Source organism: Mytilus californianus, unplaced genomic scaffold (genome assembly GCF_021869535.1).
Source record: "Mytilus californianus isolate M0D057914Y unplaced genomic scaffold, xbMytCali1.0.p SCAF_9, whole genome shotgun sequence".
NCBI lineage: Eukaryota > Metazoa > Mollusca > Bivalvia > Mytilida > Mytilidae > Mytilus > Mytilus californianus.
The window spans coordinates 19,862,842-19,934,930 of NW_026262745.1; positions in this window are offsets into that span (position 1 = coordinate 19,862,842).

Consider the following 72,089-nt stretch of genomic DNA (forward strand, 5'->3'; position numbering starts at 1 on the left):
AATCGTTTTCCTTATTATGCTCGAAATGTTACTACTCAAATCATTGTTAAAGCTAAAAATGTCATGTACTAAATTAGCTACATTTAAATTAAGAATAAAAAATGTACCTGTTTCATTAATGTATTTAAATAAGGCATACTGTCGCTTCTCCGACTGACATACATATAGATGGTCCTGCTGATGAATGAAATAATCCTGCATATGTATTGTTGAATAACAAATTTTCAGTTTCTATTTCAGATGCGTAGCAATTTTGACATTACGGGTGGCTAAAGCAGTTTTCTTTACCCCAATTATAACACCTCTTTCAACGCCTTTTCTACTCAGTCATCATAAACCTTCCAATAAATTAATAAATATAATTAAATAATACTCATTTTATACCTTCAAATAAATATTAAAATATGTGCAATGCAATTTGGATAACCGAAAAAAACAATCGGTTATAAAGACATTACTACGAAATATAAATGAATATATATGATTTGAAATAAATATTAATATATATGCCATGCAATTTGGCTGACCGAAAAACAATCGGTTATAAAGACATCACTGTAGCTGCCAATTCAAAAGTTTTATCAACTAATTTCTTTTAACGGAGGCTCAACTTTAAAATATAATTTACGGTTAACTGCTGTCCTAAACACGCTAAAGAACAATTATAATAATAAATGGTACCATAATTAATTGCATTTGGTGGTGTTAATGTCTCACAAGGCAACCCCATTATTAAATATAATAGTTAACATACCTGATAATGGAACAGTACCTTTATAATCTGCCTTACAAAATGTAAATTGAATAGAAATACCTGGAATCCAGTTTTCATTATTTAATACCTCGATAAAGATACAAAAATATTAATGTAACTGGAATTAAAAACTATGTGAATCAAACATTTATTGTACAATCCAACATAAATTAAAATAAATTCGCTCGTATTATAATAACTTTAGTCAAGGATTTGCAAATCCTTGTTTTAGTAAATTGTCCACTAATGTATAAATTATCAATGTGACCGATTTTAATTAATCAATCAATACTCTGTTGTGAATTGAAAAATTAATAAGATTAGTATTTACATTAATTATGCGTACAATAAACTCAACAATCTGACCTTAGTAGCTAAATCTAGTTCATGTTTGTCAAGTTGTTGAAAACCATTTTTTGCTGTTACTGCACAAATATGGATTCTCTTAAAATGAAACTTTGAAAAGTGTTGCATCACAAAGTTAACATGTGCATATTTTCAGAAATTCCAGTTTGCACAAATTCTACATTAGACTCTTTGGACTTTGATGTTGCTTTTCAATATTTCTACCCCGAAGGGTGACTGGGGAATAGAAGTATGGTCACCATTGGTCTTCCTCCGACCGGCAGTAAAACCCGTGCCAAAGTGGGGCGTCCGTTTGACTGTGCGGGATGTACAAATTTGCACAGATCCGGTCAGAATGGGCCGGGACGTTAAATCCGATGCCTCGTGTAAAGAGAGTGCACCGCTCTATGCACGTTAAGAACCCTTGCAATAACTCTTTGAGGAGTCCGTAGATGACCTGTTGCAAGGCTAAATTTCTGTCCCTATCCAATATACCCTCATTTCCCTTGGCAGTCTAAATTTCTCCGACCTTAATCCCTTAATCTATTACAGAACCTACCTATTGTATTTATTGTGAGCCTGTTCTCGTCCTAAATATGCATGAAATATTTGCCACTGGACGTTAAGCAACCAACAATCAATCATTCAATCAATCAATCAATATTTCTATAGTTGTGTGTGCTGTAATATCCTCCCATATTACTTGATGGAATTTCTTGAAACTTTGTATCTCGTGTAAGATTACTTTGTGTTATTATGGCCCCCGTCTAGTGGTGGTTTGCCCTATTGTAATCAGTATGTCCGTCCGTAACAAATTGTATCCGCTCTATTTAAAGAGAACCGTTGTGATTTCAAAGTTTATACTTGACATGTATATCAACCAACATCAGAGGGTGCGTCATAATGTATGTACAACTTCCCAGGTCAAAGGTCAAGGTCAAAAACTTTGGTTTCAGTTGACAACCCCATGTCTTATGGTAAAGATCGGCGTGTCCACTCTATATCTTGAGAACGGTTATGGTTTCAAAGTTAATACGTGTATATTAACCAACACTAGAGGGTGTGTCATAATGTATGTACAACTTTCTAGGTCAAAGGTCCGTCCGTCTTTCTGAAAAAATCACTCTCAGCACATAACAAGACTTTGTAATAACTTGAAAAAGTGCTTCATATCAGATTATCCATACACATTATTTAGTTTGTAATAATTGTATTTAACTCAAATTTCTTATATATATATATATGTCTTATGTTATTAAAAATTTCCATTCCCAAAATATCTTTTTTTTTAATAAAAAGAAATAAAAATGTTTTAATTTTCTTTATTTCTTTAAAATTCATAATAATTTTAACCCAAAATCTACTATTTTTTCTTATCAAACGGTGATAAAATGTTTCAATTTTATCAAGTTCACTAATTATTTTCAGTAACAATTTAATACTTATAAAAACATTTAAATAGTTATAAAAACATCTATTGTTATTATATAAACATCTATTGAAATATTTTTGTTGGCATTCAAGGAATAGGTAACATATAAAATGTTGGCATTCGAGGAAGACACCGATTTAACGGCCAAGCCCTTTAAATCGAATTATTCTTACAAGAAGATTTTAGGTATCAAAAAGACAACAACCCAACGAAAAAAAAGAGGGTCATATATCGGTAATTGTAAATGCACGGAAACATTTCTTAATGTAGATCATAGATATTTCTTGACTGATTTTGTTCAATTGACAATACTTAAAAAATGTCCCCAAGACGAGCGAGATTATGGTTGCTCAGGGAAACATCTGTCCATTTTTAAAGAATAAAGGTATTTTACTTCATTTTATGGTTTACATATTCATTGGATTTTTTTTTCAAGTACGAGTTTAGAGAACGTATTGCTAATATCTAAACACATTGTTACTGTTTAGTTATTCGTTTATTCTTTAAATCTCCCTTCGACAAATGGAGACAATAAAACAATAAATATACTTGGTTACCATGTCAAGACTTAGGTATTGCGCCTAAGGTATAGCCCCGGGTTTAATGTCCATTCCGCCCCATATAAGCTATTGCTGAATATCACAAAACGGATTCAAATACCCATTCCTATACCAGAGATATATTCTTAACTTGTATGATTAAACCCCTCTATTGTGGAAGCCAATTTTTCAAAAAATATATAATTTGAATTCGAGATTACGAATTAAAAAATCGTGATCGCTGATTAAAATCGTAATCACTAATTTTGTTATTCGTTATCACGAATCTAATACGTGATAATAAATCTGAGGAATTATTGCGAAAACGAATTCAATCCGTTATCACTAATGAAAAAAAACTTTGATAAATCCCGAATTAACTTAATTTCGCAGACGGTATCACGAATTTAGTCCGTCATAACAAATTAGATGTTATACGGTCGGTCTTTCATTTGATCAATCCTGACACCCCTCGGTGTGTTCTACGACAAGAAAAACCTTAAAATATGCATTATCTGACTTATATACCGTAAAACAATATTGTTTTTTATAAAGATTTGCAAAATTTAGCATCCTATTTTACCGACCACACTAAAGTGGGATATTCCTTTCTAATGCGTTCATGTTTTAATACGCCCTACGGCTCATTTAGAATGTGAACTAAAACCCACTAATTAATCTAGATATAAACCTTAGGAATTATTATCCATAATAAACTTTATTATAAACACATAGTTCCATAAAAAAAAATACGTCTATTTATCATGACTATTCATACTCGACTCTTTCGCATGTAAAAATTCTGATATTTTATATTTACTTCACGGCGGCTTCCTTCAACATTTTTGTAATACCTCAAAGTATCGCCAACTTCAAGATCACATAAGTATAGAGACCGAAAAATAAACCACAAAAAAGACATAACATTCATGTGTTATAAACTATTAAAAGAGGTTCTGTCTCATAAAAGTTAAATTACTTTAGGGACAACCATTTGATTATGAGGAGGGCGGAAAGGGGGAAAAAGGGGGGATGGGGGTGTCACTTTTTGGAAAAAGCAGAAAATAAATACATTTTTAATTTAGAGGTCAATTAAACAATTAGCATAGAATTTGAAAAAAACGTAATCGATTTACTATTTGCGATTATAAACTGATTGCAGATAATATATATATAAAAATTAAGAAGTACGGTTCTACTATAGACTAATAAAAAAATCAAACTAACTATTTTTTAAATATTTACCTGACGTAAAAACGTTGACAAAGGAGCAGAGGCAGCTCTTGAAACAATGTCTAACAGTAGCATTATGTAACATCTTATATGTAAATCCCCACTAAAATTGAATTTTCTCTTTATATATTCGGAAGTTTTAAAGCTATTTTTAAACTTTGTTATGAGATCAACATTTCGACATGATTCTAGAAAAAAGATTAAGCATCACACTTTCAATCAAATTGAATTTCGAAAATAAAATATATAAAACAACCATCAATATAAAACATCTAGTATTCTGAATTAATTGTAGCTCACACTGAAAATCTAAATATGGGTAAATTGCTTGAGGCTACACGCAATACACATGTCGGTATTTACTTAAATAAATGACCGTCAACTAAATTGCAACGAAAATACAATTTCTTCTGGTAAATTTCTGTTTTCTACCTGAGAATTGTGATTGTTTCCGTTTTCATATGGACAAAAATATTTAGGCATTGCAATTATCTAGGATTAACGACACTTTTAAAATGTCTTTTTGGAGTTTAACCCCATCTCAAATACGCGCGAAAGGACAATTAATCATTTTATGATCAAATGAATTTTAGACAGAAATAATATACCTGATTAGATGATATTTGAGTACGTTTTCTGGACGAGATCTGTTGATTTCCTGCATGGATCCTTGACACGGATTAATGACGAGTATTTATCTTCCTCTCGGAGAGTAAGCATATTTTATGTTTGTATATTTTAAGTCGACTCTGGCAATAGCAATATTATGCACATTACATATATCATATCAGATGATAATAATGTGCACAGCCATTTTTTTTTCTCGCGGATAGAAATTCAGATTCATATTTTACAGAAAAAATAAACGAACTCCTTTATCGCTCATTTGACTCCTTGCGCATTGGATCATGTAAAAAAAAGGGGATAACATCGTTATATGAAACCATGGGAATCTTCATTTATTGATTGTTCAACTTGCTTGCTTAACGTCCAGTGACAATTATTCAACTGAAACTTGGAAGAAAATGATCATTGAAATGATATGACATTGAAGCAGACATGAACAACTCAACACTAACTATTAATTTAAGAATAATTAGGTTTGTTTTTTCTCTGTTCCTCTCAAGTTCTTTAAAAATAATTTTCCTGTCAAAATGTATATCCTACAACAATATCAGTCTTTTTCCTTTTATCACAAGTTTGCAATGTCTCATGTATGGGTCAATATGCTCGAGGGAAAAGTTCTTCAGTCATTTTATGTAGAAACATGGTCCAAAATGTCTTCCTAACACATAAACTGTTAACCCTTGCTTTATCATAATTATTAATTTCTTCATAATTGTTACTTCGATTTCTTTGGAAATACATTTTAAATCAATTAGAATATAGCAAAGTGCTCTCGACCAATGAAATTGTAGGATTGGATGCCTCATTATTGTGAAGAATGAATGTAAATCATGTTCTTAGTAAGGGATTATCCTATTATTTTGGTCTATTTACAGTTCAAAACAAAGAGTTTCTATAAATGAGTTACAACTGCCCCGAAGCACATTTATCAGATTGGAATGATTTATCACACAGTGATTGAAACTGACTAAAAGTTGAATTGTGAAACAAACAAAAATCTCAAAATAAGTTGAAGTTTACTGGTGCAGTAAAATTTGTACAGTGAATGTTAGTATGAAAATATTAATAACTTCAAATTACTAAAAAAAATAAACAATACCAAAGCAAAACAAAAAAAGAAAAAAAATCTTTCAGATAAAAAAATAACCTAAATTTTTAGCTTTCCAAAACTTTGATTACTTGATCAGTGGTTGGGAAGAATAGTTATTTCCAATATTCCGATAAAAAAAAACAGGAATTTATAGACATTATTTTTAACATTTCCCTGAAATAATGAAAAATATCATTTGATGTAAAAAAAACGGACTAAGATATTGGCTGTGAAATAAAATTTAGTTGTAACTCAAATGCATTAATTGATTTTAACTGTAAATAAAAAAAGGATAATTCCTCACTAAAATATTACATGATTTACATTCATACTCACAATCAAGAAACATATCCAATTCCTACCTTTTCTTTCTACTGTTGTGTCACTTAATATCTATATCGCTTTTAAAAAAAAAATACTTCCCAAATGATGTGAAAGTCCTTACATAACTAAAACTAATCCATAAATGACATGTCCAAAAAGGAAGTCATGCATCAATTATAAACATTGCACTGACAATGAAACTAATTCTTGAATAGATCATTTGAGCCTTGAGCACTTTACAATATTCTAAGTTTGTAAGAGAATGATAATCCCTTACTTCATGATAAGTACTCGCTAACGCTCGTACTTAATCATGAAGAAAGGGATTATCATTCTCTTACATATACTTAGTGTTTTGAAATATTTTAAAACCAGACCAATTAGTGATTTGTTACATTTTACAAACCTGTTCGTGACATTTTCTTTGTTATTCAAAGAAGAATTAAATTTTAAGATACCTGGACGATCCTATGTAACAAAAGATGACTATTGTTTACTTATTGTACTTTTGATTTAAAGACCCGCTACAACACTCCCCTAAACATGCACAATTTTAACAAGACAAAAAAGTGTGATAAACCTACAAACATTGTGCAATTTAGTAAAATTTTAACAACGTTTACAATTTTATTTTTGAAATAACGTAATTATACATGAAATATTTAAAGCTTTATATTGAAAGAAAAACTAAGCGTTGTTGGCTCAGCGACGGATTCTCTTCGGACAGTCTCAATGTTAACAACCTGGTTTTCTGCTTTTTGCCATACAAGATCTCAGATGAGTCCTTCTGTTGGAAGTTTGCTGTCCGTTTGTAACTACGAACAGCATTACTACGATGACCTATAAACGAAAAAATTGTGTTCACTTTTAATTCGAAATTAAAAACAAAGAAAAAACTGTTCAATGCATATTTATAGCGATTGCATATTTAGATAAAATTTTATTCCCTATTCGATTATTAGTTTGTTATATTTGGAATTCTAAAAATGTATTTCATTTTTTTTTTGCACGGCTTGCACGTGAAGATTGACCTATTGACTCCTTGCAAAGAGTATTGATCTTATTCCTGATCAATTCGAAATGTATTCAAAAGTTTAAAAAGTTGAAAAGTTTTAACAATTTCTAATGCAAATTGAAAACATGCAGAACAACTATGGTGTCCGATTTGTGATTATATAGTTTAATTTTAATTTAGTAGCATTGCAATTGCAAGGACTAGACTTTCTTAGGAAATCCTTTCTCTAATTTATGAGGTAAGGGTTCTACCATTAATTTTTTTTATGGGAGGGGGCAGATTTTTCCAGGGCGGAATGGTCATTTACCCGTATTGCTACAATGCTAGTACGGCCTTCTTTTTTGTATTTTGTTTAACCTGTCTTGGGCATATTCATTTCATCCTGACATTCCCCGCCCCCACCCTAGATTATCAAAAATATATATTGTTCGGTTCTTGGAGAATGCCCTTTTTTTCTATTTTTTCATCTTTTGAATCGATATTAGCGCGCAGCTTCACTTTTATGTGAAATACGAAATTATCAATGACGTAAACGTATGTATCTACGTACCAGTTGTCTCGCAAATACGCTTTTCTTCCACTACAGCTTGATACAGTCTTGTTGCTATGGAAGCCCACAAGCTGTGATTTGTTCGCTTGCCTTCCAAACCACCTGCTGTACATAGTTTTTTACAGTTTTTTTGTGAGGTTTTATGGCCTACAAGTACTTTACACAACCATTGGTCTTTTTTATTGTTGACCAACGGTTTAAAGTAAAATGAATCCACTCTATCTTTGGGACTGTAAATAATAAATATACTACATTATCAAGGAGTATCATGGAAACACAGTTTAGTTATAAGATATATGCATTATTGTTTTCTTTACTGTAGCTTTTCATTGTCGATTAGATTTTGCTGCCTAGAGTTATGAATTTGATAGGGAAAAATATCTGGTGTTTATTTGAATGCTGACATTCGAAGTTTACAAATATATATTTTCAAACAGGAATTTTTATGTGAATTCAAACTTAACAGGTACTGTAGTTTATTTTTGACATTTTTACCTATTGTGTCTGTTTGTTTTGTTCACGCATCGTTGTCAATATAATGAAATTTGATGCGACTGTCATACAAGTGAGAGGTTTAGCTAGCTATAAAACCAGGTTCAATCCACCATTTTCTACATAAGAAAATGCCTGTACCAAGTCAGGAATATGACAGTTGTTATCCATTCGTTTGATGTGTTTGAGCTTTTGATTTTGACATTTGATTAAGGACTTTCCTTTTTGAATTTTCCTCGGAGTTCAGTGTTTTTGTGATTTTACTTTTTTTTTGAGTTTGAGAACATTCCGAAAAGGAATATAAAAAGTCTAACAGCATTTATTTGTCAAAAGGACATATTTTAATCTGAAAAGCATCGCTAACTAACTTAAGTCTCGTAACATACCTTGCATGGTTTTAAAGTGGAAAGGTCGTGAAGAAAAAATGGTCATAAATGTGTATGAAATATTTGTCACTGGACGTTTAACAAACGACTATGAATCATTACGATCCATCATTGAAAGTTGAATTTTGAAAGATACATTTTTCTTTTATCTAATTTGAACCATTAAAAATATGTGTATGTCATATATTTTATATGTAGTGGATACTACTTAGAAGTTTTGTTTGGTTGGCTGTGAAGGCTAATTAAAGAAAGATCACAACATCTATATAAAAAAATGACAACAAGCAGACTAGAGATATTCAAAATACCTGGACAAATAGACATCATATTAAAAGTTTTTTCATGGAATGACTTTTCAAGTTACTATTTTTCAAATTTATAAGTCTGTCGGCAAGGATCGTTCGCAAAATCTGAGGAGGGGAGCAATGAGATCTATAAATGACTTCTCTTTTTGTAAAACTATTTTATAAATTCATTAATGGGCGTAATAACCAAGCTTACTGTTATAATGTTTAAAGCTTTAATAAAAAAGAACAATTTAAATCGTAGTTTAATTTTGATGTAATTAATAATGTTACTTTTACATAGTATCACACCAGTATTTAAACACTCCTTTTCTTCATCGATGAATATAAAAAATGTTCATTGGACACTTGACACAGACTAAATACTGGCATAAAAAGTATCGATTTTTTTTTTTATCTTAAAGTCATATGAAAGCTCATTTTTGAAAAAAAAAAAAAAAAAAAATAGTCGTCACATTTCGAAGTTTATACCGAATAACGATAATTAAATATGTTCAAAACACCGAGGTACGTGTTATAACCTTGTATTGAACAAAAAATCGAGACGGTTCCAGCGTCATCTTTCCATGGAGATCTCATTAATTATGCAACGTCACCGTTTCCGGATTTTTCCGAAGCTGAATTCAACTTTTGACCTTGATTACGCAACATGGAAGCTGAGGTAAGAAAATGTATATAGTATTGATGCTAGTGTTGTTTGAACGTTAAATAGTTGAATAGAAAACAACGGTACTGCATGCAGAGGGATCTGAAATAATTAACGTGTCTAGATGACGCAAAGAAACTTAAGATTATAGCAAACGCCAATAAAATTTCGAAGGACGGGCTAATGAGGCACCAATAGGGGGACATCCCGAATTTCGTTTTTGTATGTTCTACCTGTCAAGTTCGAAAGAATATTCTTATTATTTGTTCTAATGAAAATATGTCACACTATCTTCATAAAGCCAAGCGAAAAGGTGTTAAATCGGGAAATATACGACATTTTCTCCTAATAATAAATGTGCATATAGCCTGAGTTTCAGCGGAGTTTTATTTGTAACCTTTATTGTTTTGAACACAAATAATGATTTCACGTTTAGTCACTACGGTGCCTTTTATAGCTTACTATACGATGTTGGTTTTGATTACTTTTCGTTGTTATCATCTTTTTTCTATAACATACAGTAACAAGAAATGCGTTTACCCCCTTTCCATTATTTCCAGTAGAAATATTAAAATTATTTCTTTTCTTTTCTTCTGAATTGTTTTTTGTACAAGAAATTCAGAATCAAACAATTTTTGGTAGTCCACAAGAATAATTGGTGTCTATTTTTTAGAATTTGTTATCAAAACATAAAAAAAGTAAAATCTTCCACAAAATTTTTGTCATGATCAAAAGTTCAAACAAATGGACTATATCTTCACATTTTTTAATACAAAATCTTCTTCATTCAATATCTTCACATTTTTTAATACAAAATCTTCGGCACTCAATTTTTCTTCATAATGACACAACAAAAAATTTAATTTAGTGTAACTCCATTTTCACATTTTTGTACTTGATATTTGATAGAGTTCAGACCAATCTAGATCTAGATCATCTTCCCCGGACTCGGATGACACTTCACCAACACTCTAGGTGTTCGTAGAGTAAGGGATAGATGCAGAGGTAGAGGTAGGCAGACAAGAGGAAGAGGGCAGGGCCGTGGAAGGCATACAGAAAGAGAGCCAGCTCCACCCAATAGGGCCGACACAGCTGCTCGTTTGAGGCACGAGAGAGGGATGCAATTGCTTATATTCGCATCAATTCTCTGACCGTACGAACTTACAATCTTTATCATCATTTCAAAACACAGCATTTTATTTTAAAGATGTTGCATTTGTAATGAAAACATAGCTTTGTAACATTGCTTGGCAAAAAAAAATAAAAAAATTGTGCGTTCATACAGTATATATCTTGTATACATGGTTTCCTCAATATAGGATTTGTGCGAATAGAATTTAAATTTAATATACTTTCATTCATTTTTTCTCGTTGTGCACAATCCTTTTCATGCATTTTGTGGGGCAGACTATATATTTTCATACTATTTTTTATAACTATATAAACTATATTTGTTATAATGCATTTTTTTTCTATTTACAGGAACGTGTCAGTCAGTTGACAGGTGAGGCTCGTCAGGAGTTGATTACAAAGATGGTTGAGAAACATCCCCATTTTGTATTCGACATCCTGACGGCCTCCACCAATCAACACCAGGAAGGCCACCATCCTCCCTCAGGTGGAGCAGTCCCAAGCTGGTGTCGGTGCTCCCACTGCCGAGAGATGCCAACAGAGGAAGAGAGAGTCTGTTGTAATTAGATTCCGCTCAATTGCATTTCCCGGCTTCAGGTTGGTAAATGATTCAGAAGCAATCGTTTATTCAAGCATGGTTATAAAGCTTTAAACTCTGAGCATGCATACAAAATAATACTGGTCTATGATTCGAAATGTCGCTATTTGAAAGTGTTCAACATGATAATCCTTTTTATGCACTGAATTATGTTGTGTAAACTTCCATTGAAATCTATCAAATGGTTCAGCAGGTTATTCTTACAATAATGAACATCATCACCAGAACTATCACATCCTTTTACCTGCTATCGGTATGGTAGATACATTAGGATCTGTGTCCCAAAGTCAAGGTCTCACTTCTTTTGTTCCCCATAGTATAAATAGAGCGAGTTTTTAGTAATAAATCAGTTGCAGCTTGAGCCGTCCTGCATCAGGTCATTCTCTTACCTACGGAGTTAAAATAATTCCACCAGGTTAACTTTAGGAAGACTTCCCAGATAGTGACCTTGTCACTTTCACACTAAGGTACGGTGTTCATTTAATGTAAAAGTACACAACGCGAAGCATTTTTCCAATACTTTAGATTAGGGTTGACTTTATATTTTTGATAAGATTTACTATTGTTAGGAAATTGTGATAATATCCTATTGTTGATTTAATTTACTATTGTTATTTTGTCAAATAAACGAAGTTGTTATTTGAATTGTGTTTAGTTAAGTCAAGCCATTGAACAAATACGAAAAGTGTATCCTATATGATCGAATTCTGGGAGAAGTGCTAGCCATTACACGCCCAGAAAGGGAAGCTAAGCAACCCGATCTGTTACAAGAATACTGAATATGATGTATTTACTTCTAGATCAGGTCCCGATAAAATGTTGACACATCAAGTGAATATGTCTTCGTCTGTCGTTACGTAACATCCATATTGTCGGGCAGCCTGTAACGCCACAACGGGAACATGCTTGAAATTAAGCAGTGTTTCAGCATGTTCAGTGCCATGTTCTTTGTGTTTTTCGAAGCAGCAATGTTTTGGGAATGGCATTATACAGGATACAGAAAATACAATAGTATATATATATAGAAATAGCTCAAATGATTTTTACAACGGACATTGGTCACTTCATTGGAAATTTCATGTTTCAAGTGAAATCAATGCTCTAGTACATTATGCATGACAATGGACAAAACCAGTTCAACTAATTTTACAAGGCGAACAAGAAAGTCGAACCGCGAAGCCAATTAACAATATATTAATCTGAGGATACAAATTGAAGATTATGAAATATATTTTACATTAAACGCATTCGATGAACAAAAACATTTATTTTGATAGTCCTGGACACTACATGTATATGTATATTACACAAATGTAGTTGACAGTTTTCCACTAATTCAACATGTTTTTATGTGGCAGTAAACTCGAAGTAGCCCACAATGCATTGTAGTTTATTGAGTCGATTGGTCAGTTTTCAAGGCTATGTTTTCCTTCTATTAGGGAAATTCATGAAATTACTATGCAAATATATTCTGACGTCAGGAAATCTAGAGTTACTGACCTGTTAAAAGATACATTTGCCACAGAACCCCCAAAATGATATAAAATGCACAATTTTATTCTGATCAAAAAAGCAAAAAAAAAAAAAAAGTGCAAATTAAGTACATCATGAGAAAGATTCTGAAAATTTCACCAAATTCTGTCACCAAGGTTAGAAGAAGGTGCAGATTAATTCATGTTAATTGTTATTGGGATACATCATACACCTTCCACCATGTCCACTTCAAGTTGGGGTATAATATAGATGTACATGTAGCTTTAGTAAAAGTTGATACTGAACAGTTTCAAGTGTGTAAACATGGTAAAGTTGAAGAAACCTTTTTCTTGTTTTGTAGACCCAGTCCAATTTTGAAAGTAATGTGCAAGCTGCATCATCAAATATAACTTGTAGACATAATTGAATGAATTTCATAATATCATGTATTTTTACAACGAAAATGTCAAGTCTAGTCATTTAAAAGCATTAAAATAAAATTACCCCTTGGTAGGCCCCTAAAAAAGTTTACCTCGTGTGTCAATATGAAATTCAGTTGTACTTTTTTTTCCAAAGAGAAGACGGATTTTATACGCTATTTATACGATAACAAACAATAAAACAAACGCAAATCATGATAAAATACCGCTACCCAGGTGCATTACGTGTACATATCATATAAAGTAAATTGAACTTTACCGGTCCAGTAACATTTTGGTCAAATCAGCATGCGTCTTCACTCCCAATGGAACTTTCAGATCATTCCAGCGGTCGTACTGGTCTCCAATATAGATACGAGATCTATTAATTTGGGCGTTCACTTCCTTCTTCTTCCTTTTTCGTCCAGAATCAGTCAAACATGGCTTTCTCCCTCGTGTTGACTTAGTCTGTATCTCCGCCATTTTGTCAGCATCAACGTAACGCGATGCGCAGTCGGCTTCCGACTGAGGTCGAAATAGAGGTCATTTGAATAAGGCGGTCTCGAAATAGGAGTTTTTGCTTCCTGGACAAATATTCACAGTGCATAGTTTAGGTGCAAATTTGACCAATATGATGGGTCAGTGGGCATAGAAAGTACTTAAAAGAAACAGTTCTATCCGGGATAGAAAAAAAATCCACGAAAATGAGCTTTCATAGGACTTTAAACATGCTAAAATTGAATTTGAAGCTAGATTATGTTTTAAACAACAGTACATTGCCAGCTCATCTGCATGTTCTACGAAGGAATTGTCCATTAGATTGACAAAATTCTGTCCGCTGTGAAGGAGGGTCTTCAAAAATACTGTGAAACTGTTTACTCACGTAGTGGTATTAACCATTATGTGGATTCTAAAAAACTCTAAAGAACTTCTGGATAATTTTAAATCTCGATCTTTCTCTGAAATTAATTCTATCAAACTTTTGATTTTTCAACCCTGTATACCACCATTCCCCATGTGATATTGAAAAATCGTCTAAAAGAAATAATCCACAATGCTTTTCAATATAAAAATGGTACCATACGCTATAAATTTATTACTTTGGGATACCAAACGGCATATTTTGATAATAGTTAACAAAGAGGTAAAACATGCTACACAGACGATCAAGGGATCAGTATGCTGCTGTTTCTTTTTGACAACATATTTGTTGAATTTGGAAGTAGACTTTTTCAACAAATTGTCGGCATTCCTATGAAAACGAACTGTGCGCCTCTCCTTGTCGACCTCTTCTTATTTTCATATGAGTCAGAGTTCCTTCATAGACTTATACCTCGAATTTGACATAAGCGGTCATCTCATTTCCAGAATCTATGACAAACGAGACGATTTTAATTTTGAAATTATCAATTTCCCCCACCTTAGTAGCAATATACCAACTTCACCTGCATATGGGATATGCATTTCCCAACTCATTCGGTATTCAAGAGCTTGCAGCTGCTACTCAGTCAATTTTTGTATTCTTGTCTATCATTTTTGCTTATGTGCTTTGTCTATATGCCATTTTGTTTTTCTTTGTTTACATATTTGTTTGTTTATAGTGATTAAGATTAAAACACAATGTTGACTGATGTACCCCTATTTTTGACATTTTTACTTATTGTGTCTGTTTGTTTTGTTCACGCATCGTTGTCAATATAATGGAATTTGATGCAACTGTCATACAAGTGAGAGGTTTAGCTAGCTAAAAAAACCAGGTTTAATCCACCATTTTCTACATAATGAAATGCCTGTACCAAGTCAGGAATATGACCGTTGTTTTCCATTCGTTTGATGTGTTTGAGCTTTTGATTTTGCCATTTGATAAGGGACGTTCCGGTCTGAATTTCCTTGGAGTTCGGTATTTTTGTTATTTTACTTTTCATTTGTTTTTTCCGTTACCGCTTATAAACAATCAACCACCAAATAAACCCTAATAGTTACTGGAATGCCTTAAATGGCGATCCTACACAAACCATTAGTAATATTCATGGCTAAATAATCCTAATTGGCATCCTCGCAAAATATTCAGAAGTATGCATATATTTTTACATTATATGCAAGATTTTAAACTTAAGAAAAAGTGCGATTTGCCTAACACTTGTTTCAACGTTATCAGTTGAGAATCTTGAAAAAAAGGTTTCGAAGTTACTGAATTAAGTTAGATCCTAAAGTTTTTTATACGTTTAAGCTACAAAAAAATAATTAATGGAGTTCAGGAAATTTTCAGATTTTTCCTTGAGAATTCCCATGAAATAAATACTAAAAAAATTAAAAAGCCCATTTAAAGTTGAATTTTTTTCGGAAAGTATATTTCAATAATCGGGAATTACACCCCTCTTTCAAATACCCTGGACCAGCCCCTTGGGTTCCCCTCAAAGAGCAAATTCGCGATTTTTTACCTTCACATAGTTTTAAATTTATATTCCCTCTAATAACGGAGAAAATCGAATATTTGTAACTTTTTTGGTTGACAGACGTCATCGGGTTGTGACGTTTTAACCCGATTTTGAATGTTTCGTATGAAATTAAAATCAATTAAAGTCTTAATGGCTTGTCGAATTTCTACGTAATTAAAAGCGCGCAGATTACCGTTTCTAATAGCTTATAACCACAAAATAAGAATGAAAGAAAATGAACACACGTGAAACGTTTAGCATTGATTAAATAAAAATTCCTATGGTTATGGTACAATTTTCGATTTAATTTCATAAATAAATAGTTGCAATGTTTTCCGAAAATATCTATTGAACACAAATTATTTACTGATATTAAAATGAAAATATTTTTCGGTTTTATTTACCTTAATATTTCAACAACCATTTCAACGCAAACTCTGTGTGAATAGAATGTGTGTATTATTTCGGAGTTGCATTGTTTATTTCTCGAAAAGATGAGCAGTTTGTAAAACTATTCGTTTGAACTTTTAATTACTTGAGAGCAATTAAGGGAATCCATGACAACTCGCCTAACTGCCAAATCGCCCTACTTTCTACCTACTCGCCCCACTCTTGATTACCAACTCGCCCCACTAATGAAAAAGGTTAAAATCCCGTTGAATTTAATCCTGCCAAATCGCCCAACTTATGAAAAAGGGTAAAATCCCGTTGAATTTAGTTCTGCCAACTCACCTAACTTATGAAAAAGAGTAAACTCCCGATGAATAAAGGTCTGTTAACTCGCCCTACTAGTCTGAGAGTTAAACCGAATTTTGTAGCAGGAAAATCAGATAAAAATCTGTGGATCTTGTTGGTGATCTGTGTCCATCGACCTAAAAAAATACATCATATTGTCCACATTATATTTAAATCCACACCAAAATGAAGAAAACAATCTTGACTTGAGTTTGTTATCAAACCACGTGTCTGGAAAATTGTGCTCTTGTTCCATAATTGCAGTTAGACAGTGTTTTTGGGATTTGATTTGCGTTTTCTTTATTTTGATTAAAACATTTAGAAAATATGGATGCCCTATTATTTATTTTTTTGTGTAATCAAAATACAACTTGTAAATAAACATTAACATGATTAAGCTTTGCGTTGGTTAGGATAAACGTAAGCATAGTGATTTGTGATTAATTTTTCTTCTTTATGTTGATTGAAGACAATTAGGAAATAGGGAAGCCCTATTATCTATTTTTTTGCGGAATCAAGAGATAAAGGTAAAAATAGTTGGAAATATAACAATTGATGTTATTAATCGAGTGAAAGTGACACTATTAACTTATATTGAAAGACTTGTGCTATGCAGTATAAATAGTAATTATAACTATTACAAAAAAATATATGTCTGTACGGAAAATCATCAAGGAGAGGAAAAAGATTTATCAAAGGGTACGGGGAGCCAAATTAAGTAGAGACAATATCCTTTTCACATATAGCAAAGGTGTTGGCCTTTAAGAATTCGTTCCGGATTCCATACATGCAGGGGATAAATTTAAAGTACTAGCCAAGAGAGGTGCTACTGTAGATATTGAGAGTCATATAAAGTCCCTCTTGGAGAAAATCAAAGATTAACACCAACCAAAAATATTAATATGGATGGGTACATGCGAAATCACTAAAAAATAAAATAAGACCATTAAATTTAGAGATTGTCCATACCAGAACATACATTAACACAGTACAGGGAACTAAAAGTCAGAATTATCAGAAATAAACCATCAACTACAGTACTATTCATTGAGTGCCCATATTAGTCTATCACAAGAGCAAATGAAAGCAGAGAAAAGAAGAAATTAATCAACACTTATTCAACTACCAGTATAAAACACTTACCATCACTCCTGGTAAATAAATCATTTAAAGGATACAGACAGGTTCAACTGGCTTCCAATATAGACAAACAGGTCTGCGAACAAAATGATTACTACAACGAATATCTAAAGCTAATAAATAGATTTTGCTCAACACCAAAGATATCTCAGGATCTGATTTTGTCAAACAAAACAAGACGGGACAGAAGAGTGAAATACAGAAAAAAACTACAACTTAATGCAGGATGGGTACACCCAATGAGAGCAGTAGCAAAACTGTTGACTCTTAAATTCATTGAGTTGGCTTTGGAATTATCAGAAGAGGGATGTTAGTAAATAAATATCAAAACATTTAGTTTATATGTTAAATAAGGAAGCCTTATTTAACGAACTTAATACACAATCAAGATTTAGTCATTAATTAGGGAAGCCTTAATTTTACATAAATAATAAGCAAGTCGGATAGAGACTAGGGAAGCCCTATTATCTTTTCTCGATATAAAAAATTGAATTGTATCATACATCAGAATAAAACAAAAAACAAAATGCAAAATAGGGAAGCCCTATTTTCACTACAATATAGGTGAAACATACTATTGAACTAGCACAGATACAGCGGGTCAAAACATATCAGAGAAGACAAATATTTTCCGTCACTGATAAAATTTAGATACGGAAGCTCTGTCTAAAAAGAAATACTTTGAAGATTTATAGGTCTGATAGGGAAGCCCTATACAACCGATTGTAAAGAAGAAGAAGTGAGAACTATTACTTTAACATACGATCAATCCTTAGGAAAGCCCTTATAACACAGAATAGCTCTGCATACATATTACAAGAACTGCATTATAGATCTATCTAAGATTATCTATCTAAAATATATCGAATATTGTTAAGGGAAGCCCTAAAACCATAAGTAGGTAGGTCAAAGTAATATACTATAAATAGCTGTTATCAGGAAGTTGTCAAAATAAAGAAGTAAGAAAAGCAGAAAAAATGTACATAATACTGTACAAAAGAAGGGACAGATTTTTAACGGCACAAATATAAATATCTTTACAGTTCTACCCAAATTGAACTGTTTTTATACTAATGCAGCTATCCAATAAATTGTCGGAATTGATCTTCCGAACCAGAGACAGCAAACCAAATAATATTGGTATACCTGAAGTCAAGCCAAAAGCAAATAGATAGAAACAATCACGAGCCTAATACTCATTACCAGAAGTAGGAAATTACAAAATGTTTGAAAAAAAACTTAAAAACAGACGAGGGAGAGGCCTATTAATGTATGCAGATACCAACCTAGAAGCTAATGAAATCCAAATGAATACAGAATTTCAGGAAAACTCATTCATCAAAATAAAATTAAACCAAAATGATAAACTTCTAGTAGGTCTATTATATAGATCCCCATCTAACAATATCAATGAATATAATGATAAACTGGTAAAATTAATGTCAGAGGCAACACAAATGCAGTTTTCACACATACTCATTATAGGAGATCTTAACTATCCTGAAATTGATTGGGAACTTTGGAATACAAAAGGGAAAAGAACAAGTAATAATGAAAATGGATTTCTGGAATCGCTACAGGACACCTTCCTATATCAACATACGACAAAACCATCAAGATGGAGAGGTCCTGACACCCCTCACACCCTAGATCTACTAATCATAAATGAAGAAGAAATGATATCAACCTAGAATATGAGAGCCCGCTGGGAAAAAGTGACCATTGTGTCCTATCCTTTGATTTTAATTGTTATGTAAATATAAAAGGAAAGCCAAGAATAGCAAACCTATACGATCATGGTAATAGATGTATTATGAAAGGGATTTAAATATATTGCGCTGATGTTAAATAACCGATACAAGATTTAAGTGTGGACTTTCTCAAAATACAATTGCATTGCGTAATATAGTTTACCTTTGTGTTGTGTTTAATACAATATAGCAAACAGAAAACGACTCCAAATTTTAAGACATGCATGGGCATTTAATAGATATTAATATATGTATCTGTATTTGTTTGATTTAGGAGTGCAAAACAAAACTTAAAAAACATATATAAAAGGGTAAAGAATGGGAATGATGGATTTTACGGCCACCAACCTAAATATATACATTGAATTGAGTAAAATATATTTAATAGTAAAAAACTCCGTTTGTCTCTCCACAAATTCAGCACACAATTCAACAGTTTGATTTAATTCTCGTCTTTAATGTCTCCACAAAGTTCCAACAACCATAAATGTTTTAAACGTCTGATGGCATACTTGACTCTAAAATTCAACCTTTTTTTTGCATTTTCTTTTTCCCCTTCGCGTTTTTTTCTCAATTGGGTAATGGCGTAACAATTGGAGGACTTTATATCTTAAACGCTCACCTTTACATCTCCAGCGCTGGACCTAAAATCTCAAGCGCTGGACTTTAAATATCCAGCGCTAGACTTTATATCTACAGTACTGCACTTCATATATCCTGCGCTGGACTTTTTATATTTCTACACAATAAAAAAAAAAGAAAAAAATTGCCAGGGAAATAATTATGCAGGCGTTGCAACAGGTGAAAATGAATATTCTGTTTTCAAAATATTCTCCTGACCCAAAGATAATAATTTATGAAAGCTCCACGCCACTATCTCAGTTAAATCATGGTGTCTATATAAATAAGGAGATGTGGTATGAGTGCCAACGAGACAACTATCCATCCAAGTCACAATGTATAAAAAGTTAACAATAATAGATCAAAGTACGGCCTTCAACACGGAGCCTTGGCTCACACCGAACAGCAAGCTATAAAGGGTGGTAATCTGTTAAAACTTAATTCGATAACCTCATCTGTACGAAATACTAACTAACGAAAGTTGATAGAAAGAAAATGTCAGGGAAAATGTGAAATAGATTAATTTACCAGACTGAAATTTTTAGATAAAATAAAGATATATAATTGCCAAAGTAGACAACTTTCCACCAAAGACCAAATGACGTAAATGTTTGCAACTATAGGTCGTTATTCGGCCTTCAACAAAGAGCAAAACCCATACCGAATAAAAAACTATTACAGGCCCGACATGAAAAGCACATTTTAGATAAATTTCAAATACACGAACATTTTGAAAAAAGATTGATAAAGAGTAAAAAATATGAAAATCGGATTCGGATGTGATTTAATTGCATTTTTTTTTTATTCATCTATTTGGATCATTTTTCTGATTTTCCTTGTAGTCGTTTAGCAAAATAGTAAGAAAAGGGGGAGCAACGATCTTAAACTTAATCGATGATCCCTTCTATGAAACAATGGAATTTTATGATAGAAATATTATTATATATGAACAATGATCGTGTTTTTTTTTTTGCATGGTCCTCGTCTGTGTATTGAGGAATAAATTCATTTTTCATTGTTGAAAAATCCTCTCAGCAGTACCAAACACCCCCAAACAGGTACATTTTAAACTAAAATGAATGATTATCTGGGTTTTTTGAATTGGTCCCCACTATAGCCTGTATAATATTTAACATCAGCACCAGAATGGTATTGACTTTTCTAACGCGTCTATTACTAAAAGACGTGTTACGAAAAGGTATATACTCGACGCTGAGGTTGACAAATTTGACTTTAAATGTGGGGACTGTGTCAAAACATTGATTATTAGTGGAGTGACAAATCAAGAAAAGGGTGCTTATTTTTTGACTTTAATGGACCGGCATAACTGCAGGCTAAAAACGATTATTATGCAAAGCCAATGCCTAAATCTTACCTTTTTGCCCGGTCGTAGCCATTTCCTACAATGCAGTTTTTCAAAAAAAGGAAAAGAAAAGAAGTGTTGATTTTTCCATTCAAAATGAAACTCGACAAAATATTTACTTTTGTTTCTTTTTTATAGTCCTTAAACTCTTGATTTGGCATTTTATGAAAGTTTAAGTGCTAATTCATATGTTAAAACTATAATTCCTTCTATTTAGCCTTATTTTTTTGTTTTCACTCAGTTTTAAGAATATGCACTCTGTTTTATTTCCACTGAGTAGTTACAACATTTGTAAATTTACATAACATCGATATCTTCTAAATTTTTTGTGTTCAAAAGTAATAAAACTTCATTTGGTAAAGTTATGAGACCACTCCGGCCCAGTTTTTTTTTAATTAATTCACGTTTTTTGACATATTTTTGAAAGACATTATAATTCAGTGAATTTCCGGATTTATTTCTTTTTACCGATACGATGCATATTTACTTTTTACTTCACGAAAGTTCGTGTTTGTGCCTATCAAATATGTTAGGATTGATATTTTTGTATCATAGGTTTATTGAACAATGTTTTATAAAGTTCTTGACTGAAAAATTTTGGTTAAAAAGATATTTTATCGTGCTTTTACTAAAGTTGAAAATAGATGTTTTCTAACAGTAAAAGTCAAATTGGAGCACATAAGTGTTATTTCCCGAAATATGTCTACTTTTAGTAGTCAACTAATGCTGACATCTTCGCAAGCTAAAAGAAACCGAGCTTCAAATATATATCAGTTTAAAACAAGTAAAAACTGTCCTATCTAACTGCAAAAGGAACCCTTTATAATGCTGTATATACAAGAGAAAAGAAGTGTTTCACCGACTCCATGAAGTTAGTATAGTTCGCCTGATTATGTTCATATATATAGGTATCATTATCACAAGTCTTGTAACAAATCATACACTAGAATGGTAAATTAAGAAAAGTTTACACAGCCTTATATTTTAGATGATCAGACAATTACTTTTCATGCCGATGATCAACCATGTTGTTCCTGATCTGTTCTAGCCAGATCAATGTCAACACCTTTTGACTGAACTGCTAGTATTTTCAGCAAGCACAGATCGTAGAAACGCGACACACATCTACGATATACTGAAACAGACGAAGTACTCCAAAACATAATAGAAATATCGGACAAGAAATGACATTTAGAAATAAAATCACCCCTTTTTCACAAGAATGTAAAACAAAGGCCCTTTACTACTAGACTTGAATGGTTTTTTTTTTAGCATTCCCGTAGAAAAAAATAAAAATACAAAAACAACGACTTGAATGTGTAACGAGAAGGATTATCATAGCCTAATTGGTGACATCCATGAAGACTTGCTTGTTCCCAAAAAGCCTATGTCATGTCTTTTCTTTTGGGAAAATACTGCTGCTTTCTACTTCACGAATTAAAAACAACGTTCGCTTCAGCTAAACGACAGTGTGAGTTAGAAAACAGTTATGAAAAATCAATCATTAGACGGAAAGAGAAACGGCAGGAAGAATCAAATGTAGGGTTCAGTAGTTCGATCTAGATGTATGAAGCCATTTAAGCAGCTAGTCATTTAAAATCTGGATAAATACTGTCAGAAATTGAAACTGATATCGAGACAATAACTATGAATGAATCAAAACATTACATGTAGACACTTCAACAGTTCCAATAGTTAAATGGAGTCCGTAGATATATCAATTGGGACTTACCCAACACCATCTGAAATATCTATTTCACAATCCCAACAACACACTCCTTGCTTACTTACGAAGTTTTTGTTCTGGATAATTGATTCTTAAGCTTACAATGCTGAGAGTAATGCTCCTAAATCTTCTGACGACAAGATGTGAAAAATCTTGTCAATAGCAGATGTATAGTTACATTAAGCAGCTAACGTGTTTTTATCCCCTTTCATCTTGAGATGGCATTACAACTACACCATGAGTTTGGATGAAAAAATATGATTGACAATAAAAATTGCCATGACTAGGAAGTATGAAGATATAACACTAGCTTAGAAAATTTAGAAATAGGCAGAAATCAAAGATGAAACAAGGTATGTTCAGCAAAATGCAGAGCAAACGTTTAACCAGCAATTGTATGCTGTTGTCCAACAACAAACATGGTCTATGGCAGACGTTTTATACATCCACATTAAAAGAATATGAGGATTTCATGGGCTTTCATCTTTTATACAGCAACAATTGGTAAGTTATAAACTTCATCTGGGCTATATGACATATGTTTTGACTCTGGAATTTAGGCTCGAAATAAAGTAAATAGATCCTTATTTGCGAATATTTAATCGTGGTAATCCAGAATTAACACTGTAGCTCTAAGTTTACGACGCCTATATATGGTATCGAGAGAAGAACGACATTGGGTATATTTTATTACCAAAAAACGACAAAATCCTGGGGGGAAATCTAATTCCATACCTGGTCAATTGAAGGCAGTAAATTAAACTGTTGAGCAACATCCTTTTGTCCTATGAAACTACTGCGTAGAATTTTACAAAAATAATGTACATGATTTCATTATATTGTCCGCAAAAACATGCGTTAGTATGCAATGTCGGTATCTGGAATACAATTGTGCCTGAGGCTCCGTGTGTGGTCTGTAAATGGCATGACAATTTCTGTCAATTGCCCCTAACGTTGTGGGCATTTTATGCCACCAGCCACGAAGTTGTCGCAATTTTTCTACGGTTGACTAAGAAGATGTTCGTAAAGAAATTGTATCTAAGCATGTACTTTGTGCACTTGAAAAATGAACAGAAACCTCAAAGAGAACTTATGCTGAAAAAATGTACCGATATTTTGGATGTCAAACAGGCGAAAAACGAGTCACATTTGACATAGAACCCTTACAAGAGGAATTACAATTTCAGTTTAGCCTTTTTTCCCTAAGACTCAGTTAAAGTTAAAGTTAAAGAAATAAACAAAGAAACAACATGCCTTAGACTTTTTGGACTGTTTGAAAGGCTGGTCATACGGGTAAGACAATTTCAGACCTCAAAACTACAATTCGAAATGTTTTAAAACTGTGCATGAATATGTATAGGATGTCTTTTTCTAAAGATTATCATTTCGTTGGGTCGAACCAGTAACGTTTTACATGAAAATAATATAAGGGAAATAAATCTTTTCTATTAACAGATTATTATATTATAAAATCATGCCCAAGGTCTTATCAGGGCAAGCGAGGCTATAGAGGTGTCATGTTGGTCATATGCATGATATATACAATTGCCAAAAATCCACGAAGGTTCAAACTCCGAAAAAAAAAAAATGCCAACTATATCCAAAATGAATCCATAAAAGGAGCTGCACATTTTCTATGTATATAAATACCGCGGCATTGTAGAAGCTCCTAGGTTAGGAGTTTATTACTCAAAACGGGTACTCTCTTCTCCCGCTCGCCTGCATGTCCGCGCGCCCGCCAGCTGGACTTTCATAATATTATAAAATAAGTCGGTTCTGCATTGTTGCAACACGTCCAAAAGTTCTGACCTCCGGTAAACACCCCTTTAAGTTTAATGGTCCGTCGCTGCTGAATTCGAAAACTAAAATTAAAAGTAGCAAGTAAATATTGATTTAATTTATAAGGGTTGGTGGGGGCGGAGGTAGGGGTTGTTTCTCTCATCCATTACATCTTTTTCTCGACTTTCCGTCTCTCTTTTCTTCTGGATTTTATATCCTTTCTGCAATACTCTTGCCTCCTGTCAGTGTTCTTAAAGAAAGAAATAATATGGGATTCATCATGATTTTTATTCCTCAAGGAATTATTGGTATGGATTTTTGGTTCCATAAAGAATATTTATAATGAAATGTCCATAATAAAGAGATCAAAGTGACGTCTGCTATAAGGAACAAATATACGTGGATATCAGTACTATGCAGTTGAAACACAAGATTCAATTGGTACACAGGTTATTTAAATCTTTAAATCACTTTCGTGTTTTGATACGATACCCGCATTTAAAGTATAATTTGTCAACCGCAGCGTCGAGTATATACCATTTAGTAACACGTCTAATTACAATGATTTTAACCAAGACTTAAACAATATAAACTGGCATAACAAATTGAATGCTGAAATTCCATTGATACTAACTGAAACTATTGTTTAACCATTTTAAAGGACCTTGAACACAGATGTGTACCAACTTAAACTATGACCCAAATTGGATAAAAAAAAACGTATTCCCAATAGATAACAAAAAACAAGAGAGTTTAATAGAAGAACAAACATTCTGTCAAAAAAAATTGTAACTAACCATGACCCTGAAACAAGAGCAGAATATAATAAAGTAAGAAACCAGGCTGAATCATCTGTTAATAAGCAAAAGAAATTATTTGAAAAAGGATTATCCGAAAATGCCACGAAAAATCCCAAAGTCAAATGGAGTTATATAAAATCCAAACCAAAGACAAGAGAAGGTATTGGTGACCTACATATAGACCCGGAAGATGTAAAATCGAAAGAAAAAACAGAAGATAATAAACAAAAAACAGAAATATTATCAGACTACTTTACAAGTGTTTTCACAAATGGACCACAAGGCGAGATCCCTGAACCTAAACCAATTTTCATACAAAATGAAATACAGGAATTAAAATTTGATAAAGAAATGATATTGAAGCATCTACAAAAAATGAAGGCCGATTAATCCCCAGGCCAAGATAACCTACATCCAAGACTGCTGTTTGGGGGTAAAGGAAGGTATAGCTGAACCTTTAAACTTAATTTCTAGCCAATCATTAACCAACAAAGCAGTCCCCAATGAATAGAAAAATGCTCTAGTGGGTGCTATTTTCAAAAAAGGGAATAAATCACAAGCTAAAAGCTACAGGCCTGTAAGCCTGACATCAGTTGTTTGTACGATTATGGAGAAAATTATAAGAAAGCTATGGAAAGCCGCAGTGAACCCCCGGATTATTTTTATTTTTCCCATAAGAAATGCATTAAAAATAATTATTCGTCGGCCTTCAAATTCCCGCCCGCAAATTATCATTATTCCCTCCCGAAGATTTTTATCAATCCCGCCCGCAGATTATTATCATTCCCGCCCTCAAATTATTATTATTCCCGCCCGCAGATTCATATTTCTCGATTCTTTTTGCGGCGGTCGCAGATTCATATTTCTCGATTCTTTTTGCGGCGGCCGCAGATTTTTTTCACAAGGCCGACAGATTATTTTTTCACAAACCCCGCCTTTTTACACAAGGCCGAAGGATTATTTCAACACAAAACCCGCTTTTTTTTTACACAAGGCCGAAAGATTATTTCAACACAAAACCCGCTTTTTTTTCACACAAGGTCGACAGATTATTATACACAAACCCCGCTTTTTTACACAAGGCCGACAAATTATTTCAACACAAAACCCGCTTTTTTTTAAACAAGGCCAAAAGAATATTTCTAGCCAATCAAAAAAAAAATCGGGCGGGAATCCTCTTAACCAAAAGCAAGGCCGAAAGATTATTACTAGCCACTCAAAAACAATTTGTCGGGAATCCTCTAAACCAAAAATTTGCGGCGCGCCGCAGAATTGTGAAAATTTACTCATACAGACTTACTTCAAATGCAGAAACGGAACGGAGAAATACATTCGAAACTCTCTGGACTTGCACATTCTTAGCTTGTTCAATATTAGCCATTACCCAAGAAAAGTCGAGGTATGTAGGGTGGTGTCATTGTTGAAATGTTAACTGAAACAACCTTAAATTAATAGCAAGCACATGACTATATATAAGATGTCAGTGTTGTATGTATGTATGTATGAGTGTGGGTGTATGCGATAGGTTTGGCGTCTGTATCATTTTGATTTATCGGCATATATAACACACTCGTAAAAATGCCTTCGCGATACTCTGACTTTTTTCATTTTGAAAAACCATATGACACCAGATTCATTGATTAATATCTGCTAGTGTTTCCCAGTTATGCTTTACTTCTTAAATTAAAAAATGGAATGTTACAGAAGCATTTTTTTCATTTTACATAATTTTTTACAAAATCTAATAACAAACACCAAAGTATCAAGCCTCAAGGGCGGATAAAGGGGAAAAGGAGGGGAGGGGAAGTCCCCTTATTCATGCTTTTAAATTTTTTATGGAGCATTCTTCAAAAAGGCATAGTTTTTACAAATAACACATAAGGGGGCGACCCTTCCCCCCACCCCCCCTCCCCCAACTTTTTCAAAATTATACATCTGCCCCTGAGCATGAATAAGTCTCCTTAACTTAGTTTATAATAGTTCACTAGCGACAAGTCCAAGAAGATTTTAGGGTTTGCACTCCTGTCTGTCAGTCTGTCTGCTGGTTTGAGATTTGGTGGAATGTTTAACAGTTTTATCCTGACAATTTACAGATAGATCAAGTTTGAATTATGTCTGAAATTTTGTGCCAAGTTTGGTCTTTGAAAATTTACTCAAATTATCAGTTTTCCACACTTTATTTTGTCATGCTTGAAGATATTAATTTGATGATTGGTATGTAGTTTTATCAAGAGAAGTTACAGATCAAGTTCACACTTTGGTCCAGTCTATGAAACATGTGAAAGTTCACTCAAATAATCATATATTTTTTTCGTGTTCCTTGAAGATATTGACTTGATATTAGTTATATAGTTTACACCATGACAAGTTATAGATCAAATTAGCATTTTGTTCATGTAATGATGTTGAATTAATTTTAAGCGGTACTGGGACTATGTATTGCCAGGCAACACTTACAGAATGCTTGTTAAAATAATCTATTACTGACATCAACACGAATGATCTTTAACATTTTTAATATTGGCTAGAAATAATCTTTCGGCCTTGTGTAAAAAAAAAAAGCGGCTTTTGTGTTGAAATAATCTTTCGGCTTTGTGTAAAAAGGCGGTGTTTGTGTAACAATAATCTGTCGGCCTTGTGAAAAAAAGTCTGCGGCCGTTGCAAAAAGAATCGAGAAATATAAATCTGCGGGCGGGAATAATTATAATTTGCGGGCAGGAATGATAATAATCTGCGGGCGGGATTGATAAAAATCTTCGGGCGAGAATAATGATTATTTGCGGGCGGGAATTTGAAGGCCGCCGAAGAATTATTTGTAATACATTTCTTATGGGAAAAATAAAAATAATCGGGGGGTTCACTGCGGCTTCCCATACAAACGCGCATGGGATTTCGAGATCAGCGTTGATAAGTCGCTTATGTGAAACTGGTCTATTGTGTTAGAAAATGTGCTGGTGACCTTGACCTTGCGATGGAGAGGGGCACGTAGCCCTCTGTGACTCCAAGTAAATCCGCCACTGCAGTAGTCAGTACGTTAACAGGAATATCCCCCCCCCTTTTCTCGGAGAAAATATGCATTAAAATTGATTCTTACTGAATGGCTGATTACTAGTATTATAAAAAGAAGAATAATGATGCATTATTGGGCTGTTACAGTATATTAGCACTATATGCATAAGCTTTGATAAAATTGAGGATGGGAATGCGGAATGTATCAACAACAATCCGACCAAAGAGCAGTAAAAATAGACGTCACACGTATTCACTTAAAAACATGCATTTAGTACACTTACCCCATTATTGACTACATGTACATTTTAACTTCTAAATCACAAAAGATAAAATTTCATGTCTTATAATCGTATAGCGTTTAAGGATTTAAATTTTCTACTTTTTCGATGTCTTTAAAGATCGATTCATTAATTTTGAACACAATTGAAGATCATTGAATTAATTCTTAGGTTTTTCATCGTTTATTTCAACAAGCGGCAATTCATTGTACAGCCCCAGTTATAAATATTTGTTAATCATGTATAAAACATACCTGTCGCCAATTTTGTTCTTATTTTCGCTGTCACTTCTTTTGTCGTACATCCCAGCTCCTTTGTTCTACCAGGGGTGATCTGAGCCGGATCATCCCTACCAGATCACCCCAGCTTAAGTTTCTTTGTTTTGCATGCTTTCCTTTGTGTTGCAACATTTTGGCGGGAATGCCTAATCCAAAATAAAACTTAGAATTTTTCTTATAAAGGATAGAATAAAGACACACTTTCAAAATTTATGTAGAAAAAATTTATTGTCTATGATGGGATTCGAAATCAAGACCTTTAGCATATCAACCCACGACACATACCCCTAGACCAGGACGACTGGATACCAATTATCAGTAATTTAATATATTTAAAGGAAGCAAGATATCTTCATAAGTGGGGCGAGTTGGCAGACCTTTATTCAGTGGGATTTTAACTCTTTTCATAAATAAGGCGAGTTGTCAGACTGATTGTTCAATGGGATTTTACCCTTTTTAAAGGCAGTGCTTTAATGCCTTTCTGGTTGCCGGGTTAATAATTCCTTCCGCAATATCCAACATATCTACGTAGGGGTCATTTGGCCATAAGTAGTTCCGGAAATGTTGAATTCTCTCCTCTTCATTTTGTGATATAAAATGTTTTTCGTTTCATTTCATTTACATTGGGAAATAAAGAAACGATCATTGTGTTTTGTTAGTTTTAAAAACTTTTGTTATATTTGTATTTTGCATTATAAGCAGTCAACCGATTGACAAACTAGAATTATTTGAATTCCGTGTGGAAAGAGGTCGAGTGTTATCTGCAATCTAGATGTTTTATAATCATTTCAGTCGTTGATGTAACAATTAAAGGTCGACTGAACATGAATTATAATGCATATTATACAATTTAAAGAGCATTTCTGTTTATGCACGTGAAGCCGTATGACGTTATTGTTATTTCGGTATCAGTTATGAAAAGTGGCAAATTATCGTTCCTGAATAGGTGGCGCCGTGGTAGCCGGTCCTGTTCCTTAACTTCCGGTTTCTGCACTGGGCAAATTTACAATGACATTTTTAATTAACGATGCCTAGTACTTGTTGTTGTGTACCTGGATTTCATTTAAGAGGAGGACATGCATTTCCAAATGACTTAAAAAGAAGGAAAAGTTGGATCAACGCCATGGCTCATACGCAGATTGGACGAGAACACGATGAAATCGTGGAGTCCATCTCAATCAGCTATTGTTTGCAAGGCACATTTGACTGAAAACGACTACGTACAGGATACTATTCATGGTAAAACTTTATTTTCTTTTTGAAATATATACAGTTATATATATAATCGCCATGCGAATAAACCAAAGTCTGCTTACAACCGCAGTTATCGTTTTAGAATATAAGGGGGGGGGGGGGGAAGGGGGGGGGGGGGGGTTAATTCAAGACGTCATTTTGTTTTTGATTACGATTCAATGTGATCTGTATGAGATTTTTTGGTGAATGCTACAATTATAATGATTTCTTACAAGAGGAATATCATACTGAGAATTTATTTTAGCAGTAATTATGCTAATGTAGTAATGACAGGAATGCATAAGCTATGCCTCATAGGCTTTCTTGAAAAATAATGACATGCTCTCATCTATATTATAGTTATTTAGGTACGTGTGTTGCATAAGTCTCTCATTGTTTGTCCTTTTAGGCTTTGGGTTTACATAACATACATTGAATCAGGCAAACATAGTTTTATCCACATTGTAATGAATAAATCTAGTTAATATTTTGCCAGGGAGTACAAAGTATACATTTCTAATGAAAGTTAATTTAATTTTCAAAAAACTAATGTTTTATAACCTTTTTCAGGAGGCAAACCCACCATACATAGATTTATGTCTACTGCCATTCCCAGCCTACTTTCCTGGACCAAGCAAAATGAGCAAGAGAGTGAATCGTCCGCAAAAAGAAAAATCAGGGCAGTCTCCCGTGCAAACAAAAGAACTAAACTGTAAAACAATATCTGAATCTAGTGTTAAGAATATTGTGTATGTACATGGATTGTTTTTATGTCTAAGCAGTGGCGAGAGGCTATAGCTAACATTTGGCCATCTAGTGGTTTAGTCAGGTATTTTTCGCCATCTGACTTCAAATTAATGTTTCCTACAACTAGGATTATTATTGACAGCACAGAATGTCCCGTGAAAAAACCTAAAACTCGGTTAAGCTCCAAGAGCTCAACAGGCAACCTTTTCATCATATAAAAACAGAAATTCGGAAAATACTTGTATGTTCGACACCTGGTGGTTTAGTCAACTATGTCTCTAATGCATATGTTGGTTGTACCAGTGACCGTCAAATAATTGAATGATGTAGAATAATTCAATTATGTGATCCAGGTGACAGTGTGATGCATATGGCAGATAAAGGTTTTAATGTGCAAGATTTGTTTGCTAAAATGGATGTTGACGTCAATATTCCAACTTTTTTCAAAAAGAGAAACAGAATTAGTTCGAAAACTCTTATACGGGATAGAAAAGTCTCCAATAAATGTGTGCATGTAGAGCGAACTATTTGACTTGGCAAAACATACAAAATTCTAACAAATCCTATGAATGGAACTGAAACAAAACTTTCATCTGAAATAACATTTAGTTGTTTTAATTATCTTGTTTAATTAGAGAACTTGTATTGTGCCAAAGGATGCATAAATGAAAGTGACGCAATGAATTTTGTTCTGATATATATATATTTACAATTACATGTACATAAGGAGATGAGCCCACAGTGGTATGATATTCAGTGAGTGCACAAGAAATGGGTTTAAGCAGTTACAGGTGTTACTGTAACCGTACAAACTCCAACAATGAGAAAAACTCATACCGTGTAGAGAATTTCAGAGATCTTACAACTTTTGTTTTTGGGTTGAATTATTTTCTTCTATTGTCTTACAAATATGGAGAGGTGGTTAAAATGCTATATAGGTATTGAGACAACTATTATGACAGTGACCAAACAATGAGTCTTCAAGATGTCATTTTTTTCTTAATTAGGAACTCCTTTTTTCATTCATAAATTACTTTATACTTGGAAATGATTTTGCTTGGAGTTACATATAGTTTATAGAAAAAGTATTGTCATCGAAAGAGTTGACATGTTGCAATGTACATTTAACATTATGTTACTTGATGTTCTTGCAATACACACAATACAGTGACTAAGCAATCATTATGAACTACTTTTCATAGGATGGAAGTCATTGAATATGCTAATATAAATCAATAATAAAGAATAGTCCATTTATATTAATAAGGAAAAGTTCTTTTATGTCTCAAAAATGCGTACCATGGTGAGGTACAGAAAATCATTTATACAAGGTTCAAATTTATTTCCTGATGTATAGGAAGTAAATGTATACCCCATTGTTAAATTTGCATTGCTTTTAAGATTAAAATAGATATCTTGAGATTGACTGTATGTTACCATAGTTTACAAATGAAATTAATATAACATATCTATATGAAGTGTATTTTATAATTATGCCACAATATCTATTATCATCAACCATGCCAAAATATATGCTAGGTATATCCAATATGTAACTCCACAGATACACACATATACTATGTTCAAGTTAATTATATCAAAGTAACAGTCATACAAATTGCCCTTAAACATCAAAGTGTACTGAGATTTAATACCAGCATTCTTGTTGGCATACTTTACCATGAGCTGTGTTGCATATACATGGCATATAAACAAGTGTTCACCATATTCTTAAAGCTGTTGAATCGAAGGATAGCAGGAACATACCATTATACATATATAAAATGATAGATAGACAACATCATCTATGCACGATAAGTTCAACAGGAGTCTTCTACATAGTTCTACGCTACCAAATCCAAAGTTTATATAAAAGAAAGAAGTCAAAGGTTTCCCATCATAGTTTAGTTACATACATTTTTTTTTGGTACCTGAGGTCGTTGAATATAGATCATAATACAAATAAGGTGATGTGGTATGATTGCCAATTTAACAACTATCATCCATGCTTACTAGTAACAAACCACATTTGCAAAGTTGAATAAAATACAGTTGATAACTGGTATTTATTCCTAAAAAGAAAATGCCCAACTATATTAAACAGTATTTGACTATAAACATAGATAAACAAGGTAAAAACTGGACATAATGCACTAGTTTATAAACAAGTTGGACCAATCACCTTCATATAATGCTCAAAATATGCATATGACATTCATGAAACTTGTTCAATATCATTAGAGAACTCTAAATCTTAAATACTGGAAGCCACCTCTGATAAGTACACTGTACTATGCAAGATAATGATATACATGGTATAACTGGACTAAAAATACACACAACCTGTAATTAACTGCCTTTACAGCGCTTTCGCGATTTGATTCATAAGTGGGAAGAGTTGGTAAACAAGGGTGGGGCGACGTTTTAGAAAGTGGCGATTTAGTGTGGGTCGATTGGCCAGTGGGGCGAGTTGATATGGTTTCATATTTAAACATCGTGTTCGGGGGTCATAAAGGGTATATATTATATAGTAATATATAAAGTATATTGTAATGGTTGTGTGGCGTTCTAAACTAGATTTTATGAATTGTAAATGGTTTTTCGTCTAATCTAAAACAGCTGGGATGTAAAATAGTTATCCCATTCGGACTTGGTGTCTCAATGTTAGATCACCCTCTGGCCTCCGGCCATCGGGGTGATCTTACACTGACACACCGCGTCCTCATGGGATAACTATTACGTATTACGAGAAAAGTAAAGACAACAAACCTACCAGGAGCATAAGGAGTGATACGTTTAGGTACTGTTATTTAAGATTCAAAATATTTCTTTAACTTAAACTTTGCAATATATGTATCATCATAATACGTTTGTTTGTTTCGGTTTTTGTTTTGTTTTTAGAGAGATTTGTAGGACTTTATGGTTTTCTTGGATAATACGAATAAAATTTGTATTCTCGCATTTTCTATTACCATGCATATATAATTATACCGTTTTTTTTAACTATATAAATATAAGTAGCTGTACATGGTATGATTGCCAATGAGACAACAATCGACCAAAGCTAAAATGAAGAGGATGTAAGCAATGATTATTATATGCAACCACCCGGCCTTCAACAATAAGTAAACCCGTACTTTATAGTCGGCTATATAAAAAGTTCCGACCTCAAAATCATGTAACAATTCAATTAGAAAACAAACGACCTACTTCATAACAAAATAGTCGACAAAAAACAAAGACATGTGTCTATATAGCACGCACTGGTATACAGGCCATGCAGAGTCTATAGATGCATTGCATAAATCTAATAGAACCTTTCCAAGATCTGACTTCAAAACCTACACTCTCCAATGACAAATTAGTATTACAGGCAAGGTATATCAAAATATAAAGAAATGTTTTGCCCAGAACATCATTTCAAAGTCTATTTTATATTAATTAGAACGAAGAAGAGGCATTCGTTTTTTTTCCAAGTTTGTGTAGTCTTCAAGTCGAGAAATAAAATACGGAACACCACTGACACCATTCGGAAAATGCATTACGAATAATTGCGCTATTGCAACCTTCAAACAAGTGTAACCCCGCCACATTCAATCTTTGCCTGTCCCAAGTCAGGAGTCTGTAATTCAGGGGTTGGCATTTCATGCTGTCTATTATATTAGTTGTTCGTTCATTATTTAGTTCATAATTTAGTTTTCTCGTTTGATTTGATTAACATTTGTCATTTCGGGGCCGTTTATAGCTGAATATAAGGTATGGGTTTTACTCATTATTGAAAGCTGTATGGTGACCTGTAGTTGTTAATTTCTGTGCCATTTGGTCTCTTGTGGAGAGTTTTCTCAGTGACAATAATACCATATATCTTCTTATTTATATAATTATCAACTATAGTAATGATGCTTATCATGCATCAATAGATATCGGCAATTTATTAGCATCTGCAGCACTTATTATCGCCTCCTTTTGTTGCCTTTTCGATGTCATCAGCTGAGAGGAGTTGAATTGTAGATTTGTATAGATTAACAAAAACATCGGCAATATATACCGTTTGACATTAATCTTTTGAAATACAGTATGTTCAGGAAGCAGTCATTATAAACGCTACGGGAGGTGACCATATAATTAATTTATTTGATTCTATATCATTTAAAGTTCAATTGACATCCCCATTTACTTTTCCTTGATCTTACCAGTTATCCATCCATATTATAATGATCTTTAATCGTCAGAATTATGAATTCAAATTTAATGATACCATCACACTTCTTAGAATAATTGAAACGTATTAGAAAATATGCTGAGCTGTATACAAAGTGCCTTTAGCATCGATCTACTAGACACATTAATCGAAAACTCGAGGGCATCATTCGGACTATATATCGGATACAGGAGTTTGCATTACGTTACATAGGGGATAGTCCATTGATTAAGTAGGGTATTGGTCCCTCAGACATATTAAAATTAAGTCATGAAATAGTGTAACACTTTTTTTAAAGAATTTTTATTTTCTTATATACATTTATTTTTTGCGCAATGTTTCAATATCACAAAGATAACAACGTTACATTTAAGAGACAAGTACTTATAAAGTATGATTGAAAGTGAAAGGCGACACAATTCACTTCAGTTTCTTTGATTGATTGGTTGATTGATTGATTGTTGATTGCTTCAGACTGCATCAGCACAAAGAAGTCGTGTCAAAAAGGGTTTTTGAAAATTTACCAAAAAAAATAAGAGCAGCGAATATTAACAGCATGAGAGAAATTAATGTGAAGCATATGTTATTGGCCTTTCACTAGACTTAAGTACTGAATAAGATAACTCTGATGAGATCGATACTTCGTGTCCTTTGTCTATGAGAATTTTGTTTTGTGCTGGATGCCAATCTAATGAATCAAGCCATTTGAAATTAATTTTTATAGTTTGTTCTTATGTTATGCTGTTACATCGCTTCACAGGTTAGAGGGTTAAGCATCCAATCATGTGTGTTACCCTACCACATTCTATGTGTTTGATCTGTAGTTGTTGTTTATTGCCATCAGTAGTATTATAAGAACTATTAATTAATTGTATTTTTTTATGAATCAGTCCGTCATGTCCGTTGTTTTTTTTTCAAACGAATTAGTTAACGTTACGTTATTCCAGGGTCTCTGACAGCTCACTATACGGTGTGGGTCTGTTATAGATGTTTCCCAATCTAGACAACGAAGTCACAAATACTTATGTCAATATATATGGGCTAATATAGAAAGAAGGCAATATTTAAATGATAGAGGAATGCAGTTAAATCAGTGTCCATGTTTCGGTATTCGAGACAACCCAGCCACACATCCCTTCCAATATCATTCATTTTATAGCAAGAAGCAATAGAATGTTTCCTGTCTATTTAACATGTTCATTGTAAAAATATCTTCCGAATGCATGTATGAACGGGAACATATGATCAAGTTGTAAAACTGGATATGCCCAAATTGATATATTGAGCATGACGATTCTTGCCCATGACATCCTCCGTAGCAGTCAAAAACCAAGCAAATCAAAATTAAAGGAAAGCGTTATTTGAGTTTTACTCTCAATTTCTGCTTCTGGTGTTACTGTATAACGAATAACGCTACTGTAAATGAAACAAAAATGACTTATTTTCTGTGGGTTATTTGATGCAATAATTCAAAATCTATACTTTTTTTTTATACCAATCGTAGTTTGACTGGCTTAAGATAACCACAGAATACGCTTTATAAAATCATTTCTCATACGGACCATCACAAGCCGATCTTCAATGTTGGAATCTTCAGATGAAAAATTAGTGTCTTTATATATATTCTAAGTTATTTTTAACACTCAAAAGGTCGAATCAATAAAGTCAAGAGCCTATTTCCTAGATGAAATCGCGATTAAATAATGCTGTTGACTGTCCATCGTATAAATGTGAAAAAATATCGGCGATAGGAAACTTATTTCAGGTAACCGCGTAAAAATAGTAGTTTTATTCATAAATACGTCATAATAGCGTAACGTCACACTGTCTGATACATGAAGCATCTTATGTATCACCAATTCATATATTTACAGGAAAGGAAAAGAAGACTCTAACTTAAGGCATGATATATTTACAGAAAAGGAAAAGAAGACTCCAACTCAAGACATGATCTATTGTTGTTGAATGGGGACACCAAAAAAACTGAAAGAACTTATTTTCTATTTAACATGTTTAAGTCTGTTTTAATTGGTTTGCTTTATGTTTGCTTTATAATATATGCTGTAAATGTTAAACGGTTGAAATTAAAACCATATTATGCAAAAACGTCAACTCTCTTCATATGTGTCAATTGTTTTCCATGGTCTCCATGAGCGTATACAATTTTTCAAACAGGAGGGTAATTTCACCAGATTACAGCATATGAGTTAACTCGTAGCTATATATAATGAGGAGATCTGGTATTTTGATTGACAATGAGACAACTATCCATCAAAGTTTATAAAGGAAGCGGATTTAAGGACTTATAGGCAACCGTACGGCCTTCAACATTAGAAAAACCATCCCGTATAGTCAACTACAAAAGGCCCCGATATACATGATTACAGTTAAACAAGATTTTGAGTGGAAATTGCCCCATTTTGTGTACTGTATTATCTTTATCTGCAATGTTTGTTGTATTCTCAGTCAATGTTTCCCTTTAATTGTGTTATCTGCTTGTGAAAATGTTCCCCACTTTTCTCTTCTTACTGTATCTGTAAGACGACATATGTATCACTGTTGTAATTGTGCAATGCATTTAGATTTCCAAAAATCCTATGAAATAATTTTGGTTATCATCTCTGTGGGGATAATTCCTCACCCTACTGATTACTATTTTGTTATCTCTTCGGGGAAATTTTCCCAGTCTATTGATTCCTTTTTGGTTATCATCTTTTTGGGGAAATTTCCTCACTCTATTGATTTCTTGTTGGTAACCATCTTTTTGGGGAAATTTCCCCATTCTATTGATTTCTTTTTTGTTATCATCTTTTTGGGGAAATTTCCCCAGTCTATTGGTTTCTTGTTGGTTATCATCTTTTTTGGGAAATTTTCCCAGTCTAATGATTTCTTGTTGGTTATCATCATTATGGGGAAATTTCCCCAGTCTAAGGATTTCTTGTTGGTTATCATCATTATGGGGAGATTTCCCCAGTCTATTGATTTATTTGTTGGTTATCATGATCTTTTTGGGGAAATTTCCCAAGTCTATTGATTTCTTTTTGGTTATCATCTTTTTGGGGAAATTTCCCAAGTCTAATGATTTCTTGTTGGCTATCATCATTATGGGGAGATTTCCCCAGTCTTTTAATTTTTTGTTGGTTATCATCTTTTTGGGGGGAATTTCCCCATACTATTGATTTTATTGTTGGTTATCATCGTATTGGGGAAATGTCCAAAGTCTATTGATATGCGTTTGGTTATCATTTTTTTGTGGAAATTTCCCCACTCTATTGATTTCTTGTTGAGTGATTTCTTGTTGAGTGATTTCTTTTTTGTTATCATCTTTTTGGGGAAATTTCCCCAGTCTATTGGTTTCTTGTTGGTTATCATCTTTTTGGGGAGATTTCCCCATTCTATTGACTTCTTGTTGGTTATCGTCTTTTAGGGGAAATTTTACAATTCTATTGATTTCGTTTTAGTTTTCATCATTATGGGGAAATTTCCCCAGTCTGAGGATTTATTTGTTGGTTATCATCTTATTGGGGAAATGTCCAAAGTCTATTGATATTCGTTTGGTTATCATCTTTTTTGGGAAATTTCCCCATTCTATTGATTTCTTGTTGGTAACCATCTTTTTGGAGAAATTTCCCCATTCTATTGATTTCTTTTTTGTTATCATCTTTTTAGGGAAATTTCCCCAGTCTATTGGTTTCTTGTTGGTTATCATCATTATGGGGAAATTTCCCCATTCTAAGGATTTCTTGTTGGTTATCATCATTATGGGGAGATTTCCCCAGTCTATTGATTTATTTGTTGGTTATCATGATCTTTTTGGGGAAATTTCCCAAGTATATTGATTTCTTGTTGGTTATCATCTTTTTGGGGAAATTTCCCCAGTCTAAAGATTTCTTGTTGGTTTTTATCATTATGGGGAGATTTCCCCAGTCTATTGATTTATTTGTTGGTTATCATGATCTTTTTGGGGAAATTTCCCAAGTCTATTGATTTCTTGTTGGTTATCATCTTTTTGGGGAAATTTCCCCAGTCTCATGATTTCTTGTTGGCTATCATCATTATGGGGAGATTTCCCCAGTCTTTTAATTTTTTGTTGGTTATCATCTTTTTGGGGGAAATTTCCCCATACTATTGATTTTATTTTTGGTTATCATCTTATTGGGGAAATGTCCAAAGTCTATTGATACTCGTTTGGTTATCAACTTTGTGGGTAAATTGTGTTAACAAATAATTTCTACGTTTGTTGTACAACTACAGTAAAACGTGTTCATTTGCGGAGATTTTTCTCCAATTTTTTTTTTGTAGAGTTATTTGATGCCATCATCAAATATATTTGTTACAATCATGGCAGTATAACTTTTGTTTCAACATTTTGGTCACACAAATAGTAAACATTGAAAAAAGAGAATAAAATAGAAATTCTCTTTTTCAAATAGATTGCGTTTTATGTAACCAGATACCTTATTATTTTATTTATAAATCATGTTATTTTCTATAATTTATTTTGGTTTGTTTATGCTTTTCCGGGGGTTATTATGTGCTAATTGTCATTTTAATAAGAAGGCTGCCCTGTAAAAAAACACTAGTGTACGTTCAACAGTCTTTGAGGGGAAAATGTGTAACTCGAGATTCGTCATTAGTAGCCAGTGGCTTTTCATTCCAGCTGCAATTTGTTTTTGAAAATCTTTATTTTTATCAACAACATATTGCACTACTGCTGCTAACAGTTTACTTCAATGGTCCAGCATTCTAGGGAAAGGTTCCTGTTTTTAATACCAGAAATCCAGGGTTACTTTCTGGTAAGCATCATTATACATGTTATATTCGGCATTAGTAAGCTACATCTAAATTATATCATATTATATCTTTATCAACCATGAAATAAACAAATATATACTGTTCAACAAAAGAAACGCATAGCTCGGATGAATTTTTTAAAATGCAAAATATATATTTTACAACGTAAAATGAAACGGTAAAAAATGCATCTTAGAATTTTTACAGGGTAGTTTTAAACTTTAAATTCCCGTGATTATTGTATGGACAATTTTATAGCATATGAAAGAAACAGAAAAAATAAACTCACACAGTAGAAACAGGTTTCAATAAGTTCATCTTTTCTGCAGAAGTTGTTTTATGGAAATAATGTATAAATATGACATAAAAATACCGACCAAAAAGGATGGATTGAAGTATTAGAATAGAAGATATCGTTAAAAAAATTAACTAATTGGGTAGTGCTTTCTTAACGATAAGATTTGCATGCATATCAAGCACGATAAAATGACCAATCATGTTAATAAATGGTAGGGAATATAAAAGCAAACACCTCAAGACCGGGAATGAAAGTTTTTTTTATGAGGTTCAAGCAGTATGAAAGACAAACTCTGTAAATGTAATAGAAAGGAGAGGATATGATGCCTTATTTTCATGACACAGAATATGTGCGCTTGAACGCACTTGACTTCAAAATGTTTCGGTTGGGGTGTCACTGACGAATCTTATGTAGAATAATCATACGTATGGCATACCTACTTACTAGACTGGTATTTTTGATTAGTGATCCCACGTTTGCTTGACGTTTCGTCTAGAGGGTATCAACAGCCCTTCAAACAAACGATTGTGTAACATCTTTGATGTTTTAATTGCAATATTGACACTGTATATACAATTAAAACGTATTTACAAAAACAAAGTTGAATCCAAATGCACAAGAACTTTTAATTTTAAACGTAAACGTATTGATATAATGACAGAACTTCGATGTTCAGTTTCCTTCTTGAATAATGATATTCATGGAGTCAGTATTATTTCAGATCCATACTGTCGTTGTGTGAAGATTTAAACCACTTCTATTTTAAATGTCATAATTATGAAGTTATGGACATATGTCCTATACGTATGATTAAATGTAATCATGTTTTTTAAATGTATATGAATTTATTAAAGAATTAAAGCGATTTCTTGTGTGTAACGTTTCATGATGACAATGTACATACTGTGTATAACCATTCACATGTTCAGTATTTTTGTGATTTTACTTTTCACATCTTTGTTGAGTTTTCATATTATCATACATCATCATTTTTACACATCTTTATTCAATTTATATATCATATTGTATTGTATGCAAGCATGCTTTATAAATATTTTATTGATTGATTTATTGTTGGTTGCTTAACATCCAGTGGCAAATATTTCATGCATTTCAGGACGAGAACACATTAACAGTAAATTCAATAGGTATGTCTTGTAATAGAGACTCCGGGATGAAGGTCGGGGAAATGTTGACTGAAACTGGAAAATGAGGGTATATTGAATAAGGACAGAAATTTGGCCTTGTAGCAGGCCAATTACGGACCCATCAAAGAGTTGTTGCAAGGGTTCTTAACAAGCAGAGTGCATGACACTCTCTTTACATGAGGCATCTGATTTAACGTCCCCATTATGACCGGACGTGACTGAGTATTTTATACATCCCGAACAGCCAGACGGACGCCCTAATTTGGCAAGGGTTTTAATGCCGGTCAGAAGAAATCTGTTGTGACCAAATTTCTTATCTTATTGCTACAAACGGTTACCTATAGTAGACTTGAGAAGCTTGATTGAATTGTGTTTCATTGCTATTAGTTTTCTACGCAAATTAAGAAAAAAAGATATTAAACTAAGATGACATTAGCAAGATTTGGCATAATTGTTTTGGAATGTTTGTATTTCAATGCTTTTCAACTTTCCAATTTATTCTACATTTAAAATGTTATGCTTCGAGTGCCACTTGTATTGTCTTGTATAATCAAAACGCACATCTGGTGTACTGCATTTAAAGCATGGTTTTGATTTGCCACCACTTGGCGTCCTTCGTCGTCGTAAGCTTTAAAAATAGGTTTTTTTTCTGAAACTACTGGGCCAAATGTAACTTATCTTTACCTTATGTTACTTACGTAATTTATTCATTATGTCAACTTTTACATTTATTAGATAGTATTTATTTATATGGTTGCCTTCTGTCAGTGTGTATGGTGCCACCAATGTGGCGTTTGTCCAATAGACAAATGCTATCACTATATAGAACAAGGAATTACAAAATTTAAAAAGTGGACAATGATTTATTATTTACGAACAATGAAATGCAAGTCAGAATACTGGAATATAAATGGCATGCATCCATCCCAAACTGCAAGAAATACTCTAAAAAGTATAACAAAAATACCGAATTCCAAGCCAAGTTCGAGAAGGAGAAATCAACAAAAACTGACAAAATCAAACACTATCAATCAACGGAACAAGTGAAAACAACTGCCATATTCCTGACTTGGTAATGCATTTTCCGATGAAAATGGTGGGTTAAAAAAACCTGGTTGTAAAGCTAGCTGAAGCTCCCATTTGTATGAAAGTTTTTATCGTTCCGTTATATTGAGAAAATAAACATAATAGGTTAATGTGACAATAATTTGGATCAAGCAGCCAAACTGTGTAAACATACATCATAGTATCAATAACAAGCGACAAAACAATTCAAACAAACATACAAATTAATCTAACAAAGACAACAACACAAAAGTGTAGTGAATTTGACAATGACGTCACAAAAAAAAGTTTTTTGTCGTTGATAGGACATACCGTTTATAGTATACACTTTCTCAATAAAGTAAAAATTTTGACGAACATTCAATTATCCCCCTTTGTTTATATGTCAAGTTTTAATCGGTCGTGTCACATTTGTTTTGTGTTCACTGGTTTACTAAGTACTTAACAAAATAAGAAAATATTATTAGTGTATGTACAGCTTGACAATAATACATAGAACTAACGATCGACAGATCATCTAATTTGAAATTATAGGATATTGCATGAAAAGGAAAATCTCAATTTACAACCATTAAACATATCCAGTAAGAACATTATCTGTATCTCGATTTCAATAAGTGAAAACAGAAAGAAAACAATTTGTTTTTATTACAAATCCAAACTTCATCATTTCTTTTTAAAAGAGATGATTGTGAAGCAACGGAATTATTTGAAGGGATGTTAATTGATAATCAATTTCTATCACCAAGTCTTGGTTCTCAAAATATTATATATACATGTAGATACAATGCACATCTAACTTAAACACGATGAAGGCAGATGTATGACATAAGTAGATGTGGTATGGTTGCCAATGAGACAACTATTCACCAGTACCATAGGACAAGGATTGCAAGAACTACAGGTCACCTTACGACTTTTAACAATGAATGAAAACCTTACCTTGTTGAAGGTTTAAAAGGCACTAGATTAACAAAATGTGAAATAAATCAATAGGAAAACATACAATTAAGAAGATATGGTATGGTTGCCATTGAGACAAAACTTTACTAGAAACCAAATGAAGTCGAAGTAAGCAATTATGGGTCAACGTACAACAATGTACGACCTTAACAATGATCAAAACACATACCGGATAGAAAACAACAAAAGGTCCCAAAAGACAAATGTAAAACAGTTAAAATAAGAAATCTAACGGCATGATATATGTACAATTCAGAAACGAAAAACTAATATGAAAAAAAAAACAACAACCACTGAATCAGACACTTCTGACTTGGAACAGGCACATTCAGAATAACATTAAATGAACAACAATCATGTCAGACGGCAACCAACTGTTGGACTGCATATATTTGGCTTGAAACAGAACAAATGTGATGGGCTCAAACAGGTTTGCGAGCGCTACGTTGATGTATCATCACAAAATAAAAAAAAAAACCTATAAAAATCAGTGAAAACAACTTACTATTTAGCTTTCTCCTTTACTTATAGTTATGAAGTTTTGTTGAAAGCCTGTAACATAAATTTTTCTACAAAAAAACATATACATTTAAAATTATCAATGATCCGAGTACATAGGGTCAAGGTCAGATGAAGCCTGCAAACCAGACATTTTCAACTTACTTATTTAATAAACCAACTAAAGTGGTCCTTTCGCTTATCGGAATTGAAAAAATAGACAAAACCCAAAAAATTAACATTATCCTATGATCCATAAAAAAGGTCAAGGTCAGATGAAACAAGTCAGTCGGACATGTACATTTTGCATTCCTTCCACACATCAAATACAGTTTACCTTTTCTTATAGGATCTGAGATACGGACTCGACCACGAAAATTTACCCTTGATCACTGATCCATGAAATAAGTTAAAGGTAAGGGGAACTCTGTCTGCTTGACATGTACACCTTGCAAGGATTCCATATACCAAATAAAATTACATGTATCCTATTACTCATAATAACTGTGTATTTAACATGCCAAAATATTACAATTTTTTCAAGCGGCCGCTGAACCATGAAAGTGAGATAAAGGACAATGGACATATGACAGATGAAAACTTCGTAACTTAAGGCATCTTCATACATAGTATGAAGCCTCCAGGTCTTCTACCCTCTGAAATATAAAGATTTATTTACACATTTAATGCCACCACCGCTGGTAGTAAATCCTGCGACTTCACTTGCAGGCGATACAAAAACCTTGATGATATCTAACACTGATTAAAGAGATTCACGAGAAACCAACATCAATATACAACACACAGATCATCAGACACCATACTAAATTAACAATACCAGCACAAGATATAACATCAATAAGACGAAAATGAAGGCAAATATTCTCCTGTTTCGTACGAAGGGGCATTAGAAAAAGATATGATATTTCATTAACTTTACAGTCTGTTAATTTTCTTATATAAAATAGGAGATTTGGTATGATTGCCAATGAGACAAATATCCACCAAAGTCTAAATGACGAAAATTCAAGAAACTAATATAATTAACCATGCCGCTTGCAACATTGACCAACACAAATAATTAACCATATCCTTATTTGGGTTCACCATATTGCCTTATATTCACATGACTCTAACTATTGCAAAGCGAAAACTTCCACATATGTATGTGTTTTTCTATCTTAGTGTGACGCGGTGTGTTGTCGCCTTAACCTTTTCTATCTCCTTGATTTTAGATTTGTGCTTAGTGGCTACTTGATAACGATCAATTAAAGATTTGTCCAATGAAAACGCCTTTCAGTTTACTCAACAACTGTGTTAACATTAGCTTTTTCGGTAAGGTATTGTTATAAATTTCTTCATTTCCCTTTACTAATCAATATAACGTTTCGGAAAAATATTACGAATGATTTGTTTTATCTTGCACTGCCAATAACGTCGAATTTCCTTATTTCAACATCATAAGCTTTACAAAAATACTCCGGTACCAAATTCTGTGATTAATTGTTTACGATGTTTACCCATTACATGTTGTCTAATCTGTTTTGCACTGTTGATTACTCTTATCCCGTTTAATTATTAATGAAGCAAGAAGCTTAAAATATTGTTTAAACTGTTTATCAAATGTAGCATATCTAAACGGATTAGCAACTTGATTAATAATATAAAACCTTTCTGCAATTCGTAGAATTTGAAGTTCAAATTCCGTCCAACATAACAAAACGAGAAAAGGGAAAGATAACTTACTGCAAACACTATAGTCGAGTGACATTAAGCATAAAATTTCATTTTTAATGCACCCACCTAACATACGGCTTAATCATATACCATTCGAAAGCATATCATCTGTGATTTTTTTGTTCGCCCGGTCGTCAAATATTCGTATGGTGCAATTTCTGTTAAATCCCGATGAAAGGTCAAGGACGGACAATTTCTTATTTTACAAGACGTCAGCATTTTTGTATATTCTGTCTTCTAAAGAATGAAATAATGTGGCGAAATATGAAAAACTAACGACGAATAAAGTGAACACTATTATATTGTAGACCCTGAAAATGTTCTATGTGCTAGTCCGGAGTAGAAAACCGTATCAAAATACATAATGTTTTTTTGTAAAAAAATGACAGGTTGAAGTTACATGCAGTTGCATGTTGTATTTGGCAAAACTTTTCGGAATTTTGGGTCCTCAATGTTCTTCAACTTCGTACTTTATTTGGCCTTTTAACTTTTTGATTCGAGCTTCACTATTGCGTGTTTGTAGCCTAAACGTCTGGCTTACACATTTTTAAGTCTAGTATCTATGAGGAGTTGTTGTACAACCATTGCGTCGTTGCTACTGCTGGTGGAGTAGTGCTCAGTAGTCAGCACTTCTGCGTTGACATGAATTTTCATTGATATGGTCATAAGTATAAATTGACTGTTTGCAAAACAATGCATTTTTCGAAATACTACAGATTTTTTAATCCGGGAATAGAAACCCTTAGCTGTATTTGGCAAAACCTTTCAGTATTTGGGGCCCTCAATGCTCCTCAACTTCGTGGTTTATTTGGCTTTTTTACCGTTTTTGATTCGAGCCTCACTAGTGAGTCTTTTGTAGTCAAAACGCGCGTCTGACATTAAAACATTTTAAGTCTGGTATCTATGAGGAGTTTATTTACATCAATTTACAGTCTAGATCTTTTTATTTGAACATTCTAGCAATTCGCAACAATTGTTATAATCAGACTTTCTTAATAGTTAAATTTTAACATGTAGAATAAAAAAAATTAACAAAATAAATTACTGTGTAGATATCACACCAACAATTTAACCGATCATCACCAAGAACGTTTTGTGAAAGAAGGCAACCTCTGGCAAAACATAGCACTTTTCATATTGCTGCGTTAAACGCTCTGTTGTTGACCCTGCAGCGATTGCTTTGTGATTAAAAAAAATGTTGTGTTAAACGTCCAAGATCAATTTTTTCTTCCGGATCAGAGCATATCAAGTGTAATATTTATTTTACCTATTACTGTGTTTTTTAATTGTTTCAGACGACCGGTCGGTTCTATTTTTTTTTCAAAAGAAAAAAATTATTAAAGTAATGTAATTTTCGATATATTATAAAAGTACATACAAAATCTAATTAGATGTCTACTTCTGCTTTGGAAAAGAGGTTACACGAAAATTAACTATGTAAGATTTCTCATATATTTGAAAAGCCGTAAACTGTAGAGGCCCCAATTCTCGATGCAGTGTTGACAACTTTTTAAACGCAAATACCAGAACATAAATTAAAGCGAAAAATGGCAAATGCAATTTTAGTATCTTTCAATTTTGGACATGTCTGCGATGACAAGATAGACATTTTCTCAATCAGTGGCTGTATTACTACTTGTTGCAAACTACCATGCAATGACATACGTGTCATTAATTTGTCAATCGAAAGCAACACTCTTTGAAAGGACAATGACATATGCAGGTTCGATGAGGGCATTATAAAGTTATGATCAATAATTATTTTGAACCTTTTACACGCCGATTCCCTAGTGAACCTATCATAAAGACACACTCAACTGATTGGTATGGTTTTTAATCAAAATAGTAGATCATTAGGTTCAAAATTCCAATTTATTGTCATGCAAACTTACAGGTTGTATCTCTTTCCATAAATAATTAGAATAATACCGTTCCTAAAAATACCAATTACTAACATAAAATTGAGGAATACGGAATTGTGCATTTATGTTTTGTATATGATTAAAAGACGAGTTTGACGATATTGGCACGAGACAGCAACGAAACGACACAAAATTAAAAGATATATTTTTGTCATTAAAACTCTAAAGATTTACGTCAATGGTCCACCAAACATTTAAATGGATTTTTTCCAATTAAATTATTTATCATATAACAAGGATATGATACTCATAAATTCAGGATGTTTCACGGTTTTTTTTTATATCGAGATACTTTCCAGGTACAAGGTTATGTTGTTTACTTGTTCTGTATTTGCGAGGGCGGCATAAATGACACGGTATATTGTTAATTCACTACTATCCACTAAAAGATAAAATGAAATGAATGCAAACAACTACAGGTCTTCAACAATGAGAAAAATTAAAAACAAAATAAAATAAATGAAGATATATTTAGTTCACAATACTTTGAAAATAGTCTCTAAGTACATCATTAAGAACATTACTTAGTGGCACTCAAAAGGGATATAATAAACTCTCAGAAATTAGGGAAGAATAACAAATGAGAAAACAAAACCAGCTCTTATTTTTGTTTCCATTTCCTTATTTTTGTTTCCATTTCAAAAAGACAACAGTTGTTTACCGATGTTAAAACCTCGTATATCCATTTTGAATATACCAATAAAGAGACAAAATCTGCTGGAAACTAATGAACTTCAAAGTTAGCGACACCAGGTATATTTACAGGTTAAGCCTTTGCAGACATAGTTTAGGATGTTTAGCTAAACGAATGATTAATTTTCATCATTTTCATTACTTTCATTTACTGAAACCGTATCAATACCACTATCGGTAGTCATCCAATGTTCTAGTAGTTACCATTATATCATTTATAACATTCATTTCAATTATAATATAAGACAGGTGTTTCCTGTGAAAGAGGACGAAGTCTGTATTACGAATTTTTTTTATTGTGTTATTGTCGATATTCTTTTTTGGTAATACGATATACAAATTTGTGGGAAATCGTATGACTTGCAACATGGCAGCGTCCGTCAACTGAACAGGAACAGGGTAATGCGCAAACACGACTGTTAGAAAAACAAGTGAACGATTTTGGGTTCATTAGTATATCGATGTTTCGTATTACTGATTTTCTTACTGGTTTTGGGGCTCTCGTCCCCATATTATTAATAGAACTTTAACAGTAGTTGAAATTCCTTCCGCAAAGATGAAATTCGCCAGTTTTGTTTTTCGGTTTGTGCCTCAATTTTGTTTTTGTTTTGTGTGCATTGCTTTGAAGGTTTTGGGCCTCGAGCGCACCAGATTATGTTGAGCGGATGGACAGTATAAAGCCATGATATTGCCTTTCAATGGATGCCATAGATGACTGTTCAAAAGTTCAATGTGACTGCTGATAAGCAGCGACAGACGATACCAAGAGAGTTATAAAAATAATTTGAAATACACTTATTAAAACGTTTTCAAAGCATCATTCATTCACATAGACGAGCAATGTTTTTCTACATACATTTTATTAGACGTAGTTACAGTAAAAATAGACAACACATTGCTGCATTATTTCAGTATATATTAATATGACGTTACACGGTCGAGTTAATAATTTGAAAGATCTTAGCTCTATTTAAATGCCAAATGTTACTCCACTTTGACATCGTAACCTATTTGTAGTATTTCCTGCCTTTGACGCTTGCTTCAAGTTAAGGTTTATCAATGGCATGATAGTTTATAAATGGACATGTATATCAACATTTGATTAACATATTTGCAATTGTTTACATACTTTATATAAAACTGCTGTGATGCTTAACTAGAAATTTCATTTTGAGATAGGATTTTATAATCGAAATGGCAATTTTAACCAAGAAAAATTACAATAGAAGAGTTTCATGTACACTCAGAATTAATGTATTCAAATGAAATGGTATATGAAAATCAATGTAAACGAAGTACTGTATATTATAACACATATCTCGTATAATTGTCAATGAAACAACTATTCACTAATCTATACATATTGATTATATTATAATAAAAGTATAGTGTATCGTATTGTTATAGCCTTTCGGTATGAAACATATATTAGTATCCTATGGTAAGGCGAGTTATGTGTTTCATTTGTGAAATTCATAGCTATGGACAAAAGGGTATTTTTCAAAGAAAATATGGAATAACAGTAATTTAATAAACTTCCCTTCATTCATCATATCACAGACATACACTATTAACGTCATATCACAGCCATAAAATACTAATGCATATCACAGCCATACAACACTAATGCATATCACAGACATACAATACTGATGGATATCACAGCCATACAAGTGTGTATTCACTGTAATTCTGAATACAGCATTATATTATAACAAAGCTTCCTTAAAACGTTTAAAAACTACTGTTCAGAATAGGAAAAAAGTAATGATGTCGTATGATGACACTTTTTGGATCTGTTCCATGAATATCAGAGTTGATTTTCGGGTCTATTTCTATTTCGTAGTAAAATGTAAACAGTAATTTTGATACAAGTCGGGTTGGTAATATGCATTGATGTTGTCTATATTGTTCTCTTTTTCATATTTTAGATATTACTAATATGATTTCCAGGTACCCTTCTAGAATCCATATAGATTGTATTCGATTTATTGTTTTATATAAACGTTATATCAAGTAATGTATGTTCTATAAAATATCATGATATGCAACAGTATCGCAACGATTATTTAGACAAATTTAAACCACTGTTGTGGATGCTGTATGATCAGTTGCCGTATGGTCAGTTGAGTGGTCTACATTGTAGCGTTTATCTTTGCTTCCAGATTCAGCACCCTTTTTGAAAGAAGCAAGATTCCTTATACTGCGCCTAAAACGTTTGTCAAATATAGCATATATTATTGGATTTGCAACGTGGTTGACGATGTAAAATCTTTCAGCAATTTTCAAAGTCGAAAATGCGACTTCATTGACATTTCTTTCATCAAACCAGTCCTTTGCAACTTTAAGAAGAAATAGAGGAATATAACTCAGTGCAAACACCACTGAAATAGTGAAAGCAATCTTTGTCATTTTGTCGGAAATATTCCTGTCAGAAGTTTGTGTATGAGGACAAAGTCGTTTTTGGCGTTGTAGGTAAACTCTCCTTGCTATCAAAGAATATAGAATAAACAAAATTATAGTATAAAACGAAAACAAACATACATTGAAAGTACTGTATACAATCGAGTACTTCGAAGGATGCGCAGCAGTAATTGGACAGGTGCGAGTAATAATGTTATCTTGTACTTGTATCTCATCAATATCAATTAATACTGCTTGTGGCCATGCCAGTAGTATTCCGATAGTCACACAGGCTATAATGAAATAATGAACGTTCCAAGCAGAAATTTGAGTTTTCATCGAATAACAGATTTGTCGGAATCTGTACACTGAGAGTAACATCACCAGATGAGCAGAATACATGAATCCAAATACAATGACTCCTGTAATAATTTTGCACGCCCACCGTCCATCGAATGTATAATAGTGAACAATACGAGCAATATTAAATGGTATGCCTAAAGTGCAGAAAATTAGATCAACAACAGCCAGATTACAAATGAGAACTCTGAACACACATATGGAATATTTGGTAGCGTATATGAATAAAACGGCTAAATTGCCTGGAATTCCAAAAATCAGCAATAGGCAAAGAAATGAAATCGGTGCAATGAAACGTCCGATATGTTTATCAGTTATATCATCAAGCGTGATTGTTTCATTCATTTTAAATTTTTCTTAGCTATAAGTATGCAATATACGTTGTCTACCTACGAAACGGAATAACTGCTCGCATGCTTGACAATCAGATATAATGTGAATGAGGTGAGAGGAAAATCTTTTATATATAAATCAATTGTTTCTGTGTACATTACATCATGTCATGCGTAGGTGTTAAACAATATATTCTGTGTAAATGATGGCAACACTGCATACATTGCGGAAATGAGAAGTTTAATCTTAGAAGAAAAAAAATCAAGAGGAAAACGTCCACACATTCTACGCACTTTATTATTCTTTTGTTGCTCCTTATCATATATACTAAACAAGAAAAGAAACGAACTACCACTATTTTCTTTATTTTTAGTGCTCAGTTTCGTAATAGATTCAGTTGCCATTCTAATTTGAAATTGACTAATCTTATACTTTTGATTTATGACTTGTTTGGATAGAATCTCTATTGTTGCATCTAAACCGAAAATTTCTCTGTGAAGCGTGGATTTATTTCATGCTTTATGACTCTTAAAACAAGAAATTGTGAAACTACCACACAAGTGCGGAAGTGGTGAAAAGAGGACGGGATTGTAGTTACGACTATTCCAAGTGGTTAAGTTGAAATCATCCTATCGTAAATTTTACGGTCGCCATCACGAGTAGGTAGATCGTTATGGAATATCTGTTTCACAGATGACGACGAAAATGTTCGGCTTATGAGTTTGAATGTCCCATTGGTATCTTTCGCCTCTCTTTTGGAACTCATTCGTCGTCATTAGTGAAACATATATTCCATAACGGTCAACAAGTTCGTGATTGCGTCCGTAAAAATTACGAAGGGATGATTTCATCTTCAACACTTGGAACTCTTGGTTTAATAGCTTCTTTGTGAGTAGCAACCTTCATTTAAGGACATCATAATAGGAAATACAAGCCCTGGAATCTCGGATCAACTTGGAGATAAATACTCCGTATGTAGGCGCTGCTGGAATGTTACTACATAGAAATGGAAAATTTACAACTGGGAAGATGAAACCATCTCTTTTGTTGTTAAGTTCTGTTCAACCGACCCTCATTGTCAATTTCTAGATGTATGTCAAGATATCGGGCAGACTTAACTGTATCTACTGTATCCTTTATTTCAAGTTCGATGGGATACATGAAGACATGTAATAGAATAGAATAGAAAGAATATGGGGTATTCATCAACGACACAAAATCAGTACATGCACAGCAAGTTACACAAAAAGCAAAATAACAGCGCTTTTTTGTATGTCAACATTCCATACGGTCTTTAACGGTAGTGCATAAGTCATATGTCAAGATGAAAGAATGGAGATGTGGTATGATTGACAGAGATGCAGTCACAAGAAAGACAATGTTTGGGGATATGTCTCTTATAACTTGGTGTTCGCTTACAGGAGCGAGTCTGAAAAGCTCAATTAAGTGTTCGATGTCATATACCAAATTGCGAATTGTTTGCAAAAAACAAAATTAAAAATTCAGTGCAAGAGAAATCAGATAAAATCTTTATAATTATTTGTTCATCGAAGATAAGTTTAACCGATTTTTGATCACTTAGTATCAGTAAATTCGTCATTTAATACTTTCCCTTTCGGGGAACCTGAGTTCATCCTCGATATTTGGTTGGGTTTGTGTTGCTCAATCTTTCTGTGGAATGCATTGTGACATGTGGTGTGTGTCTTGTCATATTATTGTGACTGTGTTGTTGTCTAATAGGTTCTACAAGGTAGGTTTAGAGATGACGGGCTGGACATTGGGACTGTCTTTCGAAAAAAAAAAGGATTGATGGGTATGGGCAGAAATTTTGTCTCGCAACATGCTATATACGGACCTACAGGGTTTGTCGCATGAGTTCGAAAGAAGCTTATTTCCGGACTCTCATCTTACATGAGGCATCGGATTTATACATCCCATTTAGCAAAACAGAGGCCGAACTTTATCAAGGATTTGACTGCCAGATGGGAGAAGTCTACTGATTACCATATTTCTATAACCGAGTCAACGTTTGGTTACATGTTGAAAGGTATCATTTAAATAGCAAGGGTTCTTAATTTATTTGTATTATTTCACACTCGCCAATTGGGTTTTGATAACCACAAATTATCCTTATTCATTTGAACATGACTTATTTGTATCTCTGCGACATTAAACCTTTTAATTGAACAAGCACAACATTTAATAATACTTACCGTTTCCTTGGTGATATATTTTGCTTTAAATAATAAATCTAATATAAACATCAGCAATTGTTCTTTTCTAGATTTGGAAATTTCAGTTTCAAACGGTAAATCTTATACTAAATTTTACAGTTACAGGGCCCTGACCCCCTCATAGAGATACATATGATAAATGCATAGACGTTTTACAAGTATCAATCAGAACGCTGGCTTTACAAGGGGCTGACCTTTTTCAAAGTCCTGGATCCGCACCTGATTATCGTTTATAAAGTTTATGCAATGGTTATAAAACACCCCGAAGTTTATGCAGTGGTTATTATAAAACACACAAAAGTTTATGCAGTGGGTCTTATAAAACACCCAAACCTTTTCGTAGTTGAAATGATAAATAAAAAAAGATATTACGAAGTCCCAAACTTTGATCCGAGACGATACATGTCAAATAAAATGGCGACAATGGCAAAATGTAAAATACGTTTTTACCTGTTTATGGGGTGATAAAGAAATGAAAACATAATATTTGAATACGTTTCTGGATAAAAAAAGAAAACTATTGAAATGGGACTTAACAACCACTAGGACCTCGATATTGTCTTTTCGGGAATTTTATAATGATGCACTTTTTTCAAAATAATAGCTCAGAATAACTTGGGTTTAGGTAATAAAATGATGGTTTTTATTTCCATTATCTAGAAATATTGTTTTAAAGAGAGTCAGAAGATGAAAATGTGATGGTCAAAAGCATAAGTCGAAAAAAAAAACCGACAATAATATGGCAAAAATCTAAAAACAACCAAAGGAATTCAAATTTAAAAGCATGCTTTAATGTTTGTTCTCTCTATTGAGTTGTGACTTGCAGGTTTTTTTTATCGCTTACTTTACGGTATGAGATGTGCTTATTGTGTCAGGCCGCACAGTGTCCTATACTTGTTTACATCATCGTCATGTTGTCTCATTGACAATCATAACACATTTCCTTATTTTCAAACTAGCAATCACACTTTCAACGGTTTTTCGATGGGTAATTCAAAAAAGAGACGAACGATACTATAGGGACATTGAAAAAAACTGACCATGCCATGAAAAAAAGATCAATAAACAAACAAAAGTATACAAAACAAAAAACACAGAAAATCAAAGATTGAGCAACACAAATCCCACCAAAAACCTGTGGGTGAAAACTTTCTTAATTTTAAGTTTTTTTCACATATATCCCATCATCATTGATTACGACCTTACTATGACCTATATTTGAGGTCTTTCCTTTCACTACAAGGAAAGACCTTACTAAATTTCTTCTGATTATAATTCTTTTTCTGCCAAAATTTAACGACATATCCCCATAAAAGTACGCGACATGTTGAAATGATATTAGGTATGAAGTATCGGTTGGCCAAAAGCTATCTTGTGGTTAGGGCACCACGCCGTAACATTTCCTTTATAGCGGTTATCTCCCCTAACACCGAAAACCTTGTTATCATTCAAACACCGTAACCATAATAGGTAGAAAAAAACCGAAGGTTGGAATTTGTTCAAGATCAGACCCTGGTTCTTCGTTTCATTTGGATCAAAAAGATTCAATGACTCATTGGTAGGATTAAGCCCTTTGAAAATTAACCGATGTCGGTTGGCAACTAAAACTCAGAAACCGTAAGTCGTAGCCACCTAGGATCTTCACCAATGATCATCAATTCAATTTTTACGTTGACCTTGACCTTTGACCTTACACCTTGTTATGGGATAATCTCAGAAACTATTATACTTACAGAAGTCTTGAATAGTGGAAACTGTTTGGGTCAATAAGGCGCAACTTTATTACATTTTTATGTGAAGAGATTTGACCTTTCTGTAAAGGGCATAACCCCTATTAACGGTTTCTGAAAAGACAAAATTAGCAATTACTATTAAACCAAAGGTCCTAGACTCATAGGATCTTTCGCAATGACATCGGGGACCAATGATCTTAACAAAGGACACAATGTCAAATGTCAAGGTCGTGTCCCAGATAGCGAGTTATGTGTTTTTGACAATATTTTAAGGGTTTTATGAGCTTTCCAATGCATTCTACGCCTATTTACATGTAAACATAAAGTTTACATTACGAAAAGGAAAGACCTCTCAATTGTTCACGAACAATTGACATAATTGTTTACATTCATGTTTTTGTCTTATGTATAGTTATTGTTTCATTAACAATTATATCATCCTTATGTTGATGTTGTATACTTTAGTGAGAAATTGTTCTTCCTGATTAGACATCCGATTCATATCAATTGTAAGAGAAATACAAAGAAAAGAGTGTTTTCTCTTTGTTTCAGGAAATCACCCACTTTAATTTGTTTTGAAAATTAAGTAAAATATTCATCGTTGATATCGGAAATTTTTTAAATATACATGTACTTACAAAATATTGACAGATTTAACTAGAAAATCAAGAGTATGTTGGCCTGATATGGAACTATGAAGTTGAAATAACCAAAGATTTGAAATGATATTTTGATAAATGCTTAAAGGTCATAAACTTGAATAACTGTCCGTTTATCTCCCATCTCTAGGGTCCTTGGTGGTCGAGTGGTCTAAGTAGTTACTACTGTAATCACTAGCCAGTCAACACTGAGGTTGTGAGTTCGAACCCCGCTCGTGCGGGTGCACTCGACTCCAATCTTAATTGACTAGGATTGTCAGTTTTCCTATCGAAGGTTGATGGTTTTCTCCGGGCACTCCGGCTTCCTCCACCAATAAAAACTGGCCACCACGAAATATTCCAAAAGCGGTGCTTAAAAGTGGCGTTAAAACACCAAAAATCAAAATCAAAAATCAAATCTCTCATCTCTATAAAACCAACTTCTGTACTTGTTGTTTTTTTTAATTATAAGTGTATGGGATGGATAAATACCCTGCCACGTCCGTCCGTGTTTTTGTTTGTTGTTTTTCTGCTTTGTATCGATGTGATGAGTTAAGCCTTTTTCAACTGATTTTTATACTGTAAATTCAGAAATTATTGCGAGGTTTTTATTAATGCGAATAATCCGACTAGGTGAGTATCACAATAATAAGAACTCGCATTCTCATATCTTATGCATATATCTGTATGCAGAGTTTCCTGCCATAGCAATAATTAATCTTGCATTCTTCAAAAATCGCAATAATAAATGCACGCAATAATTTCTGAATTTACAGTAGTTTGTTCTTATGTTATGTGCTGTTTCACCACTGTCCCAGGTTAGGTGGAGGGTTGAGCGCTCACAAACATGTTTACCATTCTTTATGTGCATGTCCGAAGTCAAGAGCCTGTAGTTCAGTTGTTGTTGTTGGTTCATGTCTGTCATATGTGTTTTTCGTAAATTGTTTTGTTATGAATTAGGCCATTAGTTTTCTCAATTGAACTGTTTCATATTTTATAGCCGACTATACGGTATGGGTTTTTCTCATTGTTCAAGACCGTACGGTTGCCTATAATTGCGTACATCCACTTCATTTGAACTTTGATGGATAGTTATCTCATGGGCATCATATCGCAACTCCTTATTTTTATATTGTTTAAGTCGTTTTATGTTTCCTTTGATAACAAAATTGAATCGTAAATATTTTCCTTTTCAATATCGACTATTGAGCTTTTTTATACCGGCTCGAACTTTTTCCAGCAATACTCGCATTTTTGCTATAAAAAATGTCTGATCACCCCAAAATGTCTCGAAAATGTATCAATGAAAATAGTAACGTTTAATGTACAATACAGGCCAAATTTGGATTACAATATTTCATCTATGCATAGTATTACCCGCAAATAGGCAAATATGAACCCCGTCCATACAAATATTTCACATCTGTAAAAGTTAATGCAATGGTTATTAAAAAACACCACCACAATTCGAAGACAGAATAATGATATTGAAAAACGATATCATTAGTTACATAGTGTGCTAGTGACCTAATACGGTATATATGGGGTCAGTAAATTCCATATGGGGTGAGAGCGAAGCTCGAATCCCCATATGGAATTTACTGACCCCATATATACCATATTAGGTCACTAGCACACTATGTAACGAATTTATCTTACCGACTATCTTAACGTGTGAAATTTAGACTAGTGACCTATCAAATGAGCAAGTCTTCAATACTGTTAGCATTAAGAAACTACTTCCATTGATCCTACAAAAACAGATACCAACAATAACAACTTGTTAGGTTTAAATGTGTTTTATGAATTAATTTCAATCTTAATCATCACTTTCTTCGTCTGTTGAAACCTTTACGATTTTTTCTCAGTACCGTTTTGTTTTTATAAAGGGACGTAGCACCAATACTAACCGTGTATGAAATAAGCCCCGCCTCCCTACTACCTTATAAGGAATATAAAGGGACGTAACACCACTACTAACCGTGTATGAGATAAGCCCCGCCTTCCTACTAACCTAATATGAAATATACACGGTCTCCACGAGGGCGCTTTTAACCAATCACATTCCTAGAAATGTATAGGAGGTAAGATAATAAGCAATCCTCGATTTTGATCTGAAACAACACGCCAAGGTAAGCCGGATAACATATCTGTTACTAATCATTGCTACAAACGGCAGCAATAGCCACAGTCCAATAAGGGAGCGCTTAGTAAGCGTTATTTACAAATCAGTATCCATTCTCTTCAATATCGATTCTTCGGGGATTAAAAGAAAAGAGTCAAATAAAATATGGCCAGCAATACAGAGATATCAAGTAAACATGGAGCTTGCCAGTTTGGCACATCTTGCGCCTTACGACACCAACCCTTGGCTATTCTGATGTTTGTATTCCTTTAACGGTGTAATGTATTTTGTTTCCTAATCTTTTGGTCTCAATCATAATAAAAGTTTATTTAAAATATAATTTCATCAGGGCCCGGTGGTTTAATTTGTCTATTAAATGCTGTCGTTAAAAGATGTTACTTATCTTTACAATTTAACGCATGGTTAAACCTGTTGTTTATCTGCTGTTTGTGATTATGAGGGTATTTTGATTTGTGTTTTGCCATTCCGTCGTTGTTGATCTTTAATTACCGTCCCCTCGGAGACGGCCTTATAAGTTGAACGATGGACAGTATTCGGATTGAATAATTAATGCTTCCTTACAACCTGATTGGAAGATATTACTGACTCTTTCATAGTAAAAGTCTGTTAATTGGCTGGGGCAATTTGAAACCTAGTAAATGTCCTTCAATCCAGCAGAGTGTCGGGTTTGAACTCTTAATTTTAGTTATTAAAGTTGCATCGTGATCAATCATGCATATCGGCACACAGGGACATTTTTCTATAAATAGTTGAAACTCCTGCAATTTTGTAAGGTATAAAACGCACAAGGGAACATTCCGCATTTTATCCAGTCACTCGTTGTTATGCATGTTTAGTCATTATAGTTGAAACGTATATGAAAACCTAGGGAAACACTGCGCATGCTTTTGTTCCTCAATTATACATATTGATACTTAGTAAGATAATTCGAAGATAGCAATTTAATTGAAAAACGGATATAACCAAATCAATTAATTTCGATTAATATTGATTAATACGGGAATAATTTAGAGGAGGGTTTGCGCTGGACGATGCCTAGCTATCTAACCTTGACAAGATAGCAGAATGTGAAGAACATAAGACGAGGGGATAATGATAAGAAGAAAGAAAAAACGACTCTTTAAGACTATAAAAGCAATTGTTTGTGCATGTTAACATATTTTAATTTCTAAATATGATTTAAAGGAGATGTGAAGTATACACAAATAATTCAGACAGTCAACCCAATTAATCGACACACACAACTCCTTACTTCTTATAAAGTTGAAACAGCAGATGCCTCTTACAAGCTATAAAGTCTTCGACAATGGACATATTTTGTCATTACAATATTTTTTTAGCTTTTAACCCTCCCAAGTTTAGCTAGATATAGAATAATTGGGAATAAATGTAAAAAAAAAAATGATGGCAAAAAATGAATTGATATATATAACTGAAAACAAAGAACTAAGTCAGAAACAAACGTCTTATACTTGTTATTGACTGTTTATGCTAAACATGATATACGAAAAAGAAAAAGAAAATAGATATACATCTACAAGACGAAAATACTGTTGGCATTGGATTATTTGAAAATGGATGTTTTCTAGAGGAATTTAAAATCATGTATACACATACAAACACTGTGATGATAATTATAAAACAGAAAGACATCTACATATAAAAAAGAAGATGTGGTATTATGCTCAATGAGACAACTCTCAACAAGAGACCAAATGACACAGAAATTAACAACTATAGGTCACCGTACGGCCTTCAACAATGAGCATGTCAACACCTAAACGCTCTCCTACAAAATAATATGTTAATTCGGCATGTTAAAAGCTTTGAAGGGTATGATAAACGCCTCATTTTTCTCTCAACATAGATCAAGTCAATCATGCAACAAAGTAAAATAGAACGAATGTTGTCGAACGCTTGGGAATTTACCTTGGAAAGTATACCCGAAAAAGACATCAAAGCAGACTTTGATGAAATCCAAATCTTATGGATTTCAAGGATTTAGGCTTAAATGGCATCAAGCGCTGTACTCGACAGACTTAACTATTTCAGTCAGATATTTTATTTATCTAAACATGTATTACACGCATAATGCTGCAAGATCTTTTTGTCGACGTGTGCGCTAGCGCTGTTTCCGGTTCTGAAAACGAATGGAATTTTTATACATTCCCCCACAGACATTTTGTCTCTGAAAAAATGTCATATTTACCTTAGTGTTATATTAAGGTATATACGGAAAAAATCAGAGACAAATGCATGTGATTCCCCACGAAAATCACAAAATTAGTAGTTGCCGTTTAGTTTTTGAAATTCACTATACAATGCTATTCTGCGTGGAAAAATAATTTCAAATTTCATCAGCTATGAGACGGCTAGCTTTTTTACTTGTTGTTCTCTCCCTTTAATATTAAATCACATTGACCCTATCTATATAGACAACTAGGTCCTTCTGTTCGACACAAATATCGGAGGTTCGATTAACTTGATTATTTGTAGGCCATAACTTAAATCATTTAGCACAGTTTTAATTACATTCGACAGAAGAAAAATATATTTCCTTTTTCTTTATCTTGTTTACACAGAAAGGTTAAAACATGAAAGACCTTTCGCCACAACGTTGTATTTTTGTTTTATACGATAAAGAGCCTTAAATTATGGTTCTAAGCGGCATAACTCTAGTTGAATTATTAGGACTTGCCATAATACCGTGTTAATTGCATTTATTTCTTTTACTCTTTATACTTTCAAAATCTCTTTTATAAATCATATGATAATGTTTAATAGATATAAGAAGATGTGGTATGAGTGCCAATGAGACAACTCTCCATCCTATCAAAATTTATAAAAATCATTATAAGTCAAAGTACGGTCTTTGGAGGACTTGGATTTGAGCAGGTGCGTTTTTGTACTTGCATCATATTTATTTTTAATGTTTGGAAAATTATAATTCCAGAGACTTAATTTACAAGTTTAATTCTCTGATATAATAAAGAATCTGCTATTATTTTTTTCAATTGCCTGTTTTTAAAAAACAATTCATATTTACAGGTATGTTTACCAATACATATGCAAACTGGCCAGGTTCCAATCATGACTCCCACATACTCAACACATCAACCCTGTCTAATTACCTTCAAATCTGAGGGGATTGATAAGTGGTGTGATTCTCAGGGACAGTGGATATGTTTGTCGTCCTTTCTTGCTGACTCTATATGCTAATCCAAAAAGCGACACCAGCAAAGGTACAACAGAGGCCATGCCAGTACCAGATCCGTTATAGAGAGAACTTTTGGTATTTTGAAAAGAAGGTTTCATGTCCTGCATTCCAAGGTATATTAATACTAAATTATGATGCAAATCATTTGTAACAAACAATTTTTGTGGGGAAGGTCCCATTGGATTTAAGATGGTAAAGGCAAATTTACTCCTTTTGCAATTACATTGTGACATTTCCGATTTTATTTTACAAATCATTTTACAATACAGATTTAGCATTGCAATTCACACATTCATAAAGAACAATTTCCATGTAATAGTTACAATGATATGGCTGAGAGATATTTGGTAAACGTCAATGAGGCAGCAACCCAACGACATAAACTCGCAAAAAAGGCACATAGAGGTCAACAACAGAAGGGTGCCGATACAGAATGTTTGCCATGGCGTTGTCAATTTGTCTTCGATTTATGAATATCCCATTGTTGTCATCAGCATTACTTTTCTAAAACAGTTTTCTAACCCTACTATTGAAACATTGAATGATATTTAATACATTTTAAGAAATATTAATATATTTTTGTATTCATGAAGTATTTTTCACCTAATTAATATAATTATTATTTACACTAGATGAAACTTTAATGAGCCTATAAACTTCCTATTTAAGGTCAGAATGAAACCAGAAAAGGTATGTCGAATTTTTGGTGATTGTGCATTGCACTGTCCAGAAATAAACCTTTGGTGAATTAGGACTTTGGTGTTCGACTTGATCAGCCCGTGCAAGTATCAGCATTTCTAGGAATGCAAGATGGAAGAAATACAAGAGAACACGTTGCCAGAGTATTTTTCAGCAACTGAAATACATATTTAATTAACATTTAAGATTTCTTAATTCTTTCATGGCAACATGGTCCTAATCGAAGCATACATTGTTTTATTTTGACGACTTTCTTTGGTTAATTGAAAAAAGGAGACGTGGGATGATTGGAAGTGAGACAAATATCCACCAGAGTACAAATGACGTGGATGTAAGCAATTCTAGGTCACCGTATGGCCTTCAACAATGAAGGTTTTTTTTATCTCTGTGAGACAACTTCTAATACTTTAATAAGATAGTAGCTTTGTTTAAAGTTTTTAAGCAATAGAAGTAATTATTGCCCATAAAATCAAACTCTTCAGACTAGTGACTCAGTCAGGACTAGACTTTACTATGTCAATTGGACATGCTTTGATACTATATATGCCCTTGAATTTTTACTAGATAACATTTTTGTTCGCTTTGGAGATTCCGTATACCGTCATGTTATCGGAATTCCAATGGGGACTAACTGTGCTCCACTTATTGCGGACCTTTTTTTTGTATTGCTATGAGTTACAATTTATGACAAAAATCAGCAAAAACCCATCGAAACAACATCTGATACACAAATTTAATAATACTTTTAGATATTTGGATGATATTTTGGCTCTCAATAATGACGACTTCAGTATGTATACTAAAGAAATTTATCCTGTTGAACTTACTTTAAATAAAGCTAATACTAACAATGACCACTGCCCTTTCCTCGATCTTGATATCTATATCATTATTGGAAAGCTTAATACTAAAATATATGATAAAAGAGATGATTTTTCATTTCCTATCGTTAATTATCCATTTTTAGATGGTGACGTTCCCTTGTCACCATCTTACGGTGTTTATATATCTCAACTTGTACGATTAGCTCGTGTATGTAACAATGTTTTAGATTTTAACGAGAGAAATTTATGTATTACTGAAAAATTATTACACCAGGGTTTTCGATATCACAAACTAGTCAAAACATTTACTAAATTTTATCATCGGTATAAGGACATCATTCGTAAATATAGCTCAACATGCAGACTTCTTATACGTTCAGGTATCTCACATCCAATTTTTTATGGAAATATTCTTTTTAAAGCACAAAAATGTCAGTATTCACCTCTGAAGCTAACAAAACCTTTAAATAGACTTATTAAGAAGGGATATAGTTACGATACTGTTGTCAGGTCATTAAAGATTGCATATTTTGGCGTTAATATTGATTCACTTATAGGGTCTTTGCATCGGCACTAAACACATTTATTTAAAAACCAGTTGTTGGCATGACACGGGTTATGTTCTTCTCATATATGTTGTGATGGTATGATACTAAACCCCTAACGGGAAGGATTGTGCCTGATATTCATATGATGAAGACATAATCTTTCAATCAGTTTAATTGAAGTCTTGAGCTGGCATGTCAGTTAACTGCTAGTAGTCTGTTGTTATTTATGTATTATTGTCATTTTTTTAATTTTCTTTGGTTACATCTTCTGACATCAGACTCGGATTTCTCTTGAACTGAATTTTACTGTGCGTATTGTTATGCGTTTACTTTTCTACATTGGCTAGAGGTATAGGGGAGGGTTGAGATCTCATAAACATGTTTAACCCCGCCGCATTTTTGCGCCTGTCCCAAGTCAGGAGCCTCTAGCCTTTGTTAGTCTTGTATTATTTTTAATTTTAGTTTCTTGTGTATAATTTGGAGTTTAGCATGGCGTTCATTATCACTGAACTAGTATATATATTTGTTTAGGGGCCAACTGAAGGACGCCTCCGGGTGCGGAAATTTCTCGCTGCATTGAAGACCTGTTGGTGACCTTCTGCTGTTGTCTGTTCTATGGTCGGGTTGTTGTCTCTTTGACACATCCCCCATTTCCATTCTCAATTTTATTTCTTTGCTTTTCATGTCTTAGAACAATTGTATTTCTAATTTCGTTCGTCAGAATTATCTAGTTCACCTTTTACATTATATATATATATAGATTCTACCACTGCATTGAGTGTGATACGATATTTATCCACTCGAGACAGTTAAATTTTCAAATTTAAAACGCGAGGCTCGCCGAGCGTTTTAAATATTTAAAATTTAACTGTCGAGAGTGGATAAATATCGTATCACACGAGATTTGGTGTAGGAATCTGTTTCTCTAATGATTTTCAAACAATATGCAGGCAAACTTATTCCTTCTTTTTGAATGATCTGCAAAAAGATGTGTTCTTTCTATGTGACGTCATCAGGCATGTTCGCCTTTTTTCATGCCGTCACAATAGGAAATTCAGAGGAAAGCAAGAAAATTCGACGTCATAATCGGATTTTAACCAATGAAGAACTGAGATCAAACGAACCACACGTTGATTAAATTTTTTTTATACAATGGGTGCAGAAAGGGATAAATTGACGAAGAATTAGAGAAACAAATATATATAATTATACATAAAAAGTATATCAGAAATCACAGAACATATTGAACATTAACACATACCACATCAACAACCATAACAAACTCCTCCAAAAAAATATACAATCATTTTCCCTACTTCTACAGAATTTCAAAATCATATAAAATCAGGTGCTTGAATATATTCTGTGTTGTACAATAATTTCGGAAAGCTTCATTGACAACCGTTATATGGATGTGTGTGTAAAACGAATCCGGACAAACAAAAAAAAAACGAAAGTACATAAAGATCATTGAGGGTAATAGTTTGGACCTCATTTAATTTATGTAAATATATATATAATTATACATATATATGATCAAAATTTCTTTCTTTTTTAGATAACATGTAATTAATTATGAAGTAGAAGATAACTAATAAATTAGTTGGTAGAACCAAGTGCCTCAATGGGATAATGACATTGGTTGATACTGTTCTTTAGATTTAATTCTTTCTAAAAGTTCTATCTGGAGATCTAGCTTCCTCATTTCTTTCTTTTGCTTTTGCATCTCACCACTTAGATACATAACCTGTAGAACAAAACAGAAATGTTAAGAAAATCAATTAACGACGACTTTACATGACTTATTTGTAAAAAGATTTTAAATTCCTATACAGCTGTATGAAGACAATGCATTTCAACAAAATCAATCGGCTAAGAAAAAAGGATGTAATATAAAAAGAAGATGTGGGGGTATACATCAAGGAGACAGTAACCAAATGACAAAATATAACGAAACTACATCTGGAGGGAAGGATAAATACTTCAACAATAAATAGGTTTCTATATAAAGGGAGGTCATAAATGCAATTAGGTAATGAAGACTTTGTGAATATTTGCTTGAAATCCACTTACTAGTATAATGTATATGTTCCGGACCATATGAGTATTTGGACCATACGCGTATGGTCATGACCATATGCGTATATACTCGTAGTGTCCGACCATACGTGTATGGTCCGGGAGTTTAATACGATGGACGTTGCATTAAGTACTTCAAGGTGTCATTAATTAAGAGTTTTTAATTGTGACCTATTACATCAAATGCCAACCATTGTTACATGATTAATGAAATAAAGTTAATTTTATTCAAATTAAAATTTAAGTTGAAGCATTTTTACATGGTCATTTTTGACTTGTTCATACGAAACACAATATTTGTCGATTTTGACTTTGGAATATAACTTCAAGAAATATTTAAATGTACCGTTTAACAAGAAGTCAACTGTTTAACTCACAGGTACTTGGGACATTGTACCTCACCTTTTTTCGTCTTTATTTTGATAATTTAATTTGATTTTAGTAAATATTGTGTTTAATATCTTAAATTATTTTTAGTTATTTAATGATCTTTAATGTGTTCCTGCTCCTATTTATACAATCACAGTAGTTTTTACGTGGTGACCCCATATGTTTTTATGTATAAACTACGATTTACTGTTATTGTAAGATCGTATGAGTAGGAACAAAAACACACCAATTAAGTGAAAATAGGTAAAATTTAGAAGAATTTAAATAAAGAAATTATCTAAATACCGGGTAAAAAAGAAAAAAGTCCATTTAGAATATATTCGAAAAATACCTATATGGTCCAAATACTAGTATGGTCCGGCTCGTTAATATCCAAACAAGTATTTACTCATATGGTCCGACCATACGCGTATGGTCGGACCATATGAGTATACGCATATGGTCATGACCATACGCGTATGGTCCAAATACTCATATGGTCCGCAACATATACAGAAGTCATTAAGTGGTTTAAGATTTGTTGAGCCAAAGTAGAGACTGACATGAGCAACAAATATAAAAGATTGCAATGAATTCTTGTCGTTCCACTTGTCTCTAAAATTTATATAGACAAGCAATGCTAAGTAAAACCCACCCACTCGTTTGTCAAAGTATAGACACATAGGAAGAAGTATCTGACAGATCGAAAAGTGCTCACATGTTACTACTCACTATTGTCAAGCTGCTGACCAAATATGAATTCGTTCTGTTCAGTAGTTTTTCATAAAAATGTGACGAAAATATTTATTGGAGGAGCGGATCCGGACGGACAAGGTGACTGTAAGTCTCCACTCCCAGAATGGGAGTACACTTAATTGTACATTTGTAGGCAGTATACTTTAGTTGTACAAAATGTTGTTTTATTCAGTTATGTTAATGTCACGTTTTAGCAATACCTTGGTATATTTGTAAGGGATAAATTATTCCTGGTAAAATATGTCTGCTAACCCGTTATAAGCTTTATGACCAGAGACCTTTTTGTAAAAAAAATATTGAAATTTTTTGGGGTTGGGGTGGGTTTGGGGGAGGGGTGGTTATTATGTGCTAGCTATCGTGTTATTTTTGATAAGATGGCTGCCCTGTAAAGGAAAACTTACTAAAGTACGTTTAAAGGTCTTTAAGGGAAACAGTGTAGCTCGAGATTCGTAACTATTAGCCAGTGGCTTTTCATTCAAGCTTCAAATGTTTTTTTTTTTTTATTTTATTTTATTCATCAAAATATTGCACTACTGCTGTTTACAATTTACTTCATTGGTCCAGCGTTCTTGTAAAAAGTCCCTGTTTTTTAATACCATAAATCCAGGGCTACTTTCTGGTAAGCATCATTATATTCGACATTAGTAATTTACATCTACATTATATCATATTATATCATTATTAACCATGAAATAAACAAACATATATATACAAATAAACATTTATCAATATAGCATGTTTTGTAAAAATTGTTTCCGGAAATATTTCTAACTTTCCGTTATCAATTTACTGGTATCGTTTTGACATTTTTACTCATTATGTCTGTTTGTTTTGCTCACACATTGTTGTCAATATAATTGAATTCTATGCGACTGTCAAACAAGTGAGAGGTTTAGCTAGGTATAAAACCAGATTTAATCCACCATTTTCTATATAAGGAAATGGCTATACCAAGTCAGGAATATGACAGTTGTTTTCCATTCGATTGATGTGTTTGAGTTTTTGATTTTGCCATTTGATAAAGGACTTTCCGTTTTGAATTTTCCTTGGAATTCGGTATTTTTGTTATTTAACTTTTTGAAATATCTTCCTGGTTCGGAAATTACACCATTTCTGATTGATTTAAAAATGATTTTGAGCTATTCACAAGTATATCTGAATTAGAAGTGCAGTTTGATTATTTAGATTCTTCAATGCATTTATTATGTAACCTACTATTCGTTAAACGACTGAAGATAAAGAGTACCGTTTTCAATCTTCACGCTTGTCGGTGAAAGTGTGTCTCTAAATCAGTCCCGGATGTCTAATTTAAAATATATATTTCAACGTTTTCTTTTTTTTTGCTAGATCAAACATTTTCAAACATAAAAATTATTACAACAATTTGCCAACTTTACCAAGTAGACATTTATACTTTATATAATTGAGAATGAACACGGGGAATGTTTGAAAGAGACAACAACCCGATCATAAAGCAGAAAACAAGCCTAGGCCAACAATGGGTCTTCAATACAGAGAGAAAACCCCACACCCGGAGGCGGGCATCAGCTGACCCCTAAACAATAATGTATACTATTTCAGCGAAAAATCCCTTACACGGAGGCGGGAATCAGCTGGTCCCTAAACAATAATGTATACTAGTTCATCAAACTCCGAAACATATAAATGAACCAAAATTAAAAAATAAGTCATACATTTTAAGATTTACTAGTTGTCGTATTTAGAAACTCTACATGAATTCTTCTTTAAATACAGAATATGCATATCTGAATGTTTTGTTTTCTGTTCAGACATATAACTTGCTTTGTATATATAGAACATTATTCTTGTGAGCAAATATTTAATTTCAAAGTGTTGCTCATTATCTATTCTATAATCCCATACTAAATTTTTCAATGTTAGAATATTATTATTAATATTCAGTTTTTCAAGGTTTTTTTTTTAAACTTTACTCCAAAACATTATCAAGAAAATGTCATTTAAGAAACATGTGATCATAATCTATAGTGGTGTTGCAATAATGACAATTTGAAATATAGTAGATCTTCCACTTTTCCAGCTGCAATCGTAACATTTATTGAGTAATAACTTAACTTATTTCATAATTTTAATGTTTATCATAATTACAGAGAAGGTAAGCAATCTATCCGCTAACTGGCCAGGGGCTACCCATGGTTCGCACATCTTCAACAACACTTCACACCAGTGTCATAACCTGGAAACAAACAAGAGTCTGAGAGGACTGAAAGGTGGTTTGATCCTTGAGGATAGTGGGTTTCCTTGTCACCATTTTCTCATGCATATGACTACATATCTAAATTATAGAGAAAAGACACTAATAAAGGTTTAATAGACCACACGCCAGTAAAATATCCATTATTGAGTGGATTTATTTTGGATCTTGAAGAGAAAATTCCATGTTCTGCACTCCGAGTCAAAGGATAACGGAATTAAGTCGAACGTGAAGTTCTAGAAAAATCTTGAAGCATCTTTGGGTAAGTGTAAATTGAAACAAATTTTTCATGACAAAGAAGACAAGTCTGTTACTGGTAAAAACATCACTGACATTACAAAAATAAAAGCACAAAGGATATGGAACGCCACAGCTGTCTTATGTGGAACTCTGATATTACTTTATGTTGTTTTATTATTACTTGATGATATTTTGTCTTTATTTAATATGGTTTTGACATTACGTAATGATGTTTTGATATAACGCAATATGGAATAGTCATTACTTAATGATATTTCGATACTACACGATATGGTTTCGTATTGACTTGATATAGTTTTGTCATTACTCAATATGGTTTTGTCATTACTCGATGTGGTTTCACCATTATTAAATGTGGTTGTGTCATTAGTCAATGTGGTTTTAACATTACTTGATGTGAATGTGACTTGACGTTATGTAGTTGTTTCATTACATGATGTGGTTTTGTTATTTTGTAATGATGATTTGCCTATTCTTTATATAGTTTTAACATTACGTAATGATGTTTCAAAATTTGACGATTTTACACTACATGATGTGTTTGTTTCATTATTTGATGTGGTCCTGTCATTCTTTGATGTGGTTATCCCATTACTTAATGAAGTAAAATCACGTGACCAATTCGGAAAAAAATATGTTCTATTTTTAAACAGATTTCAATATATCATTTGTTTAATGTGCTTTGGATGGGTATCGCTATCCATTAAGTTAAAGTTCAAATTAAAGTTCGAGTGGTTGTTCAGAGTTATTTGGTATGAAAAAGGGGAACGGCAGACAATAATAAGAAAAAAAATATTAAAAAGTTATTCGGACATAGTTGGGATAAACCACTTGGTCTTGATGTTTTTATCCTAAGTTCTCAAACGGAAGCAGTATTTTGTAATAAATTTGTAAAATATTCCACGGAACCCTGTGTCTCGCCTGATATTGCTGCTGTAAGTGTAAAAGCGTTATGTCGATCGGCTGTACATTTATCTATACATTTATCGGTAAAAACAAAATTAAAAAAAAATGTTTTTCTGTAGATGCTTTTTCTTGAAATTGAGGAATAACTCCAGACCTATACAAGTTTTAAAACACTTCATGGAGGTTTACAAATTTATCATGTCAAAACAGTTTAATTCGGTTTTATTTAACTAAAACAAAACTGTATGGTTTTCAACAATAAGCAAAACCTATACCCTATAGTAAGCTATAAAAGGTCCCGATGAAAAACTAGAAACCTAACGATCTATAGATAGATAAATAGATAGATAGATAGATAGATAGATAGATAGATGGATGGATGGATGGATGGATGGATGGATGGATGGATGGATGGATGGATGTGGATGGATGCATGTGGATGGATGGATGGATGGATAGATAGATAGATAGATAGATAGATAGATAGATAGATAGATAGATAGATTATTCTCTAAAAACAGAGAAACATGGATGTGGATGGATGGATGGATGGATGGATGGATGGATGGATGGATGGATGGATGGATGGGATGGATGGATGGATGGATGGATGGATGGATGGATGGAACACTTCAAATCAACTTACACTAAAGTTACAGGGAAACGGGGGGAGGGGGCTCGGACTTAGCAACAAAGCATAAATACTATAAAATAAGAATTCTCCGAATTTTTTTTTAGCGAACTTATATGAATATCAATCTTTTATTTGTAATCAATTGAATTCCCTTATCTACCTCGCACTAATTGAAAAATAAACTTTTTGGAATATCTGTTTCACATGTGACGACGGACATGTTCCAGTGGTCGTAACCATAATACCGTCATCTTTTCCTTGAATGTGAACTACCAAATAAAACCAAATCACTGGGTTTGTACTTTCTCGAAAAACACGACGGGTGCCTTTCTGGAGCATCCTAGATCACCCCGATGGATTTATATTACCCAGTCATACCGATCTATTGAGTCAGCCAAATGAAACTGTTTTGTATGCCACCGCAACTGGAAGTTGGGGGCATATTATTTAACCCTGTCCGTCCGTCCGTCCGTCTGTCCGTCCCATTATGGATATATAGTTATTCCGCATAACTCCTCCTACAGTTTGAATCCTAGGAAGTTTTCTCTTTACTGTCTGTTTGTACATATATTGAAGGTGTGTATGTGGTCAGGGTTTAATGTCTATTAATATTTGCTCTTTTGGGAGATAGTTGATTTTTTTTTTGTAATTTTTTGGGAAATTTACTTGCATAAGAAGAGCGTTTCCAGATAACTCCTCCTACAGTTTGAATGCTAGGAAGTTTTCACTCTGCTGGCTGTTTGTACAATTATTGAAGGTGTGCATGTGGTCAGGGTTTTTATTTTTATTATCATTTGCTCTTTTGGGAGATAATTGAACTTAAACTCCGCCACGTGCACTTTCTTTATGTACCTGCCCCAAGTCAGGAGCATGAAGTTCAAATGTTGTCGTTGTATAAATGTGTGTCATTTTGTTTTGTATATTGTTTAAATATAAATAAGACCGTTTGTTTTGTCGTTTGAATTTTTTCACATGGTGCATGGTGGCCTTTTGTAGCTACCCTGACTATACGGTGTGTTGAAGGCTGTACGGTTGCCTAAATATGATTTCCTACACCCACTGCATTTAAACTCTGGTGGATAGTTGTCTCATTGTCAATCACACCACATCTAACTTTATTCCAACTTCTACATGTAT